Source organism: Pleuronectes platessa, chromosome 6 (assembly GCF_947347685.1).
Source record: "Pleuronectes platessa chromosome 6, fPlePla1.1, whole genome shotgun sequence".
NCBI classification, from domain to species: domain Eukaryota; kingdom Metazoa; phylum Chordata; class Actinopteri; order Pleuronectiformes; family Pleuronectidae; genus Pleuronectes; species Pleuronectes platessa.
In genome coordinates, this window is record NC_070631.1 from 4,808,042 (window position 1) to 4,877,706 (window position 69,665).

Consider the following 69,665-nt stretch of genomic DNA (forward strand, 5'->3'; position numbering starts at 1 on the left):
TTCATGTATTTCTGTTGCACAGGAACAATCTGAGCTGTATAACTGTGGCCTGTGGAGTTCAGGGAACACTTCATTCTGTCACCGCTGCACTTCTTACACTTCACCTCATCTGTCATCATCGCTCCTCGCACTGAAACACCGACCTCATCGGACGGTTCTCCTCCGCTGTCTCTTTAAGAGGCAGCGACGCAGCAGCAGCAGCAGCAGACGCCTCATTTCATCTCCGGGCTCCATGGCTGCAGGATGGAGTCTGAGCAGCCGCAGCCGCAGCGTCCTCTCCTCTTCCTGCGGGCACCACCGGCTGGAACCGAGGCTTGTCCACGACGACGCACCGCGACCTCCACCGGCAGACATGGTAGTGTTCTCATGTTTAATGGAGGCTGCGTCTTCAGGTCCCGGGGAGCTGCGGTGGTCCTGGGGTGCGGGACGCAGCCGGGGCCACATGTGTTAGTCAGCTGTTTGTGTGTGTCCTGTTTGGAGACTCCTCTGCTGCGTTACGCAAAGACGAGATGAGACTTTCTGCTGGAATCATCATCATCACCATCATCATCTTCATCATTCATTCTAGGTAACATTTTTTATTTAATGCCATGACGATTGTTCATCCTTACAACTTCTATTCATCATAACATCCCCAGCTGATTTATTATTTCTGCGTATCTTTACGCACAGTTTTCTCCGCCTGCTCCATCCTCCTCCTCCTGCTCCTGCTCCTCTTCGCCTCCACAGTAAACACCGGCTCTCTCACTTACGTAAGACGATTGCGTATTTCTCACCAATGACGGACCTGCCACTTGTTGCGCAGCCAGAAGAGACGAGGCTGAGGTTTCCTGTCTCATTGTCCTAGAATGTAAATATAGGACGATGCTGGTTCGGTCTGTTTGTGTCTGCAGCCTCTTCACTGGTTTATCCACCTGCAGGTTGGATCCAGGCCCAGATCAGCAGCTTCCCTGAGATCAGATCCTGCAGTTAAATGCATAAATGAAATATATAAGTGGTGCTTTGCTTATGGAAGCAAGAGTGGATTTAAATTATTAATATCCTGTAGGCAACCTGTGAACTTAAGATTAAGATCCAGATGTTTCAGCGTTTTCCACAGATGTTCAACAAGCTTTCAGCTGCTTGTGTTTGGGGTTGTTATCATGTTGCAGGAGCCATGACAGCTCTCTGACACTGGGCAGTAATTCCTGGATAATCTGACTTCTATTTGACAGACAGGGACTGAGTGTGAGTCTGTTCTTTACAAAAAAAAAAATATTTTCCTTCTGTGAACACACAGCTGATGTGACTGAACCAGAAAAGCTCAAATTTGTTTTTGGGGGATTCACCCAGTTTCTCTTGTAAATGTGGTTTCTTCCTCTTTTTCTCATCAGAAATCGACTGATAGTGTGACAGGACTCAGTTGTATCTCGATCTTGGAGGATCTTGTTTCTGTTTGGAAGTTTTCCACTGTTGTTTTTACACAATTCAAAGTGTTCTCCCTCTCAATCCGGGGTCAGTTTTCAATACAGCCCCATGAAACTTTAAACGTCCTCATAGCATCAGCAGCTAAAGGCCACGTGATCATTGAGCTGTTGGGATTGAGTTTGCCACTTGTCATCTAGAAAATCCATCAGCGTATTCAGAAAGCCAGAAATAATAAAACTATCAAATGTCAACTCTGCAGCTTTATAGGAGAAGGGAGTTGATGTCGTACATTTGTGTTATCGTCAACTAATCCCATGACAATAAACACCAACTAGAATGTCACTCAGTAGAGAACAAAGCTCCATCAAGGCCCAACAGTTCTCTTAAATCCAATCAAGCAGCACCACAGTGTGAACATTCATAGATATCGAGCCACTTCATATGTCTGACTTTGTTTTCATCAAGATCCATGAATTATTCTCAGGGGAATTGTTTCAGAAAACATTTCATCTCACATCATTAAAGAAAGTGAAAAACAACCCTGGATGTGGCCTCTGATCCAGATCTGTGCTCAGATTTTATGGATTCTTCCCTGAGTCATATCGCTTCCTTCCACCAAGTTTTATGCTAATCTTTACAGTTATTTTTGTGCAATGCTGCTAATCACAGACTGATGAAAACATAACCTCCTTGTCAGAGGTAATTCCTTCCTTCCTCATCTCCTCAGACAACGTTCCTATTTTCCTTCTCTTGTCTATGTTGGCTGTGATGCACACAGTGACACCCAACAGCCCGACCAGGACTGAAATAGGCTGAATCACGACAACCCACCTATTTAAAGTCTAAGTCTGTGTCTGTGCCATTTTGGAACATCTTCCCAGAAAAAACAATAACTCAGCTCTTTTCACAGAGCAGGACAGGTTTTAATCAGCACAGGAATAAAAACATGGATGACAAAGTTTCTTGTTCCACGACTGTACGGGTCACACTTCATCTGAATCTGACCCTAACCCCACAGCGTGTCCACTTTCCTTTGCCCTCTGACTCCAGTGAATGTGAAGGTTTACCACGTTTCCCTGCAGCTGTGCAGACGGGGCGACGCAGCTCAGAGCCACAGCTGCACGGAGCGTGAACTCTTTCTTTGTGTCAGCACAGAGACGAGGCTTTATCTGCTGCTCGCCTCCGCTGTCGTCCTTCATCACGCTACTGTCACTGAGTGAAGAAGCACATCATGGCAGAAGAAGACCTGTCGTACAATGAATATCTTGTTTCTCTACTGAATGGTGCCGATTCATTTTGCTCCAGTTGTTAACTCAACCAAGGAGGTCGTGTTTTCATCTCGTCTGTCTATGTGTTAGTTACTGATTAGCATAAAGATTCAAGATTCAAGATTCAAGATTCAAGATTCAAGATTCAAGAGTTTTATTATCAAATGCACAGAGATAACAATTAAGCAGTCGCTGGCAATGAAATGCTTGAGTCACAGGCTCTCTTCTAACAATGCTCAAGAATTAGAAAAACAAAAACAAAATTTGACTAAAATAGTGTCAAATAGAATATAAAAAATTGATCCAGCTCCACTGCCGGTGAGGCAGGAGGCCACTGGATCTGGAGATGGAGGAGGACGACAGGGAGGAAGGTGAAGGAGCAAGAGAGGACGGGCGCTCCCCTCAGCTGTGCCACTGGAGCCGCTACTTCCTCGTGGATCTTTTGGCCCTGGCAGTGCCAGTGGTCCCCACCATGGCGTGGCTGTGTCGAGGGGCCCCACGGGACGTCCTGCCGGTGTATCACATCGGCTCCCTGCTCAGAGGCTGCTGCGCCGTGGCCCTCCACTCGCTGCGCCGGCAGGGAGCCGGCCGGGGACGCAGGCCCACCGACATGAACGGAACTTCAGCAATTTATATATATATATATATATTTTATTTGATATTTTAAATTCAGCAATATATATATAAATATATATATACAGCTGAAGAAAGAAAAAACAGTACTGCAATTTTGTGCAATAGTGCAAATATGCCACGGTGCTTATTTAGTGGAGTTATTGCAGTTCGGAGGAGTTTAAAAGTCTTATGGGGGATGAAACTGTCTCTGAGCCTGGTGGAAGGATGATTTATGGGTCAGGAAAGAAGCCGTTACATTTTTGGGGCAGATCTGGATCAGGGGACGAATGGTTGTCATTGTTTATTATCCTTCATGTCCTTGATTCTTTGGTTCTGCTCCTCTTCTCGTCCCAGATTGGCTGTGAGGGCTCCTAGCGTCTTTCTCTAGAGACACCGGTGGGGACGTTGGAGGTCATCAATGTCTCTCACTCCGAGTCGGAAGCCCTCCTCAGGTCAGCGCAGGTACTGTTGCCTCGCCTCTCCTCTTGAACTCCTGAATGACATAGTTGGTTGGCATGTTCGGTGAATGTGTGTAATTTGGTGTCGCCCCTTCAAGGCGCTCGATTGGCACCGGTGGCGGCAGCGTGAAATATTCCATCGACACATCTAGTACCCAGACCTACCCGGGTCGGGGCCGGGCAGCAGAGGAGACCCTCACAGCTCGGACGTATCCCACTACACCAAGGTGAGAGGTACATCAGATACATCAGCTTCCCCTGTCCACTCCATTAACGTGGGCACTGATCATTAAACAATACCACAAAGGTTTATTGAAGGGTCATTGGGTTGGTTTGCTATCAGCTATATCTTATTTATCTATTTTCTTTGCCACAGTTGTCAGCTCTCACGTGTGATTAAACAAAGCCCTTAGTGTAAGTGTGTGTGTGTGTGTGTGTTTTTGTTCAGACGTCAGGCAAAGCACACAACCTGCAGTGATAACCATGGGATCAGGCCCCCGACCCCGGAGCAGTACCTTACGCCCCTGCAACAGAAGGAGGTGTGTATACGACACCTTCGAGCCAGGCTGAGGGAGAATGTGGAAAGACTCCAGCACAGGTGAGACAATTTGCCAGGTTACAAGTTTAATGCAAATATTTTTTGGTTTCTCTTTCCCTAAACGATCACATTTGGTTTCTGCATAAAAGAAATGACTAAAAGAACAAAGGGAATAAATCTGCTATTCAATTGTTCTTCCCACTCTGTCAGGGACTGTGAAATAGACGAGTTGAGGACCCAGCTGTACAGGATGCAGGAGGACTGGATCGAGGAGGAGTGCCACCGCGTGGAGGCCCAGTTGGCTCTGAAAGAAGCCCGCAAGGAGATTCTGCACCTCCAGGAAGTGGTGGAGTCAGGGAGGTCGAACCCCAGTGTCCGGGAACCAGACCCCCACGACCACAAGCCATACTCAGGGCTGCTGGGAGCTCGGCCCGTTGGCAGGTCTCGCTCCTGCGGTTGTTCACCAGCCAGCACTTTGAGCCGCAGCACCACCCACACCCGAATGAGCAGCGAGGCTCTGCATCTGGAGCGCAGCCCCAACGCTCCTGAGGCGGGCGGAGTACCTCGCTCAGCAGGACAAACCCACCTCCTCCTGGAGGCGGCCCTCCTGTCAGAGCAGCTGCCGCCACAGGGCCACATCCGAGGCCCCCCTCGCTCTTCCACCTATGAAAGGCTGTGCAGTGGGGGGGCCGTGTTGCCAGTCTCACACTCCTGCCACACGCTCAGCAGCAGCAGCTGCAGGTGCAGTGGACACACCTACCAACCCCACCATCACCTGTTCCTTCACTTACCTCAGGAGGAGGCCCCAGTGACAGCTGTGACTCCTCCAGTCCCAGTCACTGACCCGGTCCCAGCTCCTTCTCCTGCAGCAGAGAGGAGGCCAGAGGTCCGCTCCCAGGCCTGCAGCCCCACCATGACCTGGCTGTGTGAGGAAACCAGTGCAGGAGAACTCAGTGTCATCTCTTTACCCACAGCAGACGTCACCCCCTCAGAGCCTCCTGCGTCTCCTCCTTCATTCAGCTTGGAGACCCTACCACGGGAACAACCGGAGGAGGTAGTGAAGATGCCAGCAGAGCCACACACCTGCCAACCCCACCCCACAGCTCCACTGCCGGTGAGGCAGGAGGCCACGGTTCTGGAGATGGAGGAGGACGACAGGGAGGAAGGTGAAGGAGCAAGAGAGGACGGGCGCTCCCCTCAGCTGTGCCACTGGAGCCGCTACTTCCTCGTGGATCTTTTGGCCCTGGCAGTGCCAGTGGTCCCCACCATGGCGTGGCTGTGTCGAGGGGCCCCACGGGACGTCCTGCCGGTGTATCACATCGGCTCCCTGCTCAGAGGCTGCTGCGCCGTGGCCCTCCACTCGCTGCGCCGGCAGGGAGCCGGCCGGGGACGCAGGCCCACCGACATGAACGGAACTTCAGCAATCTGACATTAGGAATACAACTTCTCACCTCCGCCGGCCTCACAGCAGCCACATGCTGACATCACATTTTAGTTATAGTCATGTTGCTGATTAGGTTTTTAGATTTTAAAGCCCTTGTATGTTTGTGGACATGCCTTAGACAACAGAGGATTAGTTGTACATTATTAAATACTTGCATTAGTTAAACGTACTGTACTGACTGCTACTGCCTGCAGTTTCAATGGTTTTCTCTTTAGTGCAATTTGCATGTAACTCACCACCTGGCTGGGTTCTCCTGCTTGAATTCCAATGCCCCAACCTCGAAGAAAAGTACTGAGTTTATTTTATTTATAAAATTTGAAGAAGATAAATTGTTTGCTGCCGATTATTTCTCCAATTTCATCATAATCATATCACCATAAAAACTATTCAAAAGTCTATGATTAGTCGACAGACAAAAGCAGAAAGTAAATGGACTTATAGCACAGTGAGTAAAAAGTGGAATGCTATGATTTTGTAATTCCATCCATGAAATTACTGAATGTTTTAAAGCTTTTTATGTTCTCAAAGCTCGAGCATGTGCATCAAATCTAGATCTCAGGTGCAAAACAGACAGATCAGTGATATATATTATATATTTTGCCAAGAAACAAACTAGGATGAGAGTTTAAAACAGTAACGACTCTATTTCTTTGCATTTACCCTGAACCTCAACACTACTTATTAATTTACTGAGAATCAATGACCATAAATTACAGAATAAATGGAGGCGTGGCCCCGTTAATTTTTTACATAACAGAGATAATGATGAACTCATGAAAGCTCAGATCTTTACAGCAGATCAGTCTTCGTTGCAGTTTAAACATAAATATATACTTGACGTCCTTAAATGAACCATCTAGTTACATCTCTTCAGTTCCATGTTTCTATTAAATTTAGACGAGAGGTATTTAGATTTAACATCCACTACTTTGTGATCCACACAGCCGAACGAATGAAGGATAGTTTTTTATATCGTGATTTATTTTCAACTTCTACGTGAAATGGAAGGTCTTTGCACAGCTGGAAGTAACAGAGTTATCCTGCGTGTCAGTGTGGGTTACTTTCACAGCAACGTACTCATATTTACAACCATGTACAATATGTATCATAGACTTGACAAGTGGCCCTTGAGTGTGTCGACTGAAATATTGTATGTACAGTAGATTTTAGCCTTATCGTGGAAAAAGAGCAATGTTTTAGCTTTCAGGGAACTTTACCATAAGGTTTTACTAATGTCACTCAGCTGAGTGCAAACCTCCACCGAGGCCCCAGTCTCCTTATTAAACCACTTTAAATTCACCAAATCCAGATTTGTATTTGGAATCTTCACAAACTCAAAGATATCAGTCCCCTAAACACGTCTGAGCCATGAACTATTTTCTGAGAAAATCTTGTAAAGCCCCCTGATCAGGATCCGTAACCAGATTTCTTTCCCGGATGTATACTGCATTCTTCCACCAAAGATTAATGGTAATCTGTCCAGTAATGTTTATGTAAACCTGCCAACAGATAAACACAGACCCAAATAGAACCTCCTTGGCAGAGAAGAGTCATTTATCTGTGGTTGGATCGAGACACTCGTGATGGAGTGTTTCCTTATTTTCAGTTTCAAAAATTGTATTTTTCTGGATTTGTTAACACCTTCTATCACTCATCCTCCTCCATGTGTGTGTTACTACATAACCTGGACTTTCCAACAGCCTGTAATGAACATGCAACTGTAATGAAGCAGTGATTTATTGTCAGGAGGAAGAGACTAGCACCGCATAATGCCCTGAATGTTTTTTTTTTCTCTTCTTGGAAAATAAAAGATGCTTCATACCTTCTCTCTTTATGATATCAGTGTATTGCAATACCATCATGTATTCATTCATTAACTCCTCAGTGAGGATGATCAAACGTTCTAAAGGAACACTGAGGTTAGACACTGAGATACAACCACACGAACGGAAGGAAGAAATAGCAATTTGTGTTAAAAGTACTCTTTTAATGTGTTTTGAGGAAGGAACAGACCTTTTACAACATCCACAGCTTGTTACACACAACTCCTTCAAATAAAGAGAACCACAAACCCCAAGATGTGCCGACAAAATCTGGGAGGGGGGGACTTGCCATGCAAATTTAGAAACCTTTAACCAGAGACCAAGTATTTTCCTGTAAGACCATCTTTTGGCTTTTTACACATGACCAACAAGACAAACAATGTCCAGCTGGGAACGTTCGAGCAGTTTAAGTCATTTTACTCTTATAAATTAACAATTGATGCTTCAGCACAGACAAATAAAAATCCTACATCTGCAGAGACACGTGGGTTGTTCATGGCAATAATGTGCTTGATTCACAAAACCCTGATTAAAAATGTCATTTCTATTATCTCTTCTAATTTCGTCCAACAAATATCACAAAAGGTCATTGGTGGAAATATCCTTTTGTGTCAAACAATTCACTCTGATTTTTTATTCCAGACAATTCATTACCTGCAATCGATACACTTTTAGTATAGAAGGCCACAGAGCCACAGGAGTGAGACTGATTCCATAGTTCTGACACTTCATCCAGCACCTGGACTTGATGGCCACAATTTGTAAAAATTTAAAGTCAAAGCGAAAAATAAGACATTACCATAAAAATACACAACATAATTTGACAAAATACATTGGATGGGATGGCCTATGACTTATTACTGTATGTAATCTAAAGTATAGTATGAGGGATACAAGTTTTAAAGCAAGTGACACAAACTTAATATGAGTCTAGATGGAAAAGGAGGGTGAACTAGTGAATAGGTCCTATGCAGGAATCAGAAGCAGGAATCAGCTGTTACAGTTTTTCCTCCATGTTCCCGAGATAGGAGTCAACCTGCAGTGAAGAGGAGACGAGTCTTACAGCCCTGATTAAGGCGGAGAGGAGATTACACCACATGGAGACTAAAGCCTGTTATGCTCATACCACTTAATCTCTCAACATCTCCGGGTAAATTACAAAGGCTAAATGTACAGTCGCTGAACAAGTGTTGCACTTAACACAAAATAAAAAAAACTGAAAGATTTTATTATAGGCTTCGTAATAAATGGAGAAGCAGTGTCGTTTATCACTGTAAAGCAATTGCACTTTATATTAGATTACCCCGGTCGATACGGAATATGATGCAGGGAATAAAAATGATTATACAAATAATTAAAAACCACTCACCCTGAAAATTTGAGTGGAATTTAACAAAGTGAGTGCACGAGTTTCAGGCCTCCAGACTGAGCAGCTCCACGTCGAAGGTGAGAGTGGAATCCGGCGGGATGATCCCCGGGTGTCCTTTGTTGCCGTAAGCGAAGTCCGGTGAGCAGGTCAGCTTCGCCCTCTGGCCTACGCTCATCTGTGGAGATGGACAGGTCTCTTCTATTATAACAACACAACAGAGTACATATCTGTGTACACAACCAGGGGCTGCAACCAACAGTTACTTACATTTTGATTAAACTGCCAATTGTTTTTTATTCACTTTGATTAGAAGCTAAAACCACCAATCAACACATCAGCTCATGCTCTGATAAAGTTAGGGACATGTCCATTAAGTCATCTTGATCGTCCCAATGACTTTCAATGACACACAATGTCTTAGCTTCATTTTTGTACAGCAGCAGGACGTGGAAACACATGTTATGGAAGATTCCACTGACCAGTGTCTAAGGTTGTGGAAATCCCCTGACTAGGTGTCTCACTGCTGTGGCCTTTGCAAACAGGGAGTTTGCTACAGTGGACGGACACAGAAGATAGACATAGAGGAGGATTTCTTGTCTTTTATCTTAATACGTTTATGAAGCACCTCTTTGTATTAGTACTGGCATGTCTTCTATTTTTCATATTATGTGTTATGTAACGCCTCTTTGTATAAGTTCTGGCTTTTGTGAAATTGCGGCCAGTTGGTCCATTTTGAGCACCCGTGCTTGATGTATAAACTCTGCAGAGCTTATTATTATTATAAAGACTCAAAAGCAACTCCAGTCTGAGAATTTGATTATTTCAAATCTCAAGATGAATTTCCATCACACACAGAAATGGAGACATGGAAATGAAGATGAGTCGTCCATCTTTATTTACAGTCTGTGAGAAGAGCGGCTAAAACTAACGCACTAATACAACCGTCTGGTTATAAAGGTTATAATGTTCAGTTTCAACAAAAAGCTCCAGCTCACCTGCGCTACTCCTTCCTCCCAACCACGGATAACCTCCTGGTTACCAATCTTGAATTTGAACGGCTTCCCCCGGGACCGCGAGGAGTCAAACACTTTCCCATCTGCCAGTGTGCCTGATGAGAAACCAAGAGAAAGGAAGCTGTTCCATGATTTATGGCTGATACTGAGTCCCACCTTTCTGGATCCAGTGGTGGAGGAAGTAAATACAACAGTATAACAATTAAATCAATATTCTTTTACAAGTAAAATCCCTGTATTCAAATGTGTAGTTCAGTTAAAAGTTCCCAATATTGGCATTGGGCCCCTCTGATGTATCACAGGGGATCATGAGAAAAACAGGAATGATTAAAAAAAACAAAGTCCTGCTACTTAAACTTGTTTTCAGCTCCGGCACTTTTCCTTAATCCTAAGAAATATAGTGCATTTTTCCCTCTTTGAGGCATTTACAGTTCAAATCAAACCATCTGAGAAGAACTGTGCTTGGGTGGATGAGATTTTTCTTTCTGATCGGAAAAGCTGTTTTAGTAAATACCTGTGTATGTGTGCAGTTGTCCGACAGCTGTCAGGATGATGTGTTGTCAACACAGACGGCGCAGAACTTTACTTTCTGTCCTGTCTGTGCTCAACGTTATCTGCTAAGTGGCGTTTGTTCTGAGCTTAACTTTTATTTCTACAACTAATGATGATGATGATGAGAATGCCTTTTTGTGTGTCAGGTCATGGTGGGGCAATTGTTTTGCACACGAAGGCCTTAATAAATCATTAGTCCTGTTTAATTTGCACGGAAAACAAATAACACTGGGAAATGGATTAACAACTAGGACACTATGTGCATTTCACAAAACTTTATATTGAAGAAAATAACTATTTTTAAATATCTCTCTAAAGTTACTGAATCTCCAAAAATCCTGTAAATTCTGGACTTTGTGAAATGGAAAGAAAATCTTGATATTCGTGCCAACAACCAGCGCTGATGTCGAGGGTTGTACTTGACCTTGCTCTTGACCTTATTGTTATGATTGTGACACTTTAAATTGAGCTGAACTTTTTATTTGAGTTCATTCATTATTTTTGCGATGGATTTTTGTGAAGGACGTTGTCACCTTGTTTACAATTAACGTTATTATTACTTTAAGAGCTAAACGTGAGGTTATCTATTGATTTTGATGTAAATATGAATAAAACCTGCAGCTGTCAGATTAATGCAGTAGAATATAAAGTCAGTGAAGTTTCATTTCAATGCAGAATAACACGGACCCACTCAAAGTACCTCAACCGTGTACTTTTTACTGCAAACTCAGGATTTTTGACAACTTAAAGTACTTCAGTATATGTACTCCGTTACTTTTCTCCACTGTCTGTGCACAGCAGCCTTAACGGTGAAGAGCTAACGTTAGCCGACTAGCATCATGGGGCTGGGTTAGCTTAACGTCTGGCGGCTGACAGCGGCTTCGGCACCGTTATCTCGGCTACGACACTTCCCCTCCTCCGTGTCCAGAACCACGAGAACACACATAGGTTTAAATAAAGACAGCACGGTTCATATAAACACACAAGATACAGATGTTAGCTTCACGTTAGCACGACGTTAGCAGAGCAGTGTCAAGAAGCAGTGTGTAAGCCAGGGGCATTAGCTTCAATGCTAACCAGCATAGCACAACCAGTCCCCCGCTTGTGCGTTCACCCAAACCACCGGGACTGTCACGCCTGTAACCGGGACACAAGCAGGGAACATTCGGCTCGGATTTAAAAAAAAAAACGGTTCAGGCCCCGAGTCCTCCGGCTCCAGCCCGGGAAGCCCCAGCGGTGCTCCGGCTCCCCCACTCACCGACATAGTGCACCACGACGCGCTGCCCCTTCTTGGGAAATGTCCGCCCTGGAAACGGGAGAGAAACGGAGAGAAGCACGTTCAAAGGTGAAACACACGCAGGTGGAATGAAGCTGGGACGGTCGAACATCCACAGTTAATAGTCTCACCGTCTCCAGGAGTTATGGTCTCGATCTCTACCCCCATTTTGGCTCCTCGGTTTCCTTCCTCTCGACCACCGTACAATGCGAGAGGAGGCAGGGGGACAGGGGCGGCCTGCTGCTGCCGGCGGGCGGGCGGGTGGTGGGCACCGATGGGGGCGCACCGCACCAAGTCACCGTGTCTGTGTCTGTGTGTTTGTCTGTGTGAGAAGGCATGGAGGTCAATGCCAAGTCCTAATAAGCACAGCTGTACAAACTTAAATATGTGTTTTTATCATTAAAGGTTCTGTTTGTACGATTTAGGTGGAAATTATCTATTGGCAGAGATTAAATATAAAAGAACCGTAGTGATGTTTTCACTTGTGTGTTTCATCTAAACCGTAGGAATTGTTGTTTTCTTTACCCTAGAATGGTTCCTTTATATTTATATACCATATGGTTACATCATGAGCGGGTCCTCTCTACGGAGGCTGCCATGTTTTTAACAGTAGCCCAGACTTGACCAAGCTAACGCCTTTTGAGTTTTTATGGCAACTGAAAGTTACCATAATGCCGCTTTCCATCACATCTCCGTCTTCGGAATGACGTCAAACCCAAGTTACCCGAGTCGATAGCGTTCCAGTTGCACAGAAACAATGTTTACATTAGCCAGCACGACATCGTTAGCAATACCAGCTCATATTGACACATTACTTGGCATTTCACGCATACTAACACTTAAGTAACACAATTGCACATTTCTATGTGTACGGCACATTTGAAGACAGAAGTGCTAACAAACAGTAGAAACTACAGCTTTTGCTACTGTTGATACACGGTGCAGCCATCTTGGATTTCAAAGTCGGGCATGGTGTGGTTCCTCCGACTTTCCAAGCGGAACCGCGGTGTTCCTACTCGGGCTGTAATGCTTGGAAGGGGAGGGGGTGAGGGGTGTTCAGGACCCTTATAAACTCACATTTGAAATCTGCGATTTTATCTGGATCCATGATTATTTGATAATTTAATTATTCCCCTATAAATGGATGATTTTTTTACCATTAATATCCATGAATTATATCCCAGAAAATCTGTAAAAAGAAAATCAAAGATTTGCCACCTTTCTGGATCTGACACAAAAATGTTCACCTTTTCAAGATCCATGCCAAAATGTAATCAGTTCATACCCCGAAGCAAAGCAAACAAATACTGAAATGACAAAGGGACATACAACGGCCTCACAGTGATAAGAACGAAAATGCAACATGGCTACACAAAGACACAAATCAACTTGAAAAGCTGTCTGAGTGTGCGTGTCTGTGCCCGGGGGCCCTTTGTCTTCTGTCAGCCAGCCAGTAGACCCCTTCAGACATGCTGGAGCAGGAGAGGCACAGGTGTAATGAATAACAAAAATGGTCACATCCAGGGGCGTCGTTAGGCCTGTTTTAGGGGGGCTGAAGCCCTAAAATGTTCTTCAGCCCCCCCAAATAATTATTGGGATTTTTTTTTTTTTATAGCTCTAACATGCTACATATGTGAGTGTGTTTCTGGTTTGTATGTTTTCTCCCCCTTCAAATTACAATCCAATAGCCTCTCATCATACTTAACAATAAAAGCCCGGGCACTAGGACCTTTGGGAGTCTGCATCGCTGCTGCGCTGGCTTTCTCACTCTGCAGAGTAACATCTCTCATCAAGACAGCAGGATTACAGCCAAGGAGTTTGAAATTGTAAGTACAGGTAGTTACAGAATGTGGCTGTAGTTGTTAACGATTGTTACCTGCTTAAATTTAGGTTTACTTGAGGCAAATGAAAGGAAATATTGTAATGAGCTATGTTAACACTAAGCTAGCTAGCTAGCTATTTGTTAGAAAATGTCTCCAGTGAGCAAGAGTGTGAACGAGCAAATTTGAAATGTAAGAAATAACTATCGACAGCTCTCTATTCTTTGCATTAATATCTATCTCTAGTATTTTAAAACAATAATATCAGTGCCTATAGAATGTTGTTGTTTATAATCAGTTCATATTTGTGTTGTCAAATTTCACAATGACCCTGAAATTCTGTCTCTTCTGTTATCTTATACTGAATGAATGCAAGCAAAGATACAGAAAAAATCACACTCCTTCTGATTGAACCAATCTATGAACTGTATGAAACATGGATATCCGCAGCCCCAAATGAGCCCAAAAACTTGAGCTTGCCTGAGTGAAAGTTATAGTTCTTTTCAGCCGGCGTGAGGGTCCTGGACCTGTAGGTGTCATGGGAATTTCTCAATAGTCAATCACAAGTCATTACAATGTCTTTCTGGAAGTTTTATTCTACATCTGCAGATGGGCATCAATGTACAAGACCATGGAATAGATTTCTTACAATGAGCAATGACATACAAGAAAAGCAGCACTTTATACATCTCCAAGCCCTTCCTATAGAGGAAACAAATGTTATCGATCAACCTCTTTCATGTTAAGCAATAGGTGACCAATATCCTATCACCTACTTTTTCCCAGACCCTTGGAATGTAGGATCTGTTTTCAAGATCACTTTCCCAATGTTTACAACCACAAATCCCCCGTTCTGTTAAGTCTTTGTTTGGTGACCCTGTCAGTGAGGAAGTCATATAACATCAGTTTGAGTGCAACCCTGACTTCTCAGGCAACATTTGTTATCTTTCGAAACATCAAAGTAGTTCCTCTAATCAATCATTGCCCTAATTTCTATCACATAAGCAAGGAGACAGTTTCTCTCCCTGTTTTTGATAGAGCACAGCTCCCAGACCTTTATTTGATGAGTCATCAAAGGAGACTTCTACATAGAGCTGGATTCAAAGACACACCCACAACTCCAGCTTGATCCTGTAGAATAGAACAAAGCCAAGCTGAGCCTTGTGACCAAGTGAGGACAGAGAGGTGACAGAACAGCCACCTACGAGAGTCTCATCGACAGTTGTCCGCAAGTAACCATGAGTGCAACAGCCCGTATGGGAGGCCAGCTGATCCTTGAAGAGAAATACAATCAGAATCATACACCTTCTGAACAAGAGATACAAGAGTATGCAAGAGAGATTGGTATTGATCCTGGCAGTGAGCCGGAGCTCCTGTGGCTGGCAAGGGAAGGCATCGTTACACCATTGCCTCAAGAGTGGAAGCCTTGTCAGGAAGTGACAGGGGAAATTTACTATTTCAACTTCTCCTCAGGCCAGTCCACCTGGGACCACCCCTGCGATGAGCACTACCGCCTCCTGGTGGCCCAGGAGCGTGAGCGCACCCAGCTCACTGCAGCTGTAGGAGGCATGGGGGCAAAGAAGGACAAGGACAAGAAGACAAAGAAAGAGAAGAAGGAGAAGGAGAAGGAGAAGAAGGAGAAAAAAGAGAAAAAGTTTATGCTGGCTAAAGATGGAGGAAGCTCTTTAGCCAATAAAGTTGACCGACTCGTCCTCAATCAGTCCAGACCATCCAGCTCCTTCTCCAGCCCCTCCGACTCAGAGCGAAGTGGAGTGGAGCTAAGTCCCAAAGCCTCTCTGGGGCTCCAGAGGCCTAGAACCGCTAGAGGTCGGACCCCGTTAAAAACCCTTGACAAACCAGACAGAGAGAATAAAGAGAGAGAGGAAGACGATGATAAGGAGAGTGAGTGGGAGGAGATTCTTAGAGAACAAAAAGAGAAGGAGGGGGGGAGGAGGAAGGCTCATCAGGAGGTAGAGGAGGAGAAAAAACAGTTGATGGGGGAGAAAGAGAAGAGGATGTGTCTCCTCCAGGAGGAGCTGCGTAGGGAGGAGGAGGAGGAGGAGAGGATTCTGAAGGAGGAGAGTGAGGAAAGACTGAGGGCTCTGCGGCAGCGTCTCCTGTTAAAGAGGAGAGAGGAGGAGGCCAGGCTCACTGAGGAGTCTGACAGGATGCTGGAGGATACCAGAGAGTCTATCCAGAGGGAGAGAGAGACACATAATCACAAGCTCAGGGAGGAGAGCGAAGCCATCCTGGAAGATTTGGAAAAAACTCTAGAGGAAGAGCGAGCAGCGGAGCGAGACAGGCTGGAAGCCCAGAAGAGGCAGGATCTTGAACTCCTTAAGGCTGAGCAGGGAGAGGAGCTGGAAGCAGAGAGGACCGACTACCAACGAGAACTCACTGGCCGGCTCCAGGAAGTGCGGGAGGAAGAGCAGCGGGATCATGAGAGGAAGCTGGAGAAGCTGAGGGAAGACCACAAGAGAGAAATGAACAACATCAGAGAGAAATACCTGGATGAGGAGACCATACAGAGAGAGCGCTTGCTGTCCACTCTGCAGGACGACAGAGATCACCTCCAGGCCTCCCACGCTGTCCAGATGGAGAAACTGAGGCTTCAGTTCAACACTCAGATACGAAAGACGCAGCTCACACACTCACGCAAGGAGTCCGAAATGCAGGATCTGGCAGATCAGTTGGAGCTGAAAGTCAAAGAGCTGAAGAGCCAGGAGAGCATGCTGCAGATCCAGGTAGTAGATCTGAAGAGAAGGAGGAAGAACCTCATAGATGAAGGAGAGGAGGTGGACACAGAGAGAGAGGCCTTACCCCAGCTGAACCAGGAGAGAGACCAGCCAAAGGACGAGCTGGAGAGGATGAGAGAGGATAAACAGCAAGCCTTAGAACTCATCCAGAGAGTCAGGGAGGAGCGGAGCGGGGCAATCATGGAAAAGGAGAGGCTGAGAGGAGAGAGGGAAAAAGCCAGAGACGAGAGCAGGAGAGTGAAGGAGGACAAGGAGAAACTGGAGAGCAATGTGACGCTGCTGCATGAGAGATGCAACGGTCTCAGCCACAGAGTCAGTCTCAACGCCGTCTACAATGCCCCCATCAGCAGCGGGCTGAAGGCCTCTGAGGATCTCCTCAACAGCCGGTGGAGCCAGATTTTTCCTGGAGCAGCTGTGGACCCAGTTGCGTCCAGCACCATGAGGACCAGCTCAGCCTACTCAACTTACACTCCTGTTAGTGAACAGAGTACCAGCCTGCGGTCCATGCAGAATTCAGCAGAGATCGATGGTCAGAGGCTGCAGGGAATGATCGACAGCAACAAGAGGTGGCTGGAGACGCAGAAGAAAGACCCCAGCATACCTCTATTGACTCCCTATCAAGCTCCGTCCTCCAAGAGAAGCCTGGTCCAGCTGGGCATGGACGATACCAACCAGATCAGAGTCTACCACTACTGAGGACATTATGCACTGTTCAGTCCTGTCGTTCCATGTCTGTCACTGAGGACTTTGACTGACTTTAATGACTGTGTCGGCTCTGAGCTGTGACGTTTACATGCAGGGCTTCACATGAGTCATGTGGCCTCTGTGATTCATTCCTTTTTAAATAATAAAAAAATTAACTTTCACATCCAGGGCTCTGTGCTGTCTCAGTGCTGCGGCATCTGGCTGCGCACAAAAGACTGAGACGTCACAATTATTAGATTGTGCTGCTTTACCTGCTTTGACAAGTCAGAATCCCTGCTGTGAAACGGCCTGTTGGTAAAAGAGTGGGTTCTCTTGTTATTGAACCTGTCAGACTTATTTTTTTGTGATAATATTGGTGAACATATGCTGCAGAGATATTTCACTCATTAACATGTGATTGAAATGAATTGAGCAGAACAAAGCTTTGACCTTTCATCACTTTTCACATTTATATTATAATCAGTGTATCCAGCAGTTACAGAGCAACATTTTCACCTGGAGTCATGTTTGAGCCAATAAATCAATCATTACAAATCTTTGAATTGGAATTAACAAAACAATTCAAACAACAGATTAAAACACAACAACTTATCTTTAACAACACATCTGGTTACTAATGCTTTATATTGGCGTTAAATTGGAACAAACTCTATTTCACCCACTCTGGAATCTTGAATGCAGCTTCATTAAACCCACGACACTTTGGATTTCACATTTGTTCTGCTAGAAAAAGACTCAGAGTCATTCTCAGGGATATTACGGCTCCTCCTCGTTTTACCTGAATTCTTTTGAATGCTGAGTTTCTGTTTATGATGCTGAGGATGTTCTTTCGACTGGACAACAGATTTACGCCTGTTGTTTTCTGCAGGAGGATTCAGTACGTCTGTAGGTGCACACGACTTCACTAAATAGGATCCATCCTGACTGTAACAGCAGGGTGAGGAGTTTGACTTGTGCGATGTGTCAGTCTTTGTGTTGTTTTGTGATGTTGGTATCACACTAGGATGAAGCTGCTCCGTGTTTTCTCTTGCGTCTGATGATGATATAGCTTCTGGCCTGGTTGAAGAATAAAGAGATAAACATAAATATCAACAGGGTAAATGCTGGAGAATCAAAATGTGTATGCATGCTACTATGAATTGTATCCCGGGCTCAGAATATCCCATGATTCACTGCCCTTCTGTGACAAGCTGGTTTCCAAAGAGGTAATTGTGGTAGCAAGCGAGTCAAAACTCAGAAGATTTTATATTTAAATGTATTCAACCGAAACAGCAAACACTACCGACCCGGTTTACGCAGCCTATGAAGGACGCAGTGGACACTCAGTTCCTAGACCGCGTCCTCCAGAGGATGTGGCCTCTGACTTGAGACACAGATGGGGAACGAGTCCGGTCAAGTTGTCATCCAAACAAGGTGAGGTGAAATCTGCTTTACCTAAACAGAGCTGAGTGATAGGTGCCTTTACCAGTGGACGCCTTCACATTTCATCTGATTCACCATTAAAAATAAATGTAAAACACATAAATAAAATAAAAGCTTTCTCTTTAGCCACTTTAAAAAACAAGATGTCAGAACCCAAAAGGCAGCTTACTGGAGGTCCGCGGTCTGGAGCCGCCTCTCATCGATCGGGTAGGAGCAGAAGAAGACCATGGCTATCAGCAGGAGTGCGATGGGAACTGGTGCGAACAAAACCATTAGAGCTGTCACCACTCCCTCACCATGGTCACACGCACCCGCTCTGTAGCCAACAAACCTGCCGGGTGGGAGAAAAACTAAATTTGACAGATGAACACACACAACACACACGTAGTGAGAGCGAGGAGGACGGACTCACTGTAAGACCAGGGTTGAGATCCCAACAGACAGGCCTCCAGCCAGCTTACTGCAGAAGGCGTAACAGGAGAAGAACAGAGGCTCCAGGTCCGAACAGGACGGGTGTTTCACGGAGAAGTCATCCAGCACATCTGGGAGCATCGACCTGGAGCCACGAACAGGTTATGAAGAAGTGGCCTGGGATCAGACACGTAAAAACATCTCCCAGCATCCTACAACCACTGTTACTTTATTGTGTGTCTCTGTGATTGTTTAGCGCCTCTCTATTGATTCTGGTATTTTGTGTTATTTGCCTGTATGTGTCATAAACTGAATTCCTCCATATTAGGGGATAGGACCTGGATTCTTATCACACTATATATCTGTTCCAAATGTTTTTCTGGTCAATTTAACGACTAAAATGTGGCGGAACATCATGACTGACAGCTGAGACTGAGTCACGATTGGTCGAGCGTGTGTAAATGAAACTCAGTCAGGCTCATGAGAGAGGAGGAAACATTCCTTCATTCAACACCTCCACAAAGTGAGTAGCTGAGATACTGAGGAGACGTGACAGAGTCTTGGAAAGGGACTGAGAGCTCTGTGTCCTCACAGGGAACTGACTCACCACGGCAGCAGGAACACAGTCGCCACGCTCAATCCCATCAGAATACACATGATCACAAAGAGAGGCAGGCTACTGGGAGCACAGGCGATGATGGTCACTGCTGGGATGAAGAACTGAGAGAGACATGAACAGGCCTCACAGGTGAGAGGGGGGTTTTAACATGAGGAGAAAGACTCTCATGACTCTGGACAGGAGGTTCTTACCGACAGTCCGATGAAAAGCGTGGTCTTTTTTCCGACTCTCAGAAGAACGGCTTGCCACAGAGGAACCGCTACTGAGGCAGAGGTCTGCGGAAATATCAGAATCATATCATCTGAAGTTCATAAAGCATCTTTCAATAGAGTTATAATGAGGCCCTTTGCTTCATTCATTAAAGGAGCCATATGAGGCTTTTTCCGTTAGTCTTTCCTCTTGTTATGTGTATTACCAGTAGAGCCAGAAGGAGGTATGGGAACTGAGCTCCCAGTCCGGCTGCATGGCTGCAGAACAGTGCAAAATTACTCCACGACACCTGAGACAAAAACAGATGGGGAGAGAAATCATACAAAGTAAAATGTTATGGTTTCATAATCATTTGTAAAGCAAATAGAAAAGTAACAGCAAATGTACAGAGACGAGTATTGGAAGAGGATTATCCGTGTTACATCAGAGCCACAGTCTGCAGGGATGCATTTCCTGACCTGAAATGCAAGAGCACTGAACACGAATCCAAGCACCAGTCGCTGGTAAGGAATGTGATGAATCAGCATCTTCAGCGAGGTGAGATAGGACGGTCGCGGTTTGTCATCAGAGCGGACAGGAGCTGGAGATACAACCAGAATGACACAAAGAGGAAAGAGTTGAGAATTCCTCCTTATGATAAGTTTATCTTTGAGGTTATTTAAGTCAACAAATGAGTCGTGTTCTCTGATTGACGTGTCGCTTGCTATTTCTGGATTGGAAAAGATTCGGATGACCCATCTGCTCCATTGGACATTAGTGACTCACCCGGCTGCTCCTTCACCCCGAAGACGAGAACCAGGCTGCAGAGGAAGAACAAAGCACCGACCACCAGACCTGAGGTCAGGAAAGCCTTCCGCTGAGGGAGAAACAAGGGGCATCAAACCTCCGCAAACACACACACCCAGAGCCACACAAACCCAAACAGGCCACGTGTGTAGAATTTGAGTTATTACCTCCATCAACAATGTTTACGTCTGCTGTTGTTTTGTCTGTTGACAGGATTACGCAAATACTTCCTGTAGTCTCACACCTCTTGATTGACTTTCAAACAAGAGATGTCAACAGTCATGTTTCTTATTTTTATTTTAGGGCAAAACTAATCATATTGTGACTATGGCATCAATTTTCATATATGTAACTCTTGGAAAGAAAGACATTTCTACTGTGTGAAACTTTTCCTGGACTCTGACAAAATCTCCTTTTGTAACTTATATAATCCAAAGGACCTGTAACGGTTTGTCTTTGCAAACACAGATTTAATTCCATTAAATCTAATCCCCTAAGCCTGCGTAGTTATGTAATAACTAACAACACACACACACCACACACACACACACACACACACACACACACACACACACACACACACACACACACACACATCAAAGTCATGGCTCATTGACGTCAGAGGACAGTGAATTGATTTATGTTTCCTGGATTCCTGGAGGATTACATTTAACTATACCCTAACCACTTATCCTAACCTTTAACTAAACTTTAACCTAATCGTAAAACCTCTTCACTTTACACACACACACAGACACACACACACACAATGTCCATGTCAAGATAAGCAGAGTAAATTACAGGGTAAGGAGATATCCCTGGGACCAAGAGACTACAATAGCAGAACAATGCTGCTACACCGCCTCAGAAACTTGAGCGTAATCGCTGCCGGAGCCAAACTGTGGTTTCACGCTGTCAGAGCAGTTTGTACCGTTCCCTGCAGCGATGCAGTCGGTGGTGTGGCCGAGCTCTGAGGCGTCTCGTGGGCCTCGTCCAGCTGCTGACAGGCCTCCTGCTTCTCTGTGTTGTACACGGCCACAACCTGACCCTGAATCACAGAGGCCAGCAGCATCGCCACCATCTCCACGCTCATCCCTGGACACAGAGAAGGGGACACGTTCGTTAGGCCTGACTTGGGAGTATAGAGATAGAGATGTGACCTGAGTCCTGCTGGTCTTACTGTAGGCTGTGGCCGAGTCCCTGTCCCTCTGATCTCCCCCCAGGAACATGTTGAGCGAGAGGTACGGGACGTTGTAGCACTGTGAACGGACGACAGAGAAATAGGAACTAGTAGTTGTGGAAGAAGTAACTAGTTCTTTCCTTAACTTTACTTTATTTTGATTTACTTTGATTATTATGTGTTTTTGATGTTAACTCTTAATTTGCCGAGAAACTTAAGACTGCGATTGCCAGAGGCAGTAAAAAGTACAATAATCCCTTGTGTGGTGCAGTGCAATTCAAAAATGAAGCATACAAATAAAGAAAATCTGTACTTGAGTAAATGTACTATATCACTTTTGACCAGCGGCTACCAGCTCCTGCGCCACTTACACTCATGAGGGTCTCGAACAGGCAGGTCACTGTGAGGAACCACAGGACGCTGAGCGGCTGGGACACGGCGCCGCCGGGCTCGAACCACAGCAGCAGATAGGACAGGACAGCGAGCGGAGAGGAGAGCAGCAGCCTGTGAGATGAGCATTGATGGCTCTGATGAGTTCAGGGCCCAAGGATGAATCCTAACTCTACTCAGAAGGAAGTGCATGTGACAACACGTGGTGGGTCTAACCAAACCCACCATGGGATGAGTTTGCCGATGGGTGTGCGTTTGCTGCGGCTCACCAGATATCCAACCAGAGGGTCCGTCACTGCGTCCCAGGCCCGACTCACAAACAGAATCAGGGACACATAGTAGGCCTCCATCTGTGGAGACATGTTTGTGGAGACTGATAACAATCCTGCTTCTACCACCGGTGGTGTCGTGACCAGGGCAAACACATCACGGATCCTCCTGAAGAACCATTTGAGCTTTTACCTGCACAACATCCAGGAGGAAAATCTGCAGGGAAACTCCTATAGCTACAGCAGTGATCTGATTCGGGACCCCACCCACAGCGTAACACAGCTTCCTGGTCAGAGGGATCCCCCCCGACCCCTGTGGAGAGCAGAGAGGAGAGAGGACAGGAAGCTGTAACACCTATAACCACTATAAATAGTAGTAGCATCGTTTTCTGCACTAAGCTGATGCACTGGGACTAATCGTTTGCTATTGTCTTTTTAACTCAAATTTAACTTAAATTGTAAGTTGCAGAATATTTAACACAAAAAGTCTTAAAGCAGCTGATGTGGAATAAAGTCTGTGGCCAAGATATGAGGCACCAGACCAAAACATTTACTTAATTTGATCCAATGTGTTTTTGTTTTGCATACTAGAAAAACTGTAAAATCATAAAACAATTTATTTTTTAAATACTGTGAGATGTATCCTTGTGTAAAAAGAAGGACAAAGAGGAAACTCACCCTCTGATGTTCATCGTCACTGCCGGAGTGTTTGTTCTCATCCTGTGTTAAAACACGATTCTTTAAAGTCTGTAACTGATTTGTAAAATCTCTTAAACAAGTCATTCTGTTGAGTTCAGAGGGAAAATGCCACAGGCCGACTGACGGCTAGGATCTGGCAGCACCTGCATTAGACAACAATGGATCTCCTCATGCACACACAGCTGTAGGTTCAGTCCCCCTGTGTGACAATGGAATCTGGTTTGACAACAACTCGTCACACATCAAGGCCACTTTCTCACTTTCTTATATTCATGATGTAAAAACATTACAAAACATGGCTTATTAGTGGACACGCTAGATTTTACATTCATAACTAAGGTAGACAGACAGACTGACAGACAGACAGACAGACAGATAGATAGATAGAAAGATGGACAGATGGATAGACAGATAGATAGAGAGATAGATAGATAGATAGATAGACGGACAGATGGATAGACAGATAGATAGATAGATAGATAGATAGATAGACGGACAGATGGATAGAGAGATAGATAGATAGACAGACAGATAGATAGATAGATAGATATAACAAGAATCCCATTTTCATGAGAAAAAACTTACTATTGAATTACTCCAAGTGGCCTCAATACTCTCTTGTAGTACTGCAAACAAATTAATAACATAATATATCAACATATGATTATCATATATCTATTCATATAATTTTATATATGTACCACACAATGGATTTTATACAATCACAGGTCAATTATAGAGAGGCTATTATTTTTCATGGTGGAGAAATACTCTATCTCAGATGGTAATTTTGTGTTATTTGATTTAGGTCATGCAGACTGAGGGTTCAGTTCCAACTCATTCTCCCGGTTCTACATCAAACTACACATCCACTCATTTATAGGAGCAGCATAATGTTTTTAAGTGTAGATATTATTTCATCTGTAGTTTCGAGAAAAAAAGGCCTAATTGTCCAGTGAAGTGTGAAGTGTAGAACTGAATGTGTCGGCATGGACTGCTCTGACCTCTTGTGGAACATGAGGGAAACTTCTCATCAACTGAAGCTTGTTGATTTCATTTTTCTCCCCGACGGTTTCATAAAAACACCATAAAATCTATTTTCAGGCCATTATCATGAAAACCGAAGAAGAGGTTTGTATCTATTTTACAGAATTACATTAGCGTACAGTTCTAATTTCATTTTAAAAAGTCCAAAGGTTTTTACACTGTGCTCTGACTCCTTGGTGGAAATGCTTCAGTGTTTTACACCAGGCTGGTAAATCAATGTATAACTAGAATGGCTCTTAGAAGATCACATTCCTCCGCCAAGGCCAAACAATCCTACACATGAGTGACTGGTTCTTATAGTAGAAACATAAAGAATATAAACAAGTGGTCTATTATGAGACAATTACACAAACACACACACTCATAAATATCAGTTTTCTAAACAATCCAAATGTGTCTCCATTAAGATCCATGAATTGATATGAGAAATATACAAGAATGTTCAAAAACATCCAATAACACAATGTTTAAGAGAGTGGAAAAGACACTTCCTGGATCCAAACCAAAATTCAGTTGGTTCTCTCCTGATCTAAAACACATCTGTCCCCCAAGTGTTGTTGTTGTTGTCTGTATCTTTATTTTATCTTGCTTATAAACAAACAAACAAACAAACAAACAAACAAACAAACAAACAAACCCTTGGTAGAACATGACCTCCCAACCTCGGAGGCTGTTTGATCACCTGATGTTTATCTAGAAAAACACATGACAGAGAGACGTCCAATCAAGAAGCTTGTTTAATCATTTCCTCTTTAATGAGCTCCAGTTACAGCAGGAAGTGAATCAGACCTGAATTCAAACGTCAAAGAACAAAAAAAACCAACTCAGATAATGAGGTTCACAGTCACAAAAACATGACTCAGCGAAAACTGACCAAACAAATGACCAAAATAAAACAGAAAGTCAAAATAAAACTGACCTCAGCTTAAAATAGAAATGAAAACAGGAAAGGGATCCACTCAGAGTGATTTACTAAACAGACAAAGTACATCCCTCACTTTTTTAACCTCAGTGTACATCATGCTCTCTTAGTTTGAAATCTTTCACAGGATCCTATAAATTGGTGTTCTTACTAACATTGTCCTTGGCCTGACGGAGCCCAAACAGCCATTTGATCACTCTCGCATTTCTCTCGATGACGGAAACACCGTAGGGAACCCGCTCTGCCATGTTCCCAGCATCCTCCCCATCACCATCTCCTTCTTCTTCTTCTCCACCCGAGCCTGCACACTCTGAGGCCGGGGCGCTCACACTGCGAAACCGGGCCAGGGAAACAATATCAGAGCTGGATCCAGGCAGGTCCGGCAGGTCTGAAGGGTCCAGGCCGCACAGGTTGAAGAAGCGCTCCAGCTCCGTCCCGGCTCTGGAGAATCTGTCACTCATGTCCGATTTAGACCGGGTCAGGGACGGGCGCTTCCGGGAGCTGGAGGAGGACAAACGGGTGATCGCTGGGGAGGATGGAGGGAATGGGTTGAAGCTGGGGGGAGATGGAGCAGAGACGGGGGTTCCGGCTGGAGAAGAGGGAGGGTTGTCAGGTTTGGCAACAACCGGCTTCAGAGGAGAAGAAGCTGGTGTTCTCCGGTGGAAGAGACGCAGGTTTGAAACAGCCTGGCGGAGGGGAAACTGGGGGTGTAGTGGGAGGGGCTGAAGGGGCTGCAGCATGAACTGGGGCGGCCTGCAGGGCGTCCGCACAGGGCTGGCCTGAGGCATGACGTCCACCCTGCGTACCGTCCCTGCAGCCGGAGATCCAGGAGAGCCTGAGGTCTCCACCTTGACTGGTCCTGAGGCTTTTAACCTCACTTTAGCTGGACTGGACCAGTCGGGACGAGGGGGGGGGCACCGGCCTCTCTTTCTTCTGCTGCGTCTCTGCGGCTGTGGTGCAAGGGGAGCCGGCACAACCAGGAGCTCCGCTGTCCTCGGAGCTCGCAGTGGCACTGGACATGGGTTCATCATTCACTCCGCTGATGAGGTTGCTCAGGTGCTCCAAGTTGAGCTGGACCACCTCCTGCCTTGCTTTGGCCTGGGTCGGGGTCTTCCTGGTGGGCCGCAGGGCGGAGCCGGGGCTCGGCTGAGGCCTCCGCAGCTCAGGAGGCCTGACCGGCTGCTGCTTGGAAAGAGCCACCGGACTCTTGACATATTTAGCCTTGTCGGCCTCCAGCCTCTCCACCGCGCTCTGCTTCGGTCTGGCCTCCGGTGCTGGGCACTGCCGACCCACTGTCCCCTTGGGCCGCAGGCGGGGGGGCGCAGCAGGTACAGCACTCCTCGCTGGTGTCCTCACCGGGCGTTGCAGAGTCTCCACGGGCATTTTGTAAAACTAGCACCCGTTTGTTTCACAGTTTCTTTCCTTTAACCACCTGCTGAGAAAGTGATATTATCCTTTACTTTATTCCTCTGTGCAGCTCCATCGGCTCCACGCCATTTGAGAAGAGATGTAACTGCAGCATGTCAGATGAAATGTGGACGTCCTGCAGGAGAGAGACACACGTCAGTCAGGAGACAAGGAGGAGGACAGACAGCTCAATAAAGAAGTCACTAAAATGTATTTTTCAGACACTTTGAATGCTCCAGCACAGAGAGGATACCGGCACCTCCACACAGACCCTACACCCCCCCTTCTCCATCCTCCAAGTTCATTGGCCGCGAGCCCAATAAGTCGCACTCATCCGTCTCCTCACGGACAAATGCACAATATAAGTAACACTTCATGTTCAGTCAGTGGAAGGTCTATGAAAAGAGTGGCAGGAGTGTGTGTGTGTGAGAGACGGGTGATGGGGAAGCCGGCCAGCTGACAACCAGCTATTGTCTGGAGGCCATACACACACGCACACAGACACAAACACACACACACACACACACACACACACACACACTAACAGCTGCTGCGGGAACAATGACTCCTCATCTTTAAATAAAGCAGCCAGTTGCCAGGGTCTGCAGCCGAACACAAACCTCTGTGGGCAAAGTAAAGTCTGAAACCAAAAAAGAAGCTGCTAGTTTGTGTTGTAATGAGGTGAAGGTCACATGAATGAACTTGTATACTTAAGATCCCGAGCGTGTTCTAACTTCACCTCACACTCTGCTTCTGCCACTCACATTCTCCACATATTTGCAATTCCATTCTGAGCTGCATGGGCCCAGCTCCTGCTGCTGGGAGCCGTGGACCTCCTCCTGGTCCCTCCGCTCTCACCTGGCTCCACGTCCCTGGGATCTCTCCACAAAGACAAACCACAAGGAAACTCCCTTCACCGGCAGAGACCAGCAGCAGGGTGACACATCATGTAAAGAAAGCAGGCCCGCGGCCGTGTTAAGAACCAAAGGGGAATGTGGAGAGGTGGGTCACACCAACAGAAATAGAGCCTCCAATTTGGTGTTTCTGAGTCAGGAGGCCGCATGTTGGGCTGCTGGGAGTGAACCACACACACACACACACGAGAGAGACGAAGCAGGAAGCCGGAGACTAGTGACACAGACACACAGAAGGCAGGTAAACAACAAAAGGGAGCTGGGGCCCTGTCTGTACTGCACAGCCGAGGCCTTGGCTCACTGACAAGCTCAGGTTCTGCTGGTGTGAAGCTGCAGGTCAGCTCCTCAGGCAGATGTTTGATATTCTCCTTCTTCTTCAGGGCGTTTGAACAGAACACACTCACCTCCTTGTCCGGCTCCTCTGCCACTTCTCCTCTGGGTCCACTGCTCTCAGAGACAGGCGCGTGTGTGTGTGTGTGTGTGGGTGAGTGTGTGTTTGAAGCAGCTCAAGACAAACCTGTTTGACAACTCACGTGTGCTGCCGCAAGCCCGCCCCCCCTCTCGCCGATTGGTCCGTTCTCTCTGCTGCAGGGAAGCGCCGCTGACTCCTGAGGCCACGTGACGCAGAGAGGAGAGATAACGAGTTTCACTTTGAACCAGTGGAGAAAGGTGGAGCACTCACCGGAAGTGTCACACTGTGGGAGTACAGGTGAGACTAAATGTGATCTAGATCCAAATACACAGGGAAAATATAAACTGTTTAAAGTTTAAATATCAATAGCTCAAGTTCTTTAGTATTATGTTTTATATAAATACATTATCATATACATTCTAAATAGCACTTTGCTGTTGCAGCTGGTTAAGATGCCGCCATTTTTATCCATGTTGAATAACAACTAATGATTATTATATTTTCACATTGTTCATTTGATTGTTGGATTGTTTAAGTAAAGTAAAGTTATCAATATATTGTAGAGTACAAATAAAGAGAATAAGTGTAAAGAATCCAAGTGAAAATAAAAGTATAAAGTGTATCCAGAGTAATACAGAACCTGTGCCGGACAGTAATAAGAATAGAAATGGAACTAAAAATGTAAATGACACGAGACAATAAACCAGATAAACCAGTATAACTGAGCTGATTATCAGGGAAGTTGGTGGAAGGATGTGGAATCAGGAAATAACCTGTTTAAATTCTGGATTGGACCTGAATCAGGGGGCAGATCCTCGAGGTTTCTTTCACTTTCTTATTCAAGATTGTTTAACGATTTCCCAGAAAACATTTAATGGATCTCGATGAGAAAAATCAGACACATTTCGAGGACTGAATTTAATAACGACCTAAAGAGAAAGACGATCATCTTGGTTTTCTGTCAGTCTACAAATCAACTACTTGTTGCAGCTCCACTTATATGTACTGCTAGATAATAATATTATTTTATAAATCAGGTTTGAAAGTGTTTGTTTTGAAATGGAGAAGTATTCAAGTATATTACTTGAGGTTCTGGACTAAATTTACAAAATGAATTTATAAAAATGAACTTACACTTTATACTTACTCTTCAAAAGTGTGTGTTGTGTATGTAATGTGGGAAAAAAAGCCAACAACACACATTTACACCAACAATTTAGACACATTTAATGTCGCCACAAGTTTTTCTCACATTCAATCGTCGTCTCTGTAATAAAACAAGACGGATCAGTGACCTACACCAAGTTCCTCTATAGAAAAATAAATGACCTTCCAGCCGCACATGATTAGAGACGTGATAAATGTGCTTCAACTTAACTGTTCAACACACACACTTAATTTTGATCGTTCAAAACTACCAGTTTGCTGAAGTAATCATCCTCGACATACTATTTGGCCATTTACTTTACTTCACTGTAATATATTACAACCATATACAATTGCACATAAGAGCACAGAGAATGGAAACAGCAGAGTTATAATAACATATTCTGTATTTTCAATAGTGTTGGAATGTTCCGTCAGTTCCTGGTTCTTCTTGAGGTTTGAATTCTTAAATGATGTCGAAGATAATGAGCAGTGAGATTTAACTGTGACAGGTCTGAGTGTTTTTAATTAGAATCATTATCAATGATCATTTAAGTTCCATCAGCGCTCACATGATTCATAAACCATGTGACATTGATCTCGTCCAGTGGAGTAGTGTGGACGTCAGGTGTAAACGAGGCAGCGCTGATGTGTTTGAAAATGAAAACATGTTATTGTGGATGTAGCTCACTTTTCTTCCTCCTTCTAAGGAGAATCAGTGGCCGTGGTTCACCTTTGGAAACAGTCTGTAGAGTTTTGCATTCAACACCATCACACAACTTGGATACCAGAATAATGAAAGTGAGGTGAGTTTCTCTTGAGCAGCACCAGTCAGTAAATAAGAGGCTGTGTGTCTGTGTTGCTGTCTGTTGTTAAGAAATAGCACAGTTTTTATCTTTGTCCTTTGCACTGAGACTGTGAGCTCGTCTCCGCCTGAAGCTTCCTCTCAGCCCCGAGTCTCTCTGCACCTCCCTCTCCTGCCCCCCCTCCCGGTCCTCGCCCTCATCGGGCTGCTGTTTCCTGAGCTGCGGGGGCAGAGGGATCGGCTGCCCGAGGAAGAAGCCGTCCTCCTCCGAGTCCGAGGACGAGGAACACGTGGAGCAGGAGTCCTCGTGCTTGTAGTGGCCCGGCTGGAGGCTCAGTGAGGAAACCTTGGAGCAGCCCCGGCTGTCCGTGTCTTTCTCGCCTCTCCAGTCCAGCTCGTCCAGCTCGGGCCGCTCGGTCCGCGAGTGTCGGGTTCTTCTCTCTGAGCCCGGGTGGAGACTCGGGTCCGACTGGACACGGCAACGATTCCACCCTCGCCTCAGATTCCTCTGTTGGTACGAGGATCCGTCTGGTTGAGGAAAAACAAAACAAAATCAAGTTTATTTCCAAATTGAATGACAGTTAATATTTCACTCTGAAACTTTTGCTTACCCAGTAGATCCATCTGCGGCGGGACACCTTTCTGCAGATTCAACCTGCTTCCAAAACCTCCCTCCACCTCGTCCTCCACCTGCTGGACGTCCTCGCCCTCCCGCAGCTCCTCCTCATTCTCCTCCTCGTCCTCCTCCGCGTCCACAGAGTAGCTGCTGCTGATTGGTTCTCTGAAGCTGACTCTAAATGTGCCGCTGCGAGTCAGCGGGGGGGCATGATCCGCGGGTCCGTCCTCTAGAAGCCGGAGGTTGGGCGGGTGCGGCTCGCTGGGGATCAGGTCACGAGTCTTGACGGGAAGAGGAGGAGGGAGGACGGAGGTGTTGCTGAGAGCGAGGGGAGACGAGTCGGGCGAAACCAAGGGGTTCACGAGGGGGTTTTTGTGGGGGGGAAACGCTGAGGACAAGAGAAGAGGAGTTAACACACAGTGAGTTTAAGTTACTGTGGGTGAATATAAGCAATCAGATGAGTGATTCCTGTTACCTTGCATCACTTGATTGGTCCTCTCCACCCAGTTTCTACAGTCTTTAGCGGTGGAGGTTCCTCTAGAGTTCAGACCGGTTAGTCCAGTGTTTTCATTCTGCTGCAGAGCGCTGACCTGAGGTCTGACACCACAGTTCTCCGGCAGTAAACTGTAGTGAGGGAGGTCGCTGGGCCAAGATGGACCCAGACCATTTCCTAGATGAATGTGGGGAAGAGGAGAATAGGAGCCTCTGGGATGAGGCTGACCACCGGGAGCCGGAAGTCCGTTTTGAACTGGAGCAGAGTGGACGCCTGAGAGAGGCAGAGCAAAGAAACATGTTGGATTAGTGGGAAAATACCAGTGCATTTAAATTCACATGGTTTTCTGACTCACCCCTGTCTTCCACTGCAGTGTGAATGCAGTCCTTTGCAGTTATAGTGACGCCCTCTGGTGGCTTCAGTGGGGAACCACATTGCTGCCGCTTGTGTTTCTCTGGCGTCCCGCTGTGCCGGCCGTGCTGAGAGGTTCTGCTCTGCAGCGCTGAGTCGCAGGAGTCGGAGTTATCGGGGTCTTCGCCCAGCGAGCAGGGCCTGGAGCAGAAGATGAGCCCCGCTCGGGGGAGGAAGGGCCGGCCCAGGAGAGGCAGCCGGCAGCGGGCGCAGCAGAAACACGACTCCACGGCGTGCCAGTGCTGCCCCTCATACGTCATCTGACCCTGGTCGATACCTGAGAGGAAATGACTTCATGATTACACACATCACTTGTGTCCTCTGTTGTGGGTACACACAGTGCAATTAGATTTCAGTATGTCAGCCGTATTTTAACTGACTGTACTTCTATAACACAAAACACTTAATTAAAATGTCAATGCACAACTTTTAGTGAAACAAGATTCCAGATCTTTGTTTAACATTGTGAGACAGGGGATGTATATATTTTAAATTAAAATTTAAGTCTGCTCACATCTGGATTATATCGTGTTACAACACAAACCAATTTGAAAACTGCTTTTAAACAGCTGCTGATTAAAGACATTGAGATTGACATTGGCTGCATTGTAACAGCTGTAAACGTGTTCTTTCAGACTCCAGTACCTATGTGCTCTCCGCAGGTATCACAGTACTCTGCGTACATGGCCTGGTAGCAGGAGCAGCAGTACGGTCGACTCTCCTTCATGATGTAACGCTGGCCGCCGAGCGCCGCCTCGCACTCGAAGCAACAGAAGTGCTTCATGTGCCAATATCGTCCTTCTGCCTCTGTGCATTCATCCGCGAGAATAACCTGAGAGACAGAGAAGTCAGTCAGAACCCCAGTGATGAGTTCACCTGCACAGAAATCAAATACTACAGAATACTGAAGGTTTGGGTTTGAGAGACAGGGGGGGAGGAAAGATGCTCTCGTTGCAGGCTTAGTCCTCCTCTGGGTCTAAAGAACTCCTGGGGTCAGTCGTGCCTGATCCATTAACTACGTCAGTTAATCTCTTAAGTCACAGCGAGAGGCCATTCAAAACAAGAACAGACAAACGACACTAAACTGACCAAAGCAAATGATGAGCACATTTGACCTTAAAGCTAAAATACTCCTCTTTACAGCAGCTGGAGCTTTGTTTTATATGAAGTTAAATGAACAATGGTCAGTTTGCAGAAGAAGAACGAAGGTGAAAGAGATTTGAAATCTGCTAAATAAAGACGTCGGCCTCTTGCACCAGTTTGTTGCTTCTCACTGGGACTCTTCTTTGCTATAAGAGACCTAATGTTAATCACAGTTTGATCAGACAGGTTTTGGACCCTGGAGAGACAGTCACCTCGTCGCAGGCCTGGCAGCGGGGCTTCAGCCTCTCGGCGTGGTGCCGGCCGCAGTAGATCTGTCCTTCCTGGTAGAAGTAGATCAGATCCACCAGCAGCTCTGTGCACGAGGAACACTGGAAACACTGAGGGTGCCAGCAGCCGCCGTGTCCGGCCCGATTGGCAAACACCGCTATGTCTCCGCCGCAGATCTGCCTGCCACACTGGAAAAAAACACATTGGGTTGGGTGTGTGTTGTGGGGGTGCGGTGCAGAGGGAGAGGAAGTCAGACGCTGCACATCCTGGTGAACGCGCCCAGGTCGTGCAGCTCTTTGCTTTCACAGCCCTGTAATCATTAAATGCCAGTGTGATGTGGCCCTGAAGCCGGGCCTGCACCTGCACGCTTCACTCTTTTTAATGTAGTTTTACATCCGAGCCTTAATGTTACATAAGGATACTGTTGTTATAAGTTGAATGCTGCCTCACCTGTTGACATTTGGCTCCCATCATAGTTACTGGGAAGAGTCTGACGACCCCTCGGCCCAGGTTTTCTCTCTTCCTCTGTTGGCTGAACAGACGCAGCTCCTTCTTCTCCTCCTCCTCCAGAGTGTTACAGTACTGCGGCTGTGGGAACACGGGGAAACTCTTGTTGACACATATATTCAAAAGATTGTTTATCAACTTTGGTTCAGAAAGATGGATTCAAACTAGCAGTCGCAGTCCGATAACTATAAATCAGAACAAGTATATCGTTTACAGACTATTGAACAAAGAAGCACGACTGATCTGAGGGTTGTTATTAATACATCAGGGTTCAAGTGAAAATAAAACCTTTAAAATTAATTAAAACCAAATAAAGAGTCTTATACGTAATCCATTTTTCTAACACTATTCTCTTTTCTTTGTAATTGTTCTGCATGAATAGCTGTGTAATTTTGATTTATGCTTGTTCTATTTTGGATGATTCTCCAGGGACAAAAACAAAAGTCTTAATTCATGTGCACTGTCCTTATTAAACAAATCAACAAATAAATACAAATCACACCTAAGTTACTGTAAACAGGTGAAATGTGTTCTCTATTGACCTTGGTTTATTTATCTATTTTTTACAGGAGCATCTTTGCAGAGGTTGACATAAATCGAAGAATCGATGTAACTGTGTTGTGATTTAATAAGCTCAGTGGACTGAAGGCTATATTTTAGGCATGATCACGATGCCCGTTTTCAGACATGAACTCTGAAAAATAAGGTCCAGATATTTTCTGGAGTTTGCATTTCACATATGAAGAATCTGATATGAATCTTCCAGAACATTCAGGCGAGGGATGGAGCATGGGGAGAGCAGCAGGAGGAAGAATATGACGGATATATTGAATTTCCTGAGATACTTATATTCTTCACATCTGTCGCATGTTAGAAACTGTATCAACCTCTCGCTCGCTTTTAAATCATCAGAACATTTTCCTTGTATATTCTCACATGGTCTCACTCTGACATTTTAGGGTCAGGGTTAAACATCCAGAGTCACAGAGTTGAAGTGGCCGTTACCTCACTGTCATGAGCCGGCAGCTGGTGCAGCAGTTGCTTGATCCGGTATCTCTCCCCCGGACTGTTCACATAAGGCACCCTGTCCTCTGGCAAGCAGCTGAAGTACTGGTAAACCTGCGTGAGGAGACAAGTTCACGTGCAGACATTAATCAGGCAGAATAAAGAGAGTCATTTATTCAATTGCTGTCATTTAACAAAACGACTGAATCGTTGTTCCCATAGTTATCAAATTGAGCGTCTGTGCAGACTTGTCTAATAAATCAATCAATCATCAATTACATTTATATTTGTAAAGCACATATTCATAAATCACACTTTGTCTCTTAGGGCTTTAACAAGGTGAGACATCCTCTGTTCTTCACCCTCAACAAGAGTAGATCTACCAAAATAAGCCCTAATAACAGCCGATGAACTTAGAAACCTCAGAGAGGGTCCCATGTGAGGGATCCTCTCCCAGGACGGACAGAAGACATGTGTATTGTGCGTCGTGTGTAGGATTCATTCACGGTCTCCCCTCTGCTCAGCACCCCGGCTGTTACCTGTTCGGGCTTGAGCCCCGGTGGGACCCATGAGTACTCCTCGGAGGCGCAGCCCGAGTCGTCATCGGAGATGGAGTGTCTCTGGAAGTCGGATACCAGCTTGGTCATCATCTTCTCCAGCTGGCCCGGCACGGAGCGCACAGCATGCTCCTCTCGCACACACTTGCAGTGCACGCAGATTTTCCTGTGGAGACAGGGACAGTGTTGCACTTCAGCCCCGGGGACAATCTTATTTTTTCCTATAGATTTACAACACAAGCCGAAACTGATCAAATGTCAAATCTCTCAATAAATACAGGATGACAGGCGGGTCCTCCTGGTGCCTCAGGTACCACAGAGGCAAGACATGGTGTCAAACTTCAATCTGCTTCAGGACTTCCCAAACAAGCTGAGAAATCTAAGAAAAACTAAGAAAATATATCAACTTTAAATTTTATTACCATCACCTGTTTGTTGACAGAATTACGCAAAAACTACTCAGCCAATTTTCATGATAGAGAGTCTGGGCATGACCCAAGGAAGAACTCATAAAAGTTTGGTGTGGATCCAGATTAGGGTGCGGATCCAGGAATTCTCTTTTTCCACTTTCTTTAAATTTACGAGCACTTTTAAATCATTTATTTACGATGATTGAACTTTGTAATTAAGCCAAAAGAAAACCAGCCTCTGAACTAAGTTGAGGTAGTTAGACGAGCTCCTCAAACAAACCAAAACACTTGAGTTATCTGTGTCTATATATATATATATATATATATCAACACAATATTCACACAGCCGCTCCCACTGCTGGTTTCGTGAGCAGACTTCCAGACAACCTGTCACAAACCAGCCCTCACACATTCTTCAGGTTGACTCAACCAGACTCCCCCGCTGCCACAAATTACTAATACAACAGTTGTCACAAAGGGAACAACACTTCGTGCCCTCATCGCGCCGTCATCTCTCCAGAACCATTTATCTCCACCGGACGAGGAGGAAATGAGGTCACGGATATAAGCCTGGCTGTCAATCCCCTGGCAGTTAAGAGAGGGAGGTGAAGACGGGAGCAATAATCTCCCTCCGCCTCGTAATACAACCCATCTTTCCCTCGTTATCCTCGCCACATACAATCTGGCGGTGGGTGTGTCTCTTGGTGTGTCTCTTTGTGTGTGTGTGTGTGTGTGTGTGTGTGTGTGTGGGGGGGGGACTGGTGGAGTCAGAATAAAGCGCCTCAGGCTGACGGCGTCTCGTATTTGAATGGATGTGGAGTGACACCGCGGCCACACGCAGCAGCATGTACTGCTGCATGTGTACATCCCTGTTGTGGTTGCATAAGCGCCTGCCAGCTGGAACTTGTGGCTCAAGTTCACAAAGCACAAAGCTGCTTTATTCCAGGACCCCACCCCCCACGCAACCCAAAAAAAAGCTAACGCACAAAAAACGCACACGACCGGTGAAGTGCGTGAAAGCTGGACTGATCAATCGTCTCCTCCTGTGACACTCGATAGTAACGTCTCTCTCTCTCTCTCTCTCTCTCTCACTCTCTCTCTTTACCCAACACAAGTTAATTGTCGGCGAGTTGACAAAACAGAGACACAAACTAACACTGTGGGATCCCAGTGTCTTTTCTCAGGCCCTGAAACAATATATATGTTTATAAAACTGCACATGCACGCCGCCCTGTCCTGGACCTTATAAGGCCACGATCGACCAGGACCAATATAAATAATAGTAAACACTGAGACTCAAGCTTAGGCTAAGCCAGGTTGGCACAGATCTGGTCCCAGCTGTATTTGTGCAAGTGTGTGTTAACAAAAGCTGAGGGAAAGGGTGGGGTGGTGGGGGGGGGGGGGACGCCACGCACATTCCTACGTAAATGGGTAGGAGGACACAGCCGGAGACCTGGCATGGGGGGGGGACAGATGGCAGACGCACCACCAGTGACCCACTCCCCCCACACACACCCCACCACCGGCCTCCCCCCCACATGATGAAAGCGTTTACGGCGCCGACCATCACATACAGGAACCCAGAGATGACACAGGGCCAATTTGGGAGAATTTGTAAAGTAATAAATCAAGTCTCTATCTGGACGTTAAGCCTGGTTTGTGCACGACAAACATTTAAACACACGCCTGCTGCCTAAATGCAAACCAGAGGGACTCACTCCCTATACAAGAGACACACAAACGAGCGAGCAGCAGAGTGTGCTGTGCACGTCTAACATCCAGGAGAAGCTCCTCCGTCTTCTCCCTCCTCAGCACGTGGCTGTGTATTCGTGACTTCACTAAATTTAACAGCAGAACATTACTGAAGGGTATTTCAACACTGTGCAATTAACCAAGCCCTGCTGCGCCGAGCCATGTCCTGTTCAATTATCTGACTCACAAGCCTCTGATGTAATACAAGCAGGCTTTGTCCCCTCAGGATATGAGCATTTAGTGCAGATGAGACACAAACAATATGATTTACGAGTTCAAAAGGAGGGAAAATACCTGTGATTGTCCTGATTAGAGTGGAAAGTATAGATACTTTAAAAGGACTTGTATACAATCTCTGTTGAGTTAGGTTTCGATGGTTTTGAAAAGTAGCAGATCTACAATCAGATTTTCAACCCAAAACTGCATCAAAGAAACAGCACAGAGGAAAATCAACTGATCCTCAACACGTGGCTTTTCACTCCTTGTATTATATAAATAAATACTTATTTGAATAGAGGTGTATTGTTTTAAAGAAAATCCATACAAAGTGATAGATTTGTTTAACAGTATAGTATCACATTGAAGTCGATATGATTGTGGCTCGATGTTTTGATGGTAGCTGCTAATTAGGTTTTATAATTTCGTCAACGGCAAATTGAATTTTCACTAAACTGCTGTCAAAATAAGAGATTAAATGATTTAGTTAAATAATCAATCAAACTGTTTCCTACTTCCTGTAGTTCCTCAAACGTCACTGCAGGAGAACATCCCTCAATTTGAGAGAAAGGCTCAAAATAAAAGTGCAAAAACAAATGCAATTAATTAACTGTGTATATCTAAACCGTGCGGCTTTGAAAAACACAAAGACAAATCTAAAATACAAGTTCAACACTGAATACATAACCAGCATTATGTGTTATTAAGAAGGAGACACAGCAGATGCTGCTCTGGACAGAGATCCACAATCTGCCACTGGATTTGTTTGCTGCACCAAAACAGTGTTAGTGAGAGTGAGACGGCTGCTGCATCTGCTGCTGTGACCGATGGTGCATCTCCTGTTTATAGATTTTAATCTGCAGATTAGTTTACTTGATTCATTGTTTGGTTTGAAATCTTTAAAATTAGTGAAGAATATTTAGAATTTATGTATTTTTCTCTCCAGATAACAGCCTAAAACCTTCAAATATCACTTCATTGTCATATGAGAAATAACAAATATATCATTATAACTTTCCGTCCACTGAATAAACTATAAATCAACAAATTTTGCAGCTTTGTAAAAAAAGTAACAATGCATTAAATAATTATAACAGAACAAATATAAGTCTGTATGATGAAGCAAGGCGATGGAGGCCATGAAGGGGGGAAAGGTATTTGCCAATGGTTGAACTGCTGATGGAGTCTTAGACGGAGAAGTACAGAGAAGGTAAATATTGACTGTGCAGATCTGAAATAAACTCATTTGAACTTGTGGAAATCCAACAGCTTTAATTAGCTTTGGCTGAAGGGATTGAAAATCATTTTAATTTTGTCGCACACAGAGATTAAGGCTCACTCACACCCCCCCCCGCCCGGATAATAAATCAGCCTGTGAGCAACAGCACAACCTGAACATGATATCAAGTGAACAGTCTTGTGTACAAAACAACATGAAGTCAGACTATGACACACAAAAGAACTGCACAAAAAAAAAAAAACAGTGCATTACTCACATCTCCAGACTTAATGACTGTTTGAGTTTCTAGTCCCTGTAATCCTGTTAGACTGTAAAAGGCTTTTTTTCCATTACCTGCTGTATTCATCACAAATTAGCCCAGGTTGTCCCGCAGGCGCTGTCCCATCCAGACTCTCCTGAAGCTACAAAGGGTTTTCATGTGACAGGCGTCTCCTGCTGCTGCTGTCTGCCTCCGTCACTGAGGGCAGCTCCTTCTCCATGTGCTCACATCTCTCTCTCTCTCTCTCTCTGCACAGCTCTTTTCAATGTCTCCTCCACCCCCGACTCCCACCCTCCTCCGAGCTGATAGTGGGCTCCAACAAAAAGATGTCACCGCTCCGGCCACGACCACACGAAATACAAATGGCTTTTTAAAAAGACAGGAAACATCAGACTCTGAGTAGAACAGGCGTGAGGAGTAAACTCACGGGGTCTTCTCTCCTCCTCCTCCTCCGACTGATTCACAGCAGATTGTTGCTTCGATGCAGTTATTTTAAAAGTGGAGCAGATTTTGAGCCTGTGAGCAGCGCTGTGGGGTTCCTGTCTCTGTCACCATACGTGAATACGATGGACACGCACGACAGCAAAGTGTCTCTGGTGCAGGATCGAGCAGACGGCAGGAATTTCAGTCTCAGCGAAGTCACCACACGTCTCTGAATTCATTCCAGCTCCAGTGTGAGTGTCAATATTAAAGCTGCCGTATCAGACATGTCTCTTTGGTTTGTTTTCATGGCCTGTGGCGATGTCGGTTGCAGTTTTCTTTCTTAAACTGTAAAAAAGTGACCTGGAGTAATCGAGCACAAAGAGCCGCTCACCTGGAAGTTCAGTGAAGCTTCGACTTGCAGAAACCTGAACTGGGAAATGTATTGTTGTTGCTGTTTTCCCATTTCTGGAAATATTAGATCGATTTCTATTCAGCAACTAAACAACTCCAGCATCAGAGTCAACAAACGCTGCTTCGTGTTCAATAGACACAAAGCAGAGTTGCAACAAACACTTAATTGATCCATTTGTCAACATTATCTTGCTCGAGCTCCTTTAAAGATAAAGATTATTATCATTAAATAGTTATCGATTCTGAAGGGCACACAGTGTGACAGCTATATAATAATCCTCTGCTTTAAAAGCATGCTGCTCCTGGTGTGATAATCCATATCTGCAGCTGACTTCAGAGAACCCTCCTCAGATCTGGTTCTGAAAGGCAGATGGGCCTCGTCCTATAACCCTCTGCCACTAATTAGAGTATGAGTAATTGCCACATGGCCGCCCAGACTAATAGTGAAGGCGACTTTGATCACTTTCTAAATGTGCTGGGGACCTGTGGGTCAAAAGTAACTTAATTCGCTCACTGCTGGGCAGCGGAAGCACCATCTGCACCCCCGCCCCAGTTAAAGCTCTGTCTGTGGGAGCTGGGGATGAAGATGGATCACTTCCCTCTCAGCGAGCACCAGCAGCTGAGCCTGTGGTCACCCGGCTGATCTTCTCCATCGGGAAGGTGTGACTCGGAATTGGTTATTAAAGAAGATGCAATTAGCGGCAGACTCCAGGGGTCCGAACAACTGACCCCCATTCATCTCAATCACTTAATCACTTTCAAGTTCCTGGTTCTCCTGGAGCGGCTTGAAACCGACTCGAGACGTCAGAACAGGACGTTTCTCTTTGTCTCAGACTGAACGGCTTCCATGTAGCACAGCATCGTGTTCATGCTACACAGATCAGACGTACTGTAAACAGATCGATGTGTTCGGGGGCCGCTCTGGCAGCCGGCGTGTGAGGTGGAGCGCAGCAGCACATGTTTTAGATTACATCCTAACTTCCTTTGTCTTGACCTGAATAGAAGGAACAGGACTGAATGAGCTGAACGATACAATTACAGTCTGTTGGTTACAGAAACTACACATTCCTGGGCCAGTTGTTTTATTCAATCCTTCCCTGGGCTGCAGTCGGCTTGAGCTCAGTAAACTTTACTTGTTTCCTTCTTCATTTGTTTATTAGCTGTGTGACAAACCAGGTGAGTGTGCTCCTCACGCTGTATCATAAATCTTCCTTGCTTCACTCATACAAAGAAATCTGGATTCATTTTCTTCAGTTTAATGTTGCACAAGACTTTTGGCAAAACAACCGTCTGGAATTTAAACTTCAACGTTCCTTCAATGCCTCGGCTAAGGAGGTTCTGTTTTCATTTGTGTTTGTTAGTTAACAGGATTGTGCAATAACCACACAACCTTGTAATTCTGAACAGGGGTGGGGCAAGAACACATTAAAGCTTGGAGAGGATCCAGGAATATTTCTTTAGGATGATTGATTTTCAAATCAAAGAAGAACACATTAAATATTGGTGCAGCTGCAGATTAAAGGGCAGATCCAGGCACTTTCTGTAACATTTAATATTTTCAGATTTTTTTGAATCTGTAAACTGCAGCCTTTCCAGTTGACATATTTTACGTTGCTGTATAAAACTATGTTAAGTACATTTATCTATTCTACTTTTATATGTTAAACCTGCTGAAATACAACAGTCACATCTGGAAATCAAACGCTATGGTAAGAAAGAGAGAGGGGAGGAGGGCGAGGGAGACAGGGGGAGGTATGAAGTGGTCGAGAGGGTGAGTATCTCAGCAGTAAGGCTTAATCTTATTAGTGTGATTGACAGGATTAAAGTGACCAAGAGACCCAACCAGCTGGATATAAGGAATAAAGAGGAGAGAGAGAGACAGAAAAGAGAGCGCTCAAATAAAAGCATGTGAGAAACCGCTCAACAGAGGAAAATAAACTGTCGTTCAGGAGTCCATTGAGAAGTTAACAACTCCTGAAGAAGCAGGTGTCAGAGGTTCACACACTGACTTCATAGAAAGGGATTATAATATATGAATAAATCCTTTGTGCTGCAAAGAATCCTTCAGTTACAAAAACCCAACGGAAACATCTTCATGCAGCGTAGAGGTTCCTCTGTGTCCAGATTGATTCACACTAAAGCAAATCGATCTGGAATATCAAGCAACAAAAAGCTTTTCACTTTAAAAGCCGCCTCGGAAGCCAATACACCACGTGGCCTTGTTTTTAGTACAATAAAAGACAAATGCTCTCCTGACATAGAAGAAGGTCTTAGGTCTAAATCTCTGCAGCTCGGACATACAACATATGTTGCCGGATGACTCTCGGTAATCCTGCTGCTCTGTAGCTCCTCTGTTTTCCCATGAAGATAATGCCGAGTCAAACTAAATGCAGCTGCTGCAGATGTGTAGGCTTAATGGCACTGGTGAGTCTATATAGAGCTCGGTTCTTTACGACTGTGGAGTCAGTCGTAATCATCCTGCCCTGACTGGGTCATGTTTGTTGTCTTTTAATGTATATCTGCACTCATCGACATCCACAGATCACAGTTAAGCTGATTTCCTTTGTAAGCAATGTTGCTGTATCTCCAGAGTTGTGTGCGTATACACACAGAAACATGGTTAAACCTGAATTTTCATTAAAAACATCTAGTGAATAAATCAGATACAGATTTAGTTCTTGCTGATAGCAACAATCTGAGGACACACACTGTGACGTCTTTGGTAGAACAAAAATCGTTTGTGTGTAAAAGAAAATGAAAACTTAACCAAGAGCATCTGTTCTGTCAGGGAGTCGACACATTAATATTGTTTCTGACAGTCGGCATTCCTGTACACAAAAGGGAATTAAAGTTAGAGACAGACTCATATGAGCCTCTCATGGTATCTGCGTGTGTTTTGTATTTGACAGAATAAACTATTTTATTTTATATGCAAATATATGTTTATTTAATATGTTTAATTCCGGTTTATTTTTATTTATACATTTTATGTTTGCAAACCTCATTTACATTTGTTTGTCTTCAGGCCACATTTAAAGAATTGTTCCCAACTTTTTGTTTTAATATTGATTGATGTCCGTTTTGGAAATTGATTACTTCCTGATATCTGTATCAGCCCCGAAGATCTATTGGTCAGACTCTAATTAGATTAAACAGGTAGATTCCAGCCTGAAAAATCCAGATATCAGACGGTGCTTTTTAAGAAGCTGATTCTAAACAATGGCTGCAGAAACTTCAAAAAGCGGGAGAAGAGATTGTGTCTATTCCAAACAGAGCAGAAGAAAAACATTTCCTGCTAAGGTAACAGGCAGCGGCGTGATAGTGTCTAAGAGTCCCACAGTTCATACCTCCAGCCATGGACACGGAAGCCGGGGCACTGGTCTCCACAGCGCATACAGGGCTGACCTCTGTCCGGGTCCTCTTCCTCCTGCTGGAAACAAAACAATCGCGAAAGAACGATTAACACAAACTGACACAAGTTAGAAAAACACAGTTAAAAAACGCACCGTGTGAGTCACACATGGCCACAGCAGCATCCGCGTCATATCGAGTGAGAGCCACCGGCAGAATGCACTTAGAGTCACTCAACCTTTAGTTTAGCAGCGTTTGTGATGGATTATGAGTCGTCTATAGATTATTAATGACATCACACGCAGACTTATAATGAACATCACATGCGAGTGCAACTGTATAGATGATGGTTAGTCTGAATACACAAAGGAGGTTCCAGGGTCAAATCCCAGTTCAGTCAGGGTCTCGAGTTTGAATGTTGTCTATGTGGGTGAAGGTCTCTACTCCGGCTTCCTCCCCCAGTCTAAACATGACCTGCCTGAAGAGGATAAGAGGTGTAGATAATCGATTGATGATCCAATATCGGTGTCCGGTGACGACACTGACGTAACTAACCAGTTAAATATAACTATAAATATGTAATAATACACTTTGAAGCCCATTACTAAATGCTGTAGATCACCTAATTGCTGTATTAGTAATTAACCATTTGTATTAAAGATGTCCTGCACTCTCCATTCTCTCATCACTTTTCAACAGCTCCTCCTCACTAATCACCAGGGTCCAGAACCAGGACTTCATCTTGCAGTGGGGGTTAAACTTGACATTACTTAACCTCTGGATAAACCTGTTAATTTCACATCAGCTCTCAAATTCAGCCTCGCGGTTAAATTGAATTCTGAGTCCGAGGAGCGCCGCGCTGCCTGTTCTGAAGCGATAACAGAGAAATAAGTAACACATGGAGTCAAATCTCAAAAGTGCCTTTCGCCAAAAAAGTGCTGAGTGGTGCATCTGACTAAGCCACCAGCGTGTGAAGCTTTGCTCTAAAACCAACTAGCTCGTATCTGACCGCTATTCCTGCAACCTTGTGTGTGTGTGGGTGTGTGAGTCTGTGTGTGTGTGTGTGTGTGTGTGTATTGGACCCACTCTGCAGACACAGGCCTCTTTTTAGAGATGAGAGGAAGGAAGCAGACACAGGATGAGAACTGCACCCTTTCCCTCTCCGTGCAGTTTCCACTTTCTTTACCTCTGAAGCCTTCACTCCACTGCACCTCTCATATCTCGTGCATGTGAAAAGTTTACTGTCGATAGGGATTTTTGTTAATTATTAGCTCTGTCCAGATTGGTAAAAACAGTAACTCTCTGGCACTGTTGTTTTTAGCTCCAGAACTTGGATGATGTTCCTCGTTTCTCTCTGCAACAGCTGGAAAGGTTTTTAGATGGACCTCGTGCACGGAACTCAACTTTCAAACATGAAAACAACACTTGGATCTTTTACCTCGAACGCATGAGTCAAGTTCCACATGAAGACGTACACTCCCATGAGCGCTGACGCCAACCGAGTTTAATGAGCAAAGCAATAAAATGAAGATATGTGACACAGCGAGGTACCTGTGCATACCTGTTTCCTTTTTACGACACACACAAGAGAACAGCAGCACTCACAACTCCCCCAGACGTATTCACTTCCAAGCCTGATTCCCAAGCCACAGTTTTTAGCAAAGAAAATTATCAAACTGCAATGAATGACTTTGATTAGGGCAACAGGGAGTTTGCTTTGCTTATCTCACTGATACCTGAGGCTGTCACAAGGGTTTCAAGTGCTTCGCTAATGCACCGAGAACCCACGGAGCGATTAGCCGTTTGTTTTCTTGCACCTTTGAACTTTAATCGTGTGTTTTTTCAATTTGGAAATCCTTCTGTCTGAGCGGCTCCGATGTGGAGGTGGTAGGTTCCCTGCACAACATCCAGTTTCGTAGCAACATGAACTTGTTAGTCCAGAATAGTCCTCCCATGCCATATTCAAAATGCCATAGTGTGCCGTGCAAACAACACACACACACACATGGATACAGTACAACTTATGTCACGCAGCCTTATTAATCACAATGTTGAGTATGTTAACAGGAGCAGGTATGAAAGGTGACAAGTTGGGCTAAATGGAGCGTACAGAGATTTCTGGGTGACTGAACATGTCAGTTGTTATTCCCTTTGGAAGCAGCTCCTGAGCTGTCACACACTAACATGGGGTCCGAGCCTGACACACACACACACACACACACACACACACACACACACACACACACACACACACACACACACACACACACACACACACACACACACACACACACACACACACACACACACACACACACACACACACACACACACACACACACACACACACACACCTTGTGTACGGCTTCCCTCTTTAAATATTACGTTTGTTAAGGTTACAGAAAATAACAGTGAATGGCTGCAGGATAAAAACGATGTGGAAACTGAAGCCGACCTGAGATGATGGCACTTCAGGAGACGACAGGGTGTCACTGACTCTCCATTCATGGAGGGAAGAAATGAAATGACACTTTATCTGTTCATGTTCTCACTGTCATTCTCCTCCACTCGGGCCAGGGCCACATTTGACCTGGTTGTTTCTTAAAAAAGTGGAGTTTGAGGAGCGGGAGCAGCTTCAACTTATTTACGTCATTGCTTCTTTATGATACGTGTGTGGACAGAGAACTTTTCATTGTTTGCCTCTGAACCTCTTTGAGAGTCGGTCAAAACACAATATAACAAACTGTAACCACAGCAGAGTCACCGGAGAAGCAAGGACACAAACCTGTGAGCATAATGTGGAGATAATCAGGGGTTTGTTGTACAGTTACTTTGAATGGTATGCATTGTATTGCAGATATGTACTTCTACTTCAGGTTGCCCCTGAAGAACCTGCTTGGGACAACACATGAAAATTAACTTATACAGCTAATTCAAAGTATTTTGTCTCTAAATCAATATGCACAATAAAATATATATAAGAAAAGAATGGTTTCAGCTTAAGTTAATATTAAGTAAGTAAGATATGTGTTAAGATAAGTATAAATGAAGATTTGCTGTAGCTCAGGGTGACTTTTTAAATCAAAAAAATGAATATATACATCTTTATATACAAATATATAGATCATAACTCCAGAGGCAGCCATTCGATCGGCTGTGAGTTTGAAAACCCTCCCTCCGGCAACTGAGGTCAATGTTTCTGATTGGAAACAGACAGTGTAATATTAGTTTCCTCATGCAGAGCGACGCCCACTGTGTCTCACAAACCTCCTCTAATTATTTTCTGCCTGAATTTCTCCGGGAGGCGGATGGGACGGACGTCTGTTCAAATTAGATTAAGCTCAGCAAAATGATCCGGTTTTGGAAAAAGCCCAAACTGTGGATATACGAACGATGGTCTCTCTTCACCACTCGCAGCTTGTTGACGCTCCCTAACTCTCCACCACCAGGCCCGCTCACAACTAAATAAACTTGTGACGTTCTCACTCACTTCAAGTTTGTAATTAAGAGATAAGGACATCAATAATAAAGGATTAGGAATCCTGAGAAAAGCCTTGAGTTTACTTGAAATTGCTTTTTTTTTCGTTTTGTGCATCAGGACGGTTTGAAATGTTCAGTCCATTTCCATTTATCTTACTTAACACTTACTGAACTTACTCTCTATGTAAAGTGAGATAGAAATAAAATTGAATTGAATAAATATGATAAAACCTTTCAACTCGTATTAACTGCATGTGATCACAAAGCCAGAACAGCTGTTTTCTCCTGCCACCTCCCAGCTGCTGTTTCCTCCTTGTTGATCTAAACGTGGAGGAACCTTGAATTTACCGACTCTATTTTTAAGGAACCACATGTCGACCTTGAACAGTACCCGCTGCCACTTGGTGCTACTTTGCCTTGAATGTCTCCTTATCATGACGCCGGTGTCAAGGCTGCACACAGACTTAAAAAAGGGGTTTGGCTTGTGTTTCCTCTCGGTCTTCCACAAAAAGACGTCAAACTCGGCGACCCGGCGAAGACGAGGTCCGCCCATTGTGCTGTGCGTGGAGGATGTGAGGGAAGTGGTGGTAGGAAGTTTCCTATAAACCCAACGTGGGTAAAGTAAATACTGCAATCACAAGTTCACATGAGCTCACAGGCTCACACTCAGAGCAGCAGCGGACGTTTCCTTATCAGCTCCCTCACTCTTCTCCAGCGGGTTGAATCACATGGCCTCCGTTTGCTTGAGATCTCCTGCTACCAGGTAACCGGTGTAACCAGGTAATGGGCAAACTGAGAGCCGGCCAATTCTCTTCTCTGACATCAGGCGACCACATCGACTCAGCCGGGGTTTACTGCTTATAATATGAGAGTAGATATACACCTGAGTGTTGTCTTTAGATCCTCACTAAGAGAGAATAACTCCTCAGGTGTGAGAGAAGGACTCTGGAGAGCTTTTGACCCAAATAAGAGAAATGTGTTGTTTGGATTTTGCTGCCTCGGTGCAGGAGGGGTTAAACATTAACAGGAGAGGTCAGAGGTCAGGGGCCTGTGCTGCAGAGGCATGCAGAGTCGATGCAGATCTCCTCACTGGACAAGATCAGACAGTCAGTTTGCAGGTCGGGCGTCTCCAGGCCTGTGAACAAGCTGACAACTAAACTCTTTCTCAGATCAGTCATATCGAGTTTTCTGTTACTGGATCTTCCAACATATCTTAATATCTGCATCACGACATCAATATCAAACTCTTACGTTCCCATGAATCACCAGCTGCATCCTTATAGTCAACAAATAATTAGTTTACGCACAAGTAGAGACAAATACATGCATCTTATTAAGTATTTAACATCCACTCTGTACTTATAAATAATATCTGTGTTGTAAAATGATCTGTAATTCACTTTTGCGGCGCTGATGTAATGAGGTGTTGCATAAAGTATTCACGATTTCATGAATACTTTATAGGTTTTGAATGTGTGAGGTGGGAACAGGTGTCAGAGTGTTTACATGGTGTGAGAGCACTGACGCTAAAAGGACAAGTGGCAGGATCCTCGATTAAAAACTAGATGTGAGCCTTTCACAGGCATATTTAAATATGACTTTATGTTTGCAGATATGAATACTTTTATTTTACAGAATAAAAACTGTGCGCTTATGTTAAAATTTTACAAACAAATGTCTTTGTCAGTTTTTAGTGCTTTTATGGAACAAGCTCCCAGAGAGCTGCAGGTCCGCTGCACATCTCAGTTATTGTTAATTCCTGTTTGGCCTTTTATTAAATCATACAACCATAATTTATAATATTGACAATTTTTCATGAAGCCTTTTTATATTCTAGGTAAAGCACTCTGAGTTGCCTTGTTCTTGAAATGTGCTTAACAAATTAACTTGCCTTGCCTTAGTTCATTCCAACATATTTGGTTGTATTTCATTCTTATTAAGTTATTTATGATAGTGTAAGTGTATGTTTTAACTGTACTACATCAAACCTCAATGACATGATAAGTGTTTGATAATCACATTGACAAGTATTGTGATATGCACATTGGCTGATATTAGATTACTCTCTAATATTGTTATCGGCCCGCCGGACAAATCCCTAACAGTCCAGGAGAAGAAGAGTTAATATCCTGAGTCCACTTTGTGTGTGTGTGTGTGTGTGTGAGTGTCACCGGAAGTGGTGTGGATGTTGTCCCAGTGTGCTGCTGCAGATCCAGATGTTTTAGACCTGCCACACAGCTGGGAGCACTGGGAATCGAGCCTCCTCTGCTCAAGTCAGCTGCCTGCCTGTGTTTCTGGGGCCGAATTCCAACTGGAAGATGATTTATCTGATCTTTAATTTCTGCTGTGATGAGAACATGACAGATGATCGAGTTCCATCCGCCACATCCCGACCTGCTAAGGTGAAGAAACACACAACTGTGACGTAGCCTGACCCCCTCCTGACTCACCTGGGGGCGCGTGGACCGAGTCAAGACACAACGAATGGAGCTTTTTTAAAGGAATGAGGATTTAAAACCAGTATCAAACTGTGTATTTGAAGTGGTTGGAAGTAGTGGGACGTTCACTCAACAACACTTCACCCGCACAGACGCCAGGTGAAGGTGGGACACTTTCCCCCGGACTCTTCTCTGAGCTGAAAACCCAACAAACTCCTGTTTAAACACAAACCCGCGCGTGGAACCTGAAGGTGAAACACTCGATGTGTCTCGTGGAGGAACTTTAAAATCCTCTCGGGTTTTTAATTAAGTTTTAAAAGTGAAGAAAGGAGAAACTCACCGAGCGGCTGGAGCGTCGCTTCTTGGAGCCGCGCAGGAACATGATGGCGACGACGAAGGAACAACCAGTCTCCCGGAGTGAAGGATAAAAACCAGGTGACAAACACACATGTGAGGATATGTAACACAACACGGTGTGTGTCCGTCTACATGATGTCTCGCTCTGACTTCACTGAGCTCCTCATTCCAACTCACAGACACACACAGTCACACTCCGCCGAGGACAAGCTGGTCTCAGTAAAGAGCATGGGACTTCTGGCTCGACCTTTTCAAAGTAAAACAGTGAATACTCGCTCTGCAGGTTTTGCAGTTGCAGGATCCAGATGTGAAACTGCTGGATCAATTCATAAATTAATAAAAAACGGTTGATCAAACTAAACATGTCCAATGTGACACCTTTTAAATTGTATTTTTAGTTTTTTTTGACAGCATCTTAAACTGAAAGATATTAAATGGATTTTGATAATAATAATAATAATAAATATTATTATTGACTGATGCTGTTAATATTTATAACATGAATACATATATAAACATCTCTTATTTTTACTGCACTTGTTTGGGTCAATATATATATATTTTTTTTTCAAACGGACTAATCTCGCTTTTATTTAGAAGGTGCCAACCCTTAACAGGTATCCTGGCATGAAATATATCTAACTTGACCACGTTCCTACTTTTTCTCGTTTCCACAGACCTTACGCAAAGTTTTTATTTCTCAAAAGACTTCAGGGAAGTTGACTTTTTAATTTACTCTATTCACTTTGCTTTATAAACCTCACAAACACGTTTAAAATCAGGTAAACACAACGTCTTTCTTGATGCATCTGATTCATGTCTGGTTTAAATTGCTTGATGTTGAAGACACTGAGCATGGGAGCAGTAAACTTATGGATAAATATTCCTAAATATGCATTTTTAACATTGAAATATGACCAAACGCAACAGAGATAAGCTTGAGGGGAAAGACAGTATTGAACTCAGGCTGCTGCAGCAGAGGCAACATGGGGACTTGGTTTTACAGCAGTCAGTTTGACCCCACACTTAACAGGATTATCATTCCACTGTAGGTCTTTAAAATGACATGGGTAATACAGAAGTCAGTGCAATCAAGGTAGGAAAGGGCTTTTATTATGTAATCTTGATATGAAATAAAGTCAGGAACCGCATGTACAAGTGCAGCAGAAACTGTTCAGATGAGATTAGAGATCAGAGATAACGTGATGCACCAGTGAGGATTGTTTGAGAACAAAGTTAAATCCTGATCATATCTGAAGAGCAACAGCCTGAGGGGAGACTCACACTGACGCTACAATAACTACACTAACATGTATTTCTTTCCCATGTTGACTCCCAGTGATGAGTGAGACAGGAGCTGTTTCCAATTTAGCAATTCATTCAAGATAATGTATAATAGTCTGCTTCCCTCTAGTGGCAATCGTATAGATTACACGTCTAACCCCTGTATACAACATCTAGACATGAATGCCATTAAATTAAGTGGTGCTTGAGTTGTTGGATTGTGTTGTATGAGAAATGATCATTTCAGCTTGGAGACAGATTTTATTTCCAGTGAAAATGGCTTTTATTTCCCAAAGCTTGACTGCTTTAATTTTTTATAAGTTACAAACGGCAGACTCCTGTAAAGTCTGTTAGGAAAAAAATAAAAAAATAACAACGAGGCACTTTAGTTGGACAAATATTGAAAAAGGCCAAAAGAAACAGTTACTCAACATATTAAAATTCTACTGTATCATATACGTGTTTTTTCTTTAGAAATTTAACTTTTTTCTTAATCTACCACATGTACAAAAAAAACTGTACGGAACAACTGGACTGTAAAAAGTGTCAACTGACAAAAAAAAAAGAAGACACTGCACCTTAGAAACGTGTTAATATGTAAGAACAAAAAAACATAACACAACCTGAGCAAGAATCAAAGTATACAGGTACAACTTGAGGACGACACTAGTTCAATAACAAACGATGCGGTTGAAAGTTAGCGGATGTCTAACAAACAACAACAGAAGTCGGATTAGTTTGAAACCTCCAAGAGATTCATGGTAACTGACAGAGAGCCAATCAAATGTTTATGATTCAGGAGTGAATGATGAACAAGATGAAGTATCTGGTTAAGGCACCGTAACACACCCATGAAGAAAACGTTTAAACCGGTGAGAAACCTCCAGGAAAATACAATTATCAATATCAAGAAGATTAAAGTCGTGAGGTTACACAGCTCAGAAAGCGTCTGTTCATGTGTCAATCACTTCTGACGTCCACAATGGCAGTAACTACTTAATACAGCAGTGCATTAACAGTAGACATGTATACACCAACTTTTACACCCTGTGTTGTTTACAGTTTTCCCTTCTTTTTTTATCTTTTATTATTTTTTAAATCAGTGGCACATCGAGGTTGGACTTAAGGTTTCTGAGAGGACGTCCTCTTTATTTTGCCTGACATGCAGACACAGATGTTTGGTGCCGCTCACTCAGGCGGTGTCATCCTCCTCTCAGGCGCAGGCCCCTAAAACCAATCTGTCGTCCTATCACACCGTTCAGTGGCTTTGATTAAACTGTGACCTGTTCACTTTACTGTCCATCGTCTTCTCTGCTCCACCCTTTTGTTAACATCTGCACAAATGTCCTCTTCTTCTTCTTCTGCTGTTGCTGCTGCGCTCCTAACACAGGCACATGCGTCTTGGAGTGTTTAAACTCTCTCGTCTGCAAGAAGAAACAAAGGGCCAGACATTGGGGATTAAAAGATTAAAAAAAATCTTGTTGTTATTGGATTGTCGTGATAAAAGTGTGTTGCTCTTACCGGTGGAAGCAGGCGTGTGCTGCCGTGTGCTCTTGACTTGCAGGAAGATGGTGTAGGTGTCGTAAGCGAACAACAGACCAGCGATCAAACCAAACACCTGAAGCACAATAACTCAGGATCAGAATAAGACTTTAATAACTTTGTTGATTAAAGCAAACATTGAAATGTAAATATATGAAAGTACTGTAATGAAACTAAAGTTACCACCTTGTGCTTGTTTGCTTTTGCTTTTAGTCTTCATAGTTTTTTTTTCCAGACTCATATCAGGTAAGTTTGACCTTTGACCATCCAAAGCTAATCAGTAATCTGCGAGTCTGCGTGTACGTCTGAGCCAAAATTTGAAATATCCTCCTTTCATATAGAAGAGAAACAGCACCATCCAGTGGTAAAGGTTCAGTACTGCATCACAGACAGTGGACTGACTTTACAGAGAGATTAAAACAACTCATCCCTCCCCCCCCTCATCTGTAACACCCTATGTCACCACGTCAGGAAAAATAATTGATACCAATTCTCTAAATATGAAAAAAGAACGGCCCATCTTACAATGTGAAAGAAAGTGAGAAGAACTGACTTGAATAAGAGAGACACACCCTCCTTGGTGGAGGTGATGGTGTCTTGGTTAAGGTGTGTTTGTATAAACAGAGGATAAGGATTAGCAGAGACCGGATTTACACAAAACACCGGGAATGTTGTGGTCGGGAAAAGTGAGATTTACCTTTAACCAACAGAGTTGTAACAGTAGCATATAATTACAACAATAATTGATACAAATCATTTTTATAAAAACAAAGTTAATGCTTTTAATAATTTTTTCACTCCATCCCCTCCTCTTTTCCCATCGAGCCTGTTTCATGACTTCTATAAACAGTGGGTGTGTCCTGCAATATTTAGATTAGTTGTGTGTGTTGCCTCCAGCTTCCTGCACACTCTTCCTCGAACCCTGCTCTTCTCTCATCTCAGTGCGGTTGTGGGCTATGATACATAACTAACATTCGGGACAGCTCACGATGAGGTGAAGCTGAGCCTCTGAACCACCTGAACCATAAAGCTGACATGCAAACTGTGACGAAGGCCGCGTGTTCTCCACTTGACTTTAAAAAGAGGAAGGAAGTGTGAGAGTTGTGAAAATGTAGTGATTGTGAAAGCTTTCAGGGTTCAGTTGAGAAATCAAGTGGAGTCACGGTGGCTGAACTTACTCCGCCTGCGATACGAGCACCGTCCCCCGCTCCGCCAATGACACAGATCAGAGAAGTGATCAAGTAAAGGACGGCTCCGATACCAGCACGGAAAAGATCCTGTAGAGAAGGAGGAGGCAGAGGATGAAGCATTGTGCAACTATGCACATGTGCGATGAGTGTGTGTGTGTGTGTGTTGGTGTGTGTGTTGGTGGTAATCCACATTGAACACTCACACTCCACATCCAGTTGACCAATACGAACTGCTTGTCCAGCTCCATCATGAAGATGCCGAAGAAGACCATGGAGAAGATCATCTCACAGATGGCCACAGCGGAGTAGCCTCCATACAAAGACGCAGCGTAGCAGATGAGGACGATTAAACTGACGACCTGAGAGTGACAACAGGAGAAGAGGGAGGTGGGGGGGGGGGGGGAGCAAACAACAAAGTGAAAACTAGAACGAGACTCAAGACTTCATGGATCTGGAACCCTACATGTGCCAGATACATTAATTATATCCTGGGCAAATTGGTGATAATATCTAAAAATTAAAAAATCCTGCAAGGGTAAAGAAAGGGATTTGTTTTTTCTGCATGCAACGCCTCCTCCAGATCCACATAAGAGTTATATAAGTTATTTTGGACCCACGTCCAATCCTTTCACCAAGTTTTGTGTAAATGTGTTCAGCAGTGTTTGTGTAATCCTGCTGAAAATCAAACACATCAACCAACACAGGTGAAACCATAGCCTCTTTGAGTAGAGAAATGCTGCGTGTTAGCTGCCCACTATGTGCTAAACTCTGCAGGTCACAGGTTGCAGATCATCTGCAACTCAGCCCGGGAGAGGCCGGGTCATCTCAGTGCTCAGTGTCCACTCAACAGTCAACATCAGTCAGACAGTAAATCTCTCACACAAAGACGACACTGTTGTCGTTGGTGTTTACTCCGACCAGTTCACAATTCAACATCCACACAAGATCAGGAAAAAGTATTTTCTGCACAACAACACCATTAAACTGGCCCCAGATTATATAACACAGTCAAATAACACACTGTCAGTCCATCACATGCTCTAATTAGATTTACAGTGAGTGTTTGTTCCATCAGTCGTATCTTTTCATGCAAGGGGAGAGAAGTCTGTGAGCATTCTTCTCGGTCCATTCCGCTGAAACGCTGCCAATGTGGAGAAATCTTAAACGTGGGCAGCCGGCGGCTCAGAGGCTTTCTGCTGTCACACTGTGTGGGAAGACGTTTTCACACAACAGGGACACACACTCACCGAGCGCGTTACCCTGAACACCACAATCCTACCGAGTAGTTCCTCACTTCAGTTCTCTGTGGCCTTGATTCTGCCATAGGTTTGAAACTCTGCTTTAAGACTGAGGTTTTAAAGACGCATGTCACAGAACTATTTGTTCACGCTGCTGATATCAGGTTTTACTACATGACAAAGACTTTCTGCTGGATTCTGATCTGGTTCATTGAGGAACACTGAACTCAGCGTCATGTTCACGTTACACAGTTTGAAACGACTTCTGCTTCATCACGTTATCTTGCAGGAAGTTGCCATTAGACGATGGTAAATTGTGTCATTAAATCGATGGCTGACTGGTATTAATGGGCCCCATTAGGCCACCAGCAGCCTGGACAGTTGGCACAAGACAGGATATAGATCCGTGTTGTTAGGAGATTTTGACCCGACTATCTGTACAGCCTCATCAGACTAGTCTCTGACTGTCCAGTGTTGGAGACGTCTTCATTTCTCATCTTCTCTGACAGGAACCTGACATGTTCTGCTGCTGCTGCTGTCGTCCCTCCACCTAAAGATTCACTATGTTCTTTATTGTGAGAAGCTTTGCCGCCAGTCACCATTGTAAAGCGTCTTTATTAGATTAGATTAGATTCAACTTTATTGTCTTTGCACAGTTCAAGTACTTGTACAGGGAAATGCAGTTTAGCATCTAACCAGAAGTGCAAAAACAAGGCAGTAAAAGTGCAGAGTATTGTGCATATTTAAAGTGAAAAAGTGAAGTGAAATTTGTAAATAAATAAGATATGTACAGTAAGAAATATATATGGAATAGAACAGTATTAAGAGGTATTGTATGATATAAGAACGATGAATACACTTATCTCAGTGACTGTTGCCTCTCTTATCAACAAGGTGTGTCCGTCTGCAGGAATACTCAACTCATGTTACTGAGATCACTTTTATTAGTTTGAACTTATTATCAACTGGAGCTCGTGACCAGTGTCTTTTTGATCCTGTGCGCTGCACGGCTGTCACATGATTGATTGGATAACTGGTAGAATAAGCAGGTATAAGAGTGTTCCTAATAAAGTGCTCAGTGAGTGTATGACAGATGTGAAGGGGTTTAAACTTAATACAAAGTCCCAAAATCCAATTTAAGGTACTATGAGACAATAAACTGTTGGCTCACCCTGTATTTGATTATATTGTATCTGTAGGTAAAATTTGTTTTTTCGGAAACATTTATCTTGATTACTCTCTGTGACAAAATATATATAATAAATATGATAAAATAATCTTCTGTTATGTGATGCTTACTAAATAAATCAGCTCTGAGTCGGATGTTTATTTTAGAGAAGGACATTTTGCACATTGCAGTGTTTTATTCTCAGACACAGACAACCTGGAGGCAAGTGTCAAATCACGGCGGTCCATACGATACACACATGATGAAACCTACTCGACACCCACCCGACATCTGTCACTGCTGCTTCCCCTCCCCTCCAACGCAACTGTTAGACAAACGCGCAGCCGGCCCGCCTGACACATCAGTGCTGGATGTGTTCTGGGGAATGGCACAGGCTGCCTCTGTAGAGCGGCGAGCTGCTCGAGGCCAAGGCCCCCGGACAAAAGAGGCTCTATCCAGCCCAGAGCGGCCGTCGTACAGAGACACACCCACTGCACGGGTCCCGGAGAACAAGACGGGCTCTGAGCCGTCCACACCTTTCTGTTTTCCACACAGCGGTGGATCTGTCTGCGTGGGTCAGCTTCTAAAAGGGATCCCAGCTCGGTTCTATTCACATCGCTGTAATGAGCTGCTCTTTTAAAACTGACTGGAGGGAAACGGTTTGGCTAATTATAGTCGGCAGCAACATGAGAGCCAGGATGTTGTGTGTTGTGCAGTGATGCACAAACAGTCTTGGTTGCTAGGGAAGTCTCCTACATTTTGGGGCGGATTTCAGCGCTCGCTGTGGTTAACGTTTTTACCATGTGTGTTCAGGGGAAAATGGAAAGTTAGCGTCCGTTTGCTCGCTGTGACTCAATGTTTCTCAAACTTCTCTTTTTTCAACCCCTTTCATAGAATTTCCTATAAGGAGGTAACCAGGGAGAAATGATTTCCACTCATAAAACAGTGTGATTATCATTTATTATTCATAATGCATGACAGCGAGGTGAAGGATCAACTCGACTGTGCATGAGTCATCCTGACTAATAAGAAATCCGCTCTACATGGGTGTGACTGTGACCTGCACGTTGTTCTGCTCCTTCATGTTCAGGTTTAGTCCTGCCACTGACAGAAGGCATAAAAGAAAAGAAGATATAGGCACATGTCTTTTGACAGGGCGTGGAAACTGTGCTGTCAAAACTTGCGGACGATCCAAAATGTAAAAAAAAAAAATCTTGACACCTTAACTCGCTTGTAGATCTGAAACTGGTAATGGCTGCTGCGGTTGAAACTGTTATTTCCCATTAGATTGGACATAATAAGCACTAACGACTTTTCTCTTCCTGTTTCCCTCCCCCGATCCTCTCCCCTGCATTGTAAACTATTTCAAATATCCCAAAATCGCTGACGACTTCCTCGGGGAGCAGAGTCCTGAGAGGGAAACGCTAACTGGCTGTGGAGTCCAGCGACGCACTAACATGTAACCTTGAATGGCGCAGCGGAGACGTGTGCTAAGTAAGCGGTTCACGCATTCTTTGTTCCTCGGGGGCCAAACTTCACACACAGTCTGGAATTTCCATTAGAGCCAAAAAAAGAGAGAAACATTCTAGAGTGGGTGGACACTAGCTTCTGAGACCCGGTTGTATAATCAGCTCTCTGAGTTATGAGAGCAGAGCTTTTAGTCACTGACACAAAGAGCTGTCAACACTTTTTTAGAAACTGGGAAAGTAAAAAAAACTTTGGCACAGTAACACATTCAGAGCTGTGAAGGCTTCTGTGGTAAAACAGACAAGTGTCAGAGGAGAGCAAGATAAAAATTTGTATTTAAATAATTTACTTAAGCAAATGAAGAAACACATATGACACTCAGATTACTCAATTGCAATAAGAAAATGTCCTGGTTTTAAAATGTTACTTGAGTAAATGTACATAAAGTACCAAAAGTAAAAGTTAAGACATACTTTCTCAGAGCCTTCCTTTATTGCTATTAGAGTTTAAAAAAATTAACTTTTAATTTCAATGTTTTCACATCCATGTTGCTTTTTGGAAAAATTGTTTTTATATGTTCTAATTTAGACTTGATTTTATTCCTTGTCTTTTTTATTTTGCTGCCATTATAAAGCTGTTTGTTATAGATTTTAAAAAGTTCTCTATAAATGATGTTTATTATTATTATTGCTGTATTATCATTATTTATGCAGACAGGCTTACTATGTTATAGACTCATTACTAAGGCAGTGAGTTGCAAATGGTACTTTAATGCTGCAGTTTGTCAACATTAGGATTATTTCGGAGTATAACTTATAACAACGCATCATATCTACCTCTGCCGATGAGGTTATGTTCCCATCACTGTCCGTTTGTCTGTTTATTTGTTTGTCAACAAGATTCACGGGGAAATTACCATATGGATTACCATGCAACCGGAGGGTAAGATGGGACATGAGCCAAAGGGAGAAGCCATTCAAATTTGGCAGGCATGGGTATAAAGGGGCGGATCCCTACATTCTTTTCCACTGTCTTTAACATTTCAACGCGGGGCGAATTTTTACTTGTTCCCGGGAAATAATGCATAGAGTGTGTGGGAAGAGGAATCTGGTGTATTTAGGGTCCTGACATATATTTGGTGTGGATCCAAATAAAGATCTGGATCACGACTCTGAACGTGAAACAAATGCACTTGGTTCCTTCACTGGAAACTTGTGCGAAGCCTTTAAGGTCAGAGTGAGTCCCGTGTTAGGAGAACTCGCTGCTGCGGAACACAAACAAAAGGCGCCCGAGTGAAAATACTGGTCAAGGACAGTATAAATACAAAGTTTTTCCGTGGAGGAAGCGGTTGCCCTGAGGCCACAGCTCCCTCACTGCTGGTGCTGAGGTGTTGCTTTGGCGTTTCACTTTCCTCCTGTGGGCCAGATGTGCAAAATATAAAAATGTTATGTGGCAGAGGAGGAGGAGGAGGAGGAGGAAGAGGAGGGTGGCGAAGAAAAACTCACTTTCTACTTTCAGGAATGTGACATACGTTTGCTTTTACTCTTCACCATATTTGGACCAGGGCTCATCTGCTGCCTACAAATAGTACCCAGCCTGTGGTTGTGCTGGTGGTGGTGGTGGTGGGTGGGGTGGGGAGGGAGACAGTGGACTAACCCGGGTTAACCTCCCCTCTGCCATCAACACGCAACATTTGGTGCTTTGGTGCCAAATGAGAAAACAAGAGGGGGGCACATGTGACAGGTGAGGGACCCTCAACCCCCCCCCCCCCCCAACAACACATGCTCCACATTCCCTGACGAGCTCGATCACTGATCACGAATCAAAAAAAGAAATGGAATCAAAAAGAAATGGAGGCAAGAGTCAAATCGATAAACACACACAGGTTACGTGACGAGCGGAGTATTGATGGGCTGCGAACACACATACACACAGACACACGCACACACACACACACACACACGTTGAGGTTTTAGCTCCAGTGAAAGTTAGGGGGGGGGGGGGGGGGGGGTGAACTTACTATTTCTGCCGCGAGGATCAAACCTTTCTGGGTCCGTACGTAACTTTTCAACTTCTCCAGGCAGTTGGCACCGGAGCTGGATTCGCCTGTGTCCGCCATTCTGCGTCAGGTAACTTATTATATTCTATATATATATATAGATATATGTGTTTAAAAGATAAAGCTTCCACCGCGCAGAGAGGAGCAGGACAGACGAATTTAGCGGGTAAGTGGAGCTGAAAGGCCCGCGGAGGATGGACTGGGAGTTCTGAGTCTTCTTCCACCAGTTGAATCCGCTTCTCCGGGAGAGGGAAGGCCGGAGAGGAGCGCGGTGTAGCGGGGGTAATATCCTGGTTGGTCGCGGTCACGGCGGCTGTCCCTCGGAAAGCTCTCGCTGTCGCTGTGAGTGAGGATGAGGAGGAGGAGGAGGAGCTGAGGGACCCGGGGACTGGGCGTCTGACCGCGGGGCGTTGTCCTCCCCTGGTGCTGCTGGTACTACTGGGTACAGTGGTGAGGCCTTCACGAGCTGCACGGGAAAAAAAACACTCTCGCAAGACCCGCTAGCTGCTGCTGCTCGTGCTGCCTTCAGGAGCACCTTGGAGAGAATCAACACTGATGTCACACCCCGAAAAAACTCAAAGTTGTGTTAAAGGGCTGGTTCATTATCTGCTCACCACTGTGTCGATGGAGGGTTGGGTGAAGTGGATTGAAACACTTTTGTAGTTTCAGGGATACATGTCAATGATACTATGGAAGTCAATGGTTGCCAATTAAAAAAATCGACAGAAAAAACACATTTAAAGCCTCCATAATGCTCCTGTGGTCACCCAAGTGTCCGTAAGCCCTGACATTCAAATTCGACTAGAAACGCCGTCCTGTACACCGTGTTTTCAACCTAAATGTCCCCTACCGGAAGTGTGGTTCCACTGGAGGATCTCAGCAGACATTTAGGCTAAAAACATGGTGTAAACTGACTGGTGGTCAAAGGTCAAGGTCGGTGTGATACCACATAGGAAAAAAAAACTATTCACTGTGATTATAAATGATATCTCTTGAACACCTGGGAAAAACTCCTTTCACATTCAATGCAAACAATCACTTGAAATCAAGGATTGACTGATTTGATTTTGGTAAGCAGGGGTTAAAGGTCAAGGTCGCGTAGGCCTCACAAAGTATGTCGATGTTTTGTCCTTGAACGTAATTGTTAATATCAATTTGATAAAATTTCTTCAAACTTGGCACAAAGATTCACTTTGACCTCAAAGAAGAACTGATTCAATGTTGGTGGTCAAATGTCAAAGTTCAAGGTCACTGTAACCTCTCAAAACACATATTTTGCCTCATGAATTTCATATCTCAGGTTCATCCTAAAGGGAATTCTTTCAAATTTGGCCTATATGTTCACTTAGACCCACAAAGTAACCAACTAGATTTTGATCGTCATAGGTCAAAGGGAAAGGTTACACATTAAAACAGTAATTGTTCTACTGTTAGTCCATGCACATCCGTTATTACACTAACCATAAGATAACAACCCAATCAGTATCTGATTCCTTAACTCTCAGATTAAGAATATGTCAACTTATCTATACATATCATTCAAATGTCTTTCATGGTTTCCTAATGGGAATAAGTGAAATAAGCTGAATTATGATGAATATCTCTAGAATTATAAGGAATGAAACTTGGTGATCCCCATACTTACTGTGCTTCTTATACTCAGAAGTGACAGCCATGCACTATTATTTATGTCAGTAATCAAAGTGCACTTTCTACAGGAAATGTACATTCTAGTTTCATGTGTAGTGGTTCAGCTAACCTACATATCGGCCCACAGAGTGTGAAGGTCAGGCGTAAACTTGTTTCTGTTTCCTGTATTAGTGAAACTGGTAATTAATTTTTTCAAACATAATTTTAGTTAACTCAACTCAATGAAGCAAAATGAAATAAAAAAAATCAAACAGTCGACTCCTATGAACAGAAGTACACATTTTAACCTTCAACAGAATAATTTCAAGTTTATTTCATTTTTGTTTCACATGGATCCCATATAATAAGAATACATCAGATTTCTGGAGAGTCTTGGATATTTTTTTTCTCTGACTTATCATTATCGTAAATACTAATATGAATACATCATACACAATAAACACAGCACTATCCAAAGGCGTAGAGAGTATCACAAGACATCATTCACCACTAACAACAGAGTATATTTCATTTCAGCATATTTATAAGAGCTACAATAAAAGAGTGAAAGACATAGAAAGAGAACAAAAAAAACAGAGGATGGAGAGGGGCTAGAGGAAGAGAGAGAGAGAGTCAGGTGCTTCTACACTGCCTGAACCAAAGAACCCTGATTTAGACATTAAAAACAAAAGAAGTTGTGAACCAAGGCAGTGCAATGGATCGATGTACCGGAGGTGGAGGACGACTCACTCAGACGAGAACTGTGGATGCAAAACTACCAATCAAGACACACCTCTCACCATTTGGCAAACGCGATCTCGTATATATCCAAACAGAGGATTGGCAGTGGGACGGGTGCATTCAAATCTGGAGAGAAGTAATTATTGCAGTACCTAACGTTGTGCTTTGAGTAGAATGGAGCAGAGCTGATTTGTGTGTGCTAATGTGTAGTCTAATGCTTTCTGGCAGCTTTGAGCCTCTCAAATATGTTCAGGGATGCGTTTGGATATAATGCGTAGAGATGCATGCAGTAAATTCAGTTGCCTTCAGAAAGAGAATAGATAAAGAAGGATTGAGGATGCAGGAGAAGTATATATTGAGATATACTGTTCAGACCGCCTAATTATAATATTAATATTTGATACCACGGCATAACCAGAGATATACTTTATTCTCATTTCCCTGTTCTTGTAAATATTGTGAGTATGCATGTGTGATAGAAACACCAGTTAAAAAACTATATGACTCTGTCTTAAACGTTGTGGAGGACACGAAAAGGCGCTCGCAAACAGGATGAGGGTTCACAGACCAAATGTGGTAGATGTCGTTACATAAATGTGAACAAAAAACCACACACACACTAAAACTGTGGTTCTCTGCCACGATTAACAAATTCCATACCGATAGTAGACTATAGAGCACAGCAAACACGAGATGCTACCATGCTCGCTAATTTTCTTAACCCCTGTGTTATTTTTGACTATTGTATGTCAGGATTTAACATGTTCCGTGTATTATGAGAGTTCACCCTCTCTTGACAGTGATATTTGATGGAAAAATATATATATAAAAACATAAATAAAGTGGAAACAACCTACTTGTAGCCCACTGTTGTCATCCATTCACTTCTACTATTATATATTAATCTTTGATTACTCACTGATAATTCTCTTTTCATTTTCCCTTTAACACTTCAGTCGCATTTTCCTTGACACGAGGGATTAAAAAAAAGAAAAGAAAGAAGAAACAAATTCACAGATTCTGAGATAAATAAATAAAAACCATCAGTGTGTTGTGAACAATTTAAGGGACTTGAAGGGCAAAGGTCAAACTATGTGAGCTCCTAAAAAGAACCAAAGTAAATGCAATTGAATAACTCTGTGCTCAACATTTGTTGTATAACAACTAATATGGAGTGCACAATTATTCAACTGTGTATATATAATCGCCTGTTGATATTTACACAGCACATACAAGTACATTCTCCCAAGTTAAATATTACTACAATTTTTTTTTTCTCCATAAATGTTACTCTTTTTCCATTACAAGGTTTCTCTTAAATGTTCGTCAACGAATGTTTTGGTATTTGTATTCAAGTTTTTCTCGTATAACCAAACAGACAATCCTCTGTTGTCTTCTACAGTTAAATACATCACGAGAATAAACATCATGTTACAGTAAAGACCCCCCAAACAACCACCACCCCCCCACCCCCATCCCTCACACGGCCGTGATCCTGCTCCGCAATGGCGATCCCCCTCCCCAGGCCCCACCAGGTTGTGCCCTCCATTTCTCCCTCCCTCCGCCTGTCAACACACAGATACACACACAGACACACAACGGAGTGTGGAAATGCAGGCGATGGTCGAGAGCCACACTCCCAAATCACAAGGTCACCTTGGGAGGAGGAGAAAAATGGAGAGGGGAGAGACAGCGGGAGGGAAAAATATTTCAATTAATTAACTAGTAACGGTAAACAAATTCATATGAAAAGCTGATATTGACATTACTTTGTGTTGATACCCATGACAGAAAAAGATCATGACAAGGACATTTGATATATTTATATGTAAATGACACAGAAATTTTAAGATTTGGGAAATTATGTTAAAAATTGTATGTATGTAATATCATTATATATTATATAATAATAATATTATATACAAATCACATTACACTTTAATTTAAAATGCTAAAATCTGATTGCCGCATGGAAATACATGACACCATTTTAGCATTAACCACTTCAAACCAATGGGAGCAAAAGTAAAACCAGAAATCTTTGAATCTTAATCAGATTATTTTACGATCATGTCAGAACCTATTGGTCCCAAAAAGCTGATTGAGAGCAGATCTTCAGCTCTATTAAAATAAAAACAGGTAAGATATCCTAAAATACTACAGGACTTAGATGAACTGTTGCTACTCAATGTGACATTTCTAAACCTTTGAGGACTGAGTGCACATTTTCTTCAGATATACGATTTTCTACAACCTCGAAGCACCAATCGAAAAAATAGCTCTTTCACTCTGTGCTTTACTGGGCAACTGTGGAACTCAAGGGCAAGAAGAGCAGGAAAGTGATTATATACTATAGCTTCCTTTATGAATTACTATACAAGGGCCCATAGTGCCATATAGTCTACTATGTGAGTCAGATGTTTTGAACACTTTCCATCTCACTGAAACTCAATTTGTCAAAGAACAGCCACTACTGGATGTGTTGCTTTTAAAGGATAGTTTCACATGTCTAAATTAATGTAAGAGCTGCATAACCGTGTGTGCATTTCATTAGTCATATCCTGGATCAGATGCCCTCTTAGTATAAATGATATTGCACAACTTCCACAACATCCTGCCGTGCAAACATACATTCTTCAACCAAAATAAAAAAAATTGTAGGTCACTTGGGAGCACTATCACTAAACTGTGCACATACCATCAAGTGCCTAAATCTGACTGACCATATCTTTGCTCTGTGTTGGTTTCCACCAGCTCCTCCGGGTCTTTAGCAGCCAAATGGTGCATTATATTCACCAGCTATAGTTTCTAACTGTGTCAGTCTGTGCACTAGGTTTTTAGAGCTTTTTCAAAGACCACAGCTTCCTGGCAACAACACAATAACAGCTTTGATATGAAACCAAACAATAAAGCTGTGGCCCAGAACAGTTAGTAACACAATTGTGATAATTCTCCACATTGTGGGTAAAGAAATATTGATCATTTACGACCAGCTGATGCTAATATGAGGGTTCCGAGGTGTAATCAATCAAAGAAACGAATGCGGCTGTTTTACTGGTCTCATTTGTAATATGTTTCGAAAACACAACATCGGAATTTGCAGCTGAGAAGGTTGGAATAATTGTTGTATACTGATATTGTTACAAGATGATTCTGACAGGTTATTTGCTCTGTTATCTGTGACTGTCGAGCGGATTCATTTTCCGGTTTTGAGTGTTGCACCGTATCCAAATCTGAATGAGGCTTTTGAAAAGCTCAGAGAAATGTTTGTTTGACATTTGCGTAGCAGTGACCCCTGAACGCCGATAATCTGCACAAGAGGCTGCAGTAAAGAGGAAACTAGTGGCTCTGTGATAAACAATGATGTGATGTGAATACCGCACACTCACCATCCTGCAGCGCTGGTTTGGCTGGACAGGCTCACATTTGATTAGAGAAGGAGGTGGGCTGCTGCTCATAGCCCTGGCTGTAGCCTCCCTCCTCGGTGTAGCCTCCCTGCTGGCCGTAGTCGGGCTGGTAGCCTCCCTGGGAGCCGGCGTAGGGGTCCTGCTGAGCGTAGCCTTCCTGGGCGAAAGTATCGGGGGCGGGCTGCTTCTCCTGGGACGGGACGTATGTTCCACCGAAGAGAGCCAACCAGCCGGTCTCCTTGAACACGAACCACAGGTTTCCTATCCACAGGATCAGGTTGATGAAGCCAAAAGCCTGTGGAGCAGATACGTGTTAATTCTAGCAGTGATTTCCTGGGACTGTCCTGATATCCACACAGCTCGGTTCAGGGTGAAGCAGCGAGGACCCACCACAGAGGTGTTCAGGCCGGAGACCTTGGGCTCATAAAGCTCACGACAGGTAGTCTCGGATTCGTCACAGGCCGGGATGAGAGTGAGGACCTTATCTGGATCGGTGGCTGTTTTCACGTCCGACAGGCCTTTAGCCCAAGCACAGGAAGACACCAGCCAAAAGAAGGTGAACACCGCCGTCACGATAAAGTCCTGGTGATCATCAAGAGAAGAGAATCACTGTTATTGTGCAACAAACTGCTAAATACAAATCATAGGTCTAGTTGTAGGTGTTTCGATACCAAGGAGGTGTCAGGGAAGAACAAACTCACAATCTGAGGCCCTTTGTTGTTTTCGCGGTACTTCTCCAGAACGAAGCAGTAAGCAGACAGGGCTGCCATGGAGTAGAGGAAGGAAAACACACCGATGGTGACGAAGAACTCAGCCGAGGAGGAGTAGTCCCCGACCAGGAATAGACGCTCGGTCTTCTCTCCCTTACAGCTGGGGGCATCAAAGTAAACCTGGTGGAGCCTGAAGACACAAAGACACCGAGATTAAAGACGAACGCTGTTTGATTTATTTTTTTCTCACTTCTACAACACCGGAGACTGGGAAGGCAAAAAAAACAACAAGAAATACAAACCTGAATGGATATTCAAATTTTACTTCAATGCTTAGGTCACTCTCCGACCGGTTTTTACACTCCACGGACATCTTGAACATGCCGGAGTAGCTGCCACATGTCGAGAAGGCGAAGATGGCAAAGATCTGCAGAGGAGAAAGGAGAAGGGAGACGACGCATATCAGTCACACTGTGGGAAACAGAAAACACCATCAAAACCATTATGACTGATCATAAACACGAATCTCCAGCCCTCCCAGTGCAGTTCAGTTATGTAGAGCAGGTGACGTCTCCATTTCCACAGAGAGCTGCCGGCTGTGCTCCCACCACCTGCAACGAGCACTACCAGCGCTCCAGCCAATCACGGTGGAGCTGCTGCGTGGGGGGGGGGGGGGGTGGGGGGGGAGGAACCGACGGAATCACCGGGTCACACGGCGAGGACTTGTAACTGTTGCCATGGCTCCCGGTGCAATGCCGAAGATGTTCGGTTGTATTTTGTGGTGCAACAGTGATTGTGCATTAATGCAGAGGCTGCCATGTTAATACCACAAACTGACACACGCATGGAGATGAACTCACGCACGTACACACACGCACACGCACACGCACACACGCACACACACACACGCAAACATACACACACACACACGCAAACATACACACGCACACACGCAAGCAGAGCAGATTAGACAAGTCACGACTATTTATACCACACCCTCCCTACGCTGTGGGCCAGATCCGATTGGATAGAAAATCCAGCCATTAATCTGAGGTGCTCCACCATCTGTCGCCCAATACTCAACTACAAGCGATTGTACAGCCAGTCACAACACACGCACGCACAAAGCCACACCCCCACACGTGAGCTTGTACAAACGCACACAATCCCACACACCCATAGACAAAGGAATCTCTCTCGTCCTGTCGTCTACCTGCCGCAGGCTCCAGCACACTAAACTATTTACAGTAATCTTTCAGCTAATGTGAGTCGGAGGCTTGTTTGTTGGATTTGCACACAGGAGCCGCCTGAAGCTCGTTGTGATCACTACACTCGACCCTCTCTGTTCCTGCAGGGCTGTGTTATCTTTTAGAGATGACTCCCATGATCACCGACAGTCTCTCTCCCTGTCGCTGCTTATTGACACATTTTAATAGTCAACGCTATTGACTGTAGATGTGATGGAGGTGGCCGCATTAGTGTGTGAGTCTGATATGTAACTGATTCTATTACGAATTTCAAGCAAAGAAAAAGCTTAAAACATTCAAATCTGCCCCAAAACACGAATTACAATGGAACTATATAAAGATTATGTTATCATGCCGACATGCTAACCCGCCCATGACCCGCTCTACCACCTTAGTTCAAACCAGGCGCTGCTTTTGGTGTCAATTTATATTAAAGAATAGATATTCTGTTTATATTCAGGTAGTATTAAATAATGTAAACTTTTGGCTTTTTTGGACTTTACCGACACTAATATCTTATATAACACACTAGAGGAAAGAAAAACACATTATATGTCTTCTTTAATTACCATCTATGCATCAATCATTAAGTCGTCAGCCTTAAAAATCTCGTTAACGCCACCAAACCCAAAACAAAATATGGGCTGCCAACGACGAGGGAGTAAAATGTGAGATATGTTTTTTGCAGCATTTAAACCCTAAAAAGAAAAGCAGGATGTTATACTGCAGCAGTTTTGCCATTAATCAATACGTACAGCATGTGCAGTGTCAGCACAAACCTTTACACTTGTGTGCATTACTTGGACCTGAAGATATAAATCATCTATCTCATTTTGTTTATTATAGCTGCCTCATGGTGCTAGCTGTTACTATTATTGAGGCGGTTTATGGGTTTTAAAGCTCCCAGTGTCCACATTGTTCTTTCATTATTCCTCTGAGGAGGTTTGTAGGTTTCATGAGATGAATCAATAAAAAGACCGACAACATTTGGGCCCCCGGCTGCACTTTTGGCTCCTGTCTTCCTCTTTACAGATAAAGAAAACTTTGGGCTGGATTCTCTATTTAAAGGTGCAGTGTGGAGAATCTAGTGACATCTAGTGGTGACGTTGCATGTTACAGCTGACCACCCCTCACCTCACCCTCCTCTTCAAAGGGACTATTCTAGGGTAAAGAAAACAACAATTCGAAAAATGTAGATGATTAAACACTAATGAAAACATCACTTGGATTATTTTCAATTCAATCTCTACCAATAGATCCATTTCACCAAAATTTTACAAACTGAACCTTTAAGTAGCAGCATGATCCACAAGGGATTTGAACCCTTACATTTCATTTAGCTATTTAGTAGAATATATGTAGCTGAATGTGAATCTTTGATAGTTTTACTTATCACAATGATTTATGTTTGAATGTTCATCATATTTTTCGCTGTAAAAACGGGATGAAGACTCACTATTGACCTCTGAGACTGACTTCTGATTGGACGAGCCTGTGTGTACTTGAAACCGTGACTCTAACTCCAAATGACGTGATCAAGGCAAGATGGCCGCTCCCATAACCAAGGTATTTTGGCTTCATTTTCATATAACGGTATAAATTGGAAATGGGTCGTCCATCTTGACAAACATTCTTTTCTTATTACATTTTATTCAGATGGGGGGGGGAAATTAATGGTCATCCACAGCTTTGGAGACTTTTTACTCAAAACCACCAAGCCTCTAAACTAACATGGTGGACTGACCAACAGTGGCCTACACCCCTAGCTATAATTCTAAAACCCACGACCATAGAAACAGAATCCGAACAGAGCGCACAATAGCACAATTAAGAGCTGTAGATTTACAGAGATAGACGAGTGGAAGGACGGGCGATGGAGGAGGAAGAGAAGGACAAACAGGCCGAGAAAAGAAATGGTGGCATGCTGAGTGTTAGGTGCCATGGAAACACATCCCAGAGTGAGGAGGCAGACGCTGGTTTCTACCCCTCCTGGTATTCTGGATGGTTGTCAACTCCTCTATGCCGAGAAGACACACAACCCGGCACACTGCGACACAGACAATCTGTCTTTCCTCACAATGTCTGTCTTTCTTTCTCCGCTTCTCTACATTAAAGCTGATCCACACATTAAATAAATACCAGCCATCATGAATAAGACGCTGATCCTGATATATATATATAGATATATAATATATCAGATGTTACAATTTGTACATCAACAAATAAGATCCACATTTTTAGATTAGGATTTTTTTTATTAATTTAGATTTTTTCTCTCTTAATTATGACCAATATACAAAATTTGTCAATATTATTTTTAAAACATTAAATCCTGTCCAAGTTCATACGGCAGGAAAGCTTTGAAATCCTTCCTTATCAGAATAAAATTGTAATTACAAAAATTAAAAAATATTTTTTTCAATGAACGTGGGTGTTCTGCTGTGACTGCCAAGGTTCTGATATTTTATATAATACTGCATATACTGTCGAACATTATGTAAAAACATGGAAAGCCAAAGGCAACACAAGGGCAAAAATAAACTGGAGCTGTGGAAGGTTTCATCTGAGGCCCTGGAGTAATAACCAGAGAAAGTGTCTGACAGTAAAATCCCTCTGAGCTAAACCAACAGCTTTTATTACACATCAGGGACTAAACCAGAGCGAATAACGGTCTTTACTTCATGTTCTGACAAAAAACTTCCTCTTTTCATGTTTGCAGGGAGTGAGTCAGAGGGTGAAATTTGAATGCAGATGAAATCCAGCACAGCATCGTGCAGCAGCAGCAGCAGCAGCAGCAGCAGCAGCAGCAGCAGCAGCAGCAGCAGCAGAGGCAGGAGAAGGTTTGCAGACTCTGTGGTTGAGCTCCACATCAGCTGAATATTTGGGAACTCAATGTCTTCCAACATCCATCATATCTAAGCCGTGTCAGCACTTTCCCCCAGAGACACACAGAGAGGGAGAGGGTGGGGTGATGTGGGTAAAATATGAGATGGGTAAAGCCAC

At 44.0% G+C, this 69,665-nt stretch overlaps 8 protein-coding genes across 10 annotated transcripts in view; 2 read left to right on the top strand and 6 right to left on the bottom strand.

Moving 5' to 3' along the window:
* Window positions 1-3,708: 3,708 nt before the first annotated feature.
* Window positions 3,709-7,501, top strand: LOC128443008 (syntaphilin). The gene is made up of 4 exons (XM_053425691.1): window positions 3,709-3,752; window positions 3,847-3,975; window positions 4,197-4,346; window positions 4,497-7,501. Exons 1-4 carry the CDS (start codon window positions 3,709-3,711, stop codon window positions 5,713-5,715), a joined length of 1,542 nt encoding a protein of 513 aa, XP_053281666.1. The 3' UTR covers window positions 5,716-7,501.
* Window positions 7,502-7,696: 195 nt separating this feature from the next.
* fkbp1aa (FKBP prolyl isomerase 1Aa) lies at window positions 7,697-12,007 on the bottom strand. Its single transcript, XM_053425744.1, has 5 exons — window positions 11,895-12,007; window positions 11,746-11,793; window positions 9,918-10,030; window positions 8,923-9,097; window positions 7,697-8,589 (listed from the first exon to the last, which is right to left on the bottom strand). The coding sequence occupies exons 1-4, from the start codon at window positions 11,929-11,931 to the stop codon at window positions 8,966-8,968; spliced, it is 330 nt and encodes a 109-aa protein (XP_053281719.1). The 5' UTR covers window positions 11,932-12,007; the 3' UTR covers window positions 7,697-8,589; window positions 8,923-8,965.
* Window positions 12,008-15,241: 3,234 nt separating this feature from the next.
* On the top strand, window positions 15,242-17,035 carry LOC128441877 (centrosomal protein of 164 kDa-like). Its single transcript, XM_053423993.1, has one exon. It carries the CDS (start codon window positions 15,242-15,244, stop codon window positions 17,033-17,035), a length of 1,794 nt encoding a protein of 597 aa, XP_053279968.1.
* Window positions 17,036-18,631: 1,596 nt separating this feature from the next.
* mfsd2al2 (major facilitator superfamily domain containing 2a-like 2) lies at window positions 18,632-23,179 on the bottom strand. Its single transcript, XM_053423994.1, has 14 exons — window positions 23,174-23,179; window positions 23,010-23,051; window positions 22,525-22,644; window positions 22,288-22,412; window positions 22,044-22,176; window positions 21,673-21,751; window positions 21,424-21,587; window positions 20,472-20,562; window positions 20,165-20,286; window positions 19,912-19,995; window positions 19,688-19,771; window positions 19,485-19,597; window positions 18,879-19,022; window positions 18,632-18,797 (listed from the first exon to the last, which is right to left on the bottom strand). The coding sequence occupies exons 1-14, from the start codon at window positions 23,177-23,179 to the stop codon at window positions 18,632-18,634; spliced, it is 1,473 nt and encodes a 490-aa protein (XP_053279969.1).
* A 1,617-nt stretch (window positions 23,180-24,796) lies between these two features.
* Window positions 24,797-27,864, bottom strand: fam110a (family with sequence similarity 110 member A). Its single transcript, XM_053425707.1, is given in 3 exon segments — window positions 24,797-25,916; window positions 25,918-26,542; window positions 27,725-27,864. Coding segments are annotated over 2 exon segments (1,251 nt in total). The 5' UTR covers window positions 26,383-26,542; window positions 27,725-27,864; the 3' UTR covers window positions 24,797-25,130.
* A 1,078-nt stretch (window positions 27,865-28,942) lies between these two features.
* prickle3 (prickle homolog 3) lies at window positions 28,943-49,187 on the bottom strand. Of its 3 annotated transcripts, none has more exons than XM_053425655.1 (11): window positions 48,964-49,187; window positions 42,702-42,781; window positions 34,626-34,809; window positions 34,087-34,200; window positions 33,025-33,162; window positions 32,559-32,762; window positions 31,849-32,035; window positions 31,148-31,480; window positions 30,775-31,065; window positions 30,295-30,687; window positions 28,943-30,211 (listed from the first exon to the last, which is right to left on the bottom strand). In XM_053425655.1, exons 1-11 carry the CDS (start codon window positions 49,003-49,005, stop codon window positions 29,751-29,753), a joined length of 2,427 nt encoding a protein of 808 aa, XP_053281630.1. In that variant the 5' UTR covers window positions 49,006-49,187; the 3' UTR covers window positions 28,943-29,750. The 3 variants fall into 3 exon arrangements, with proteins under 3 accessions (XP_053281630.1, XP_053281629.1, XP_053281631.1); XM_053425654.1 differs by having other exon boundaries at window positions 42,702-42,784; XM_053425656.1 differs by lacking the exons at window positions 42,702-42,781; window positions 48,964-49,187 and adding an exon at window positions 38,595-38,967.
* A 1,336-nt stretch (window positions 49,188-50,523) lies between these two features.
* On the bottom strand, window positions 50,524-59,373 carry plp2b (proteolipid protein 2b). Its single transcript, XM_053425742.1, has 5 exons — window positions 58,890-59,373; window positions 53,200-53,355; window positions 52,985-53,083; window positions 51,786-51,882; window positions 50,524-51,688 (listed from the first exon to the last, which is right to left on the bottom strand). Exons 1-5 carry the CDS (start codon window positions 58,986-58,988, stop codon window positions 51,675-51,677), a joined length of 465 nt encoding a protein of 154 aa, XP_053281717.1. The 5' UTR covers window positions 58,989-59,373; the 3' UTR covers window positions 50,524-51,674.
* Window positions 59,374-64,718: 5,345 nt separating this feature from the next.
* sypb (synaptophysin b) overlaps window positions 64,719-69,665 on the bottom strand; it is a 9,728-nt gene continuing 4,781 nt past the window's right edge. Inside the window, exons 3-6 of the mRNA XM_053425718.1 lie at window positions 65,718-65,842; window positions 65,407-65,605; window positions 65,096-65,287; window positions 64,719-65,000 (exon numbers count right to left, since the gene is read on the bottom strand). Of these exons, the coding sequence (XP_053281693.1) occupies window positions 64,719-65,000; window positions 65,096-65,287; window positions 65,407-65,605; window positions 65,718-65,842 (798 nt within the window). The remainder of the gene's footprint in view (window positions 65,001-65,095; window positions 65,288-65,406; window positions 65,606-65,717; window positions 65,843-69,665) is intronic.

Bases quoted from the DNA above. Each gene is read 5' to 3' on its own strand.
- fkbp1aa (XM_053425744.1), bottom strand. From the start codon at position 11,931: ATGGGGGTAGAGATCGAGACCATAACTCCTGGAGACG. The intron at 11,794-11,894 runs GTGAGACTATTA...TCCCGTTTCCAG, and splicing joins GACCATAACTCCTGGAGACG to GGCGGACATTTCCCAAGAAG. The intron at 10,031-11,745 runs GTGAGTGGGGGA...GTTTCTCATCAG, and splicing joins CGTCGTGGTGCACTATGTCG to GCACACTGGCAGATGGGAAA.
- LOC128443008 (XM_053425691.1), top strand. From the start codon at position 3,709: ATGTCTCTCACTCCGAGTCGGAAGCCCTCCTCAGGTCAGCGCAG. The intron at 3,753-3,846 runs GTACTGTTGCCT...CGCCCCTTCAAG, and splicing joins CCCTCCTCAGGTCAGCGCAG to GCGCTCGATTGGCACCGGTG. The intron at 4,347-4,496 runs GTGAGACAATTT...CCACTCTGTCAG, and splicing joins GTGGAAAGACTCCAGCACAG to GGACTGTGAAATAGACGAGT.
- LOC128441877 (XM_053423993.1), top strand. From the start codon at position 15,242: ATGCTGGCTAAAGATGGAGGAAGCTCTTTAGCCAATAAAGTTGACCGA.
- mfsd2al2 (XM_053423994.1), bottom strand. The intron at 19,023-19,484 runs GTGAGTCAGTTC...TCGTGGCTCCAG, and splicing joins ACTGTGTTCCTGCTGCCGTG to GTCGATGCTCCCAGATGTGC. The intron at 18,798-18,878 runs GTGAGTCCGTCC...CCCACCCGGCAG, and splicing joins ATCTCAACCCTGGTCTTACA to GTTTGTTGGCTACAGAGCGG.
- plp2b (XM_053425742.1), bottom strand. From the start codon at position 58,988: ATGGCGGACACAGGCGAATCCAGCTCCGGTGCCAACTGCCTGGAGAAG. The intron at 53,084-53,199 runs GTGAGTGTTCAA...CCTTCTCTACAG, and splicing joins TGGTCAACTGGATGTGGAGT to GATCTTTTCCGTGCTGGTAT. The intron at 51,883-52,984 runs GTAAGTTCAGCC...ATTGTGCTTCAG, and splicing joins GTGCTCGTATCGCAGGCGGA to GTGTTTGGTTTGATCGCTGG.
- prickle3 (XM_053425654.1), bottom strand. From the start codon at position 49,005: ATGTTCCTGCGCGGCTCCAAGAAGCGACGCTCCAGCCGCTCG. The intron at 34,810-42,701 runs GTATGAACTGTG...CTGTCTCCACAG, and splicing joins TTCCGTGTCCATGGCTGGAG to GAAAATCTGCGTGCACTGCA. The intron at 30,212-30,294 runs GTAAGCAAAAGT...TTCCTCAACCAG, and splicing joins GCCGCAGATGGATCTACTGG to ACGGATCCTCGTACCAACAG.